General features: G+C 36.8%; 2 protein-coding genes and 1 long non-coding RNA gene across 6 annotated transcripts; all 3 read left to right on the top strand.

Moving 5' to 3' along the window:
- The first annotated feature begins 8352 nt into the window (after positions 1-8352).
- Positions 8353-39109, top strand: LOC113100120 (T-cell surface antigen CD2-like). 4 transcript variants are annotated; one of them, XM_026264989.1, is made up of 5 exons: positions 8353-8473; positions 9227-9520; positions 9627-9866; positions 29330-29513; positions 30054-32738. In XM_026264989.1, exons 1-5 carry the CDS (start codon positions 8416-8418, stop codon positions 30055-30057), a joined length of 780 nt encoding a protein of 259 aa, XP_026120774.1. In that variant the 5' UTR covers positions 8353-8415; the 3' UTR covers positions 30058-32738. The 4 variants fall into 4 exon arrangements, with proteins under 4 accessions (XP_026120774.1, XP_026120775.1, XP_026120773.1 ...); XM_026264988.1 differs by lacking the exons at positions 8353-8473; positions 9227-9520; positions 9627-9866 and adding exons at positions 27655-27775; positions 28511-28804; positions 28911-29150 and having other exon boundaries at positions 30054-32727; XM_026264990.1 differs by lacking the exons at positions 29330-29513; positions 30054-32738 and adding an exon at positions 10013-10305.
- A 6506-nt stretch (positions 39110-45615) lies between these two features.
- Positions 45616-47727, top strand: LOC113100122 (uncharacterized). Its single transcript, XR_003289575.1, has 4 exons — positions 45616-46093; positions 46247-46349; positions 46447-46514; positions 47395-47727. It is a non-coding gene; the product is annotated as an uncharacterized LOC113100122 (long non-coding RNA).
- A 1814-nt stretch (positions 47728-49541) lies between these two features.
- Positions 49542-58418, top strand: LOC113100119 (uncharacterized). The gene is made up of 5 exons (XM_026264987.1): positions 49542-49902; positions 53143-53436; positions 53542-53781; positions 53889-54038; positions 57126-58418. Exons 1-5 carry the CDS (start codon positions 49842-49844, stop codon positions 57191-57193), a joined length of 813 nt encoding a protein of 270 aa, XP_026120772.1. The 5' UTR covers positions 49542-49841; the 3' UTR covers positions 57194-58418.
- Positions 58419-67464: the final 9046 nt, after the last annotated feature.

Below are 67464 nucleotides of genomic sequence, written 5' to 3'. Positions count from 1 at the left end.
AAGACACTTTACCACCAACTTCAGCATAAACTTTCTCTTCTTGACCTAGTTTGACAAATAAAAAGAGTATGTTAGTCGTCATTTAGCACATTTCTTTATAATAGTTACTAATAGCTTCCGGAAAGCAGGTCAACAAAAAGTACCAGATAAGAAACTATATTCAGACACAATATGTCACATACATTCCGTATAAATATAAACAAAACACATAATTATGATTGTTATTATCATCATCATGTAATAATAAAATAGCCAAGGCATAAACATCTGAACTATAAGCTAATGTTACACCCGTTTTGTTGAGGTGTTCGGCCTGCTGCTAATAAATTTAAACTACACAAAACACAGATATAAAGTTGGTTCGACGTCTGACGTTGGATGTTAGACAGATAATGACCCGAGAAAAAAATCAATAAATTCTTAGTGGATGAGTGTAATTGTATGAAAAATGGCTTATCTGAAAAGCAATATAACGTAGAACTGAACACACATCGCAGTTTAATTGTTTTAATTCTCCTCAATTTGTTGCAACACATAAAGTCTTATGACTCAATGGAAGACTCCATGGAAGGCTGTGCAAGCGATTTTTGAAAGTCAATAGTATGACTTCGACATCACTTTTGAAAATGAAAACTACTGCAAAATATAATTTATTAAATCTGTAACAAGACACAGCCTTTGTAGCTGAGATAGAAGACTATTTGTTTGAAACTAAATTATGTGTTGGTTGCTAAAACCTCCATCAAAATGTTCTTTTAGGAGCCAGTAACAAGACACACCTTTGAAGTTGAGATGGAATACTGTATGTTATAAAAATGAGTGTGTTAATGGGTTCAAATTTAATTCAATAGTATGCATCCTGATTTACACGTGATAGTAAAAAATGGCTGTAAATATTGTTCTTTGAGCAAATAACAAGACACACCCATTTAAATTTACATATCAAACAAAATGCATTATAAATGAATGTATTTAAACTTCTGAATGTCAGACTTGGTCGAGAAAAGTGCAATAGGTTCCTCCAGGTGGCGGTAAACTGCACAATCTGTGTCATGCTTTGTAAGCATTTTCTCAGTCTGTACATTTCAATAACTTTTGTTGTGCTATAGTTATGTGAATGGAACCAACAGCTAAATGTTCTTTTATTAACACATAATAAGACACACCCCTTTAATTTGAGATTTATTATTTTTACTTTTCACAAGTGAAGCATTTAGAGGGAATTTTATCTTCGTTTTGCACTTTGCAGATAGTCTCTTTCCTGCACTTTTACTTTATAAGGTCTATCAGTTATAATTCCTTAAGGCAGATTACACAAGGTGTGTTCTCTTCTAGATTTGAAAATAATTACAACACAGTATGTTTCTTGTCATTGTGCTAAATCGTTAAATAATTAATTGAAGTTCTCCGAGGCTGAATCTCTGACAAAATATCAAACGTCAAACCAACTTTATATCGGTACACAGACCCAGGACACGAACTGAGTCACTTGGTATTTGTAAATTATAAACACTATTATAAAGGTATTATAAAACTAAACAGCTAACTAATGTTAGCTAATAGCGGACCGCAGCCTCGCCATCGAGAAAATGTTGAGCGGAATATCGAGTAACTTTACCAGAAGCAGCTCCGATGGTGATGAACAAAGCGCAGATGACGGTCGTGGAGTATTTCAGAGGAGACATTTTTCATACAAAGTAAACTTTCATGCATTAAGATTTTTTTTTTTGAAATAATTCGAGGAACATGCCTCAGAGGCCAAGCTAGGACAGAAACTATAGAGTTTGAAACAAAACTGAAAGTAGGTTGGGTTTCCTGGATTCAGCGGTTTGCTGCCATCGCGTGGCTGGTTACATGTTAGCACATACACTACCGGTCAAAAGTTTGGGTTCAAGAACAGGTTTTTTACAGGAGTATCTTATGCTCTTCAAGGCTGCATCTATATTTGATCAAAAATACAGGAAAAATATTAATCCAATGTGATAATTGAGGAGAGACCGTATTATCTTGCTCCCGCCCATATTCGCAGCGGCGTCCAAGATAATTTCGCACGTTTATTGTGACCGCCCCTTTACTCAGTCTTCACGGTCACATAATCCTTCAGAAATCATTCTAATATGATGATTTATTATCAGTGCTGGAAACTGTTGTGCTGTTTAATATTGGTTTTGAACCTTTGATACTTTTTTTTCTGGATTTTTGATGAATAAAAAGTTAAAAAGAAAAGCATTTATTTAAAATAGAAATATCTTTTCTCCTCACTCCAGGTTCTGGCTGCTAATTATCTGGCTCCTCTCTGGGTGTTGCATTCTTAATGTGTACGCGCATCATCAGGTGAACTGGACGTATGGACGAGCCTCGCTGGTGACGTCACTGCCGCTGAAGATGATGCGTGTTATTTGGACGCATCTGCTCTCCACCGAAATTAATGTGAAGGATTGGCGTATCACATGCACGCAAAATTGGCATTTGGCGTATGCATTACACGCAACTAGGAGTGTTGTTCTTCATATGTTTAACTTTGGTGTCGGTAGTAAAAGGTCATCTGTAAATAGAGTAACGCTACTTTGAAGAAAATGGGTCAGCTGTTTCTTTTGGAAAAAGTGTATTTTCTCCTGGTTTCAATTAGACAGAGACAGGGAAGTGGGATGTATTGTTTTATATTTATTTCGTTAAGCAAGATAGCATCTAAACAAACAGTTAGTTTTGGTTTGTTTATTTGGCTCATGCCCATTTCTGAAGCAGGCATAGTGGCTTGAAAGAAAAAGATAATGTATTGTTTGCTCCTATAATGGAAGTCTATGCTTTCAATGTGTAAAGTTCTTCATTCATGTTACTCCACATTGCCCTTAGATTCTGGGACATAACAAATAATAAATCAGCATATTAGAATGATTTCTTAAGGATCATGTGACACTTTATACTGGAGTACACTGTAAAAAAATCTAATGAGCTATGCTATTTATTTAATAAAGTTAAGGTAACAATATTACACATAATATTTTTGAGTAGTTTTTCAGGCTTGATTTTTTATGGAATCTACCTGAATAAATCATGTGGAATCTCCTAAATTAATTAGTCTATGACACAATGAATTTAATATAATTAGGGAAATGTGCTCATTTATTTTAATGTTTATTCTCAAAAGTCTGTGATTTTAAATGAGGTCTGTTTGTATCTTGTTATTTTATACATTTACAAGACTGTATACAGCCAATCAGCTCAAATAGAAAAATAGGCTAACTTGAGAAATACTGGAAAGTACTGCACTAACAAATTTACTGCTTAGTATCAAGGCTTAAAGCGGAGTAGTATCCCTTCACCATAAGCTCTACTCTCCTGCACAGTGGTAACGATTGCACAGTGCAATGGAAACTTCAACGTTACAGAAACTCTAACAAATGTCAAATGTAACTGAGCATTAAACTTTAATAGATGCTTCCCTTCACTCAAAATTTACTCTCCATTTCCAGCCAGTTGGAGAAGATAAAAAACCCTGTTTTTTTTACATTATTGACATAACTTAGTTCAGTTATCAGGAAGAGTTTGAATGTTTTTTTTTGTTTTTGTGCGCACTCTTTTTTGTGTGTTTCAGAAAAAAAAGAAGAAAAAAAATGCACGTCAGAACAGCACACAAATAAGACATTTAAATAACCAGTAGGGATTTAGAACAAATGCAAAAAAAGTTTACTTTTGTGAATAATAGGTGAATACAGGATACAGGTTTAACTCTTTTGAAAATACTTCTGCTTAATGTTACACTGTCAGACATGCAAAAGAAATCTAATTTATCTCTTGCTCTGGCTACTGTGTAATAGACCACCAGGGCCGTATACAGAATTCATAAAAGAATTTGCAGATTTCCTCTCAGACCTTCTAGTTACAGTTGATAAGGCGCTAATCATGGGAGATTTTAATATTCACGTTGATAATGCAAATGATACATTAGGACTTGCGTTTACTGACCTAATAAACTCTTTGGAGTCAAGCAAAATGTCACCGGGCCCACTCATCGTTTTAATCATACACTAGATTTAATTATATCGCATGGAATCGATCTTACTGCTATAGATATTGTACCTCAAAGTGATGATATTACAGACCATTTCCTTGTATCGTGCATGCTGCGTATAACTGATATTAACTATATGTCTCAGCGATACCGTCTGGGCAGAACTATTGTTCCAGCCACTAAAGAAAGATTCGCAAATAACCTGCCTGATTTATCTCAACTGCTATTTGTACCCAAAAATACACACGAATTAGACAAAATTACTGACAACATGGGCACTATTTTCTCTAATACATTAGAAGCTGTTGCCCGATCAAATTGAAAAAAGTTAGAGAAAAACGTACTGTACCATGGTATAACAGTAATACTCACTCTCTCAAGAAAGTAACTCGTAGTCTTGAACGCAAATGGAGAAAAACTAACTTAGAAGTTTTTAGAATTGCATGGAAAACAGTATGTCCAGCTATAGACAGGCTCTAAAAACTGCTAGAGCAGAGCATATACACAAACTCATTGAAAATAACCAAAACAATCCAAGGTTTTTATTTAGCACAGTGGCTAAGTTAACAAATTACCAGATGCCACCTGATTCAAATATTCCACCAACGTTAAACAGTAATGGCTTCATGAATTTCTTCACTGATAAAATAGATAACATTAGAAATACAATGGCGAATGTAGATTCTACAGCATCTAATACTTCAGTTTCATCCATCGCACCCAAAGATAAACTGCAGTGCTTTAACAACCATAGGACAGGAAGAGCTAAATAAACTTATCACTGTATCTAAACCAACAACATGTTTATTAGATCCTGTACCCACTAAATTACTGAAAGAGCTGTTACCTGTAGCCGAAGAACCGCTCTTCTCAATATCATAAACTCGTCGTTAACCTTTAGGACACGTCCCAAAACCATTCAAGCTGGCGGTTATCAAGCCTCTTATTAAGAAACCAAAACTAGATCCTAGTGTACTGGCAAATTATAGGCCTATTTCAAATCTTCCATTTATGTTCTAAAATTTTAGAGAAAGTTGTGTCTGCTCAATTGAGCACCTTCCTGCATAAAAATGATCTGTATGAAGAATTTCAGTCAGGTTTTAGGCCCCACCATAGCACAGAAACTGCACTTGTTAAAATTACAAATGACCTGGTCCTTGCGTCAGACCAAGGCTGCATCTCATTTCTAGTCTTACTTGATCTTAGTGCTGCGTTCGACACCATAGATCATGATATAATCATAGATTGATTACAAAACTATACAGGTATTCAAGGGCAGGCTTCTAAGATGGTTTAGATCCTACCTGTCCGATCGCTACCATTTTGTTTACTTAAATGGGGAGTCATCTCATTATCATCAGTAAAATATGGAGTGCCACAAGGATCCGTCCTAGGTCCCCTTCTATTTTCAATATATATATTGCCCCCTTGGTAATATTATTAGAAAATACGGAATTAGCTTCCACTGTTATGCTGATGATACTCAGCTATATATCTCAACGAGACCAGATGAAACTTCCCAATTATCTAAGCTAACAGAGTGTGTTAAAAATGTAAAAGATTGGATGACACACAATTTTCTCCAATTAAATTCGGATAAGACAGAGATACTAATTATTGGACCAAAAAACACTACACAGAATCTTGTAGATTACAATCTGCAACTAGACGGATGTACTGTAACTTCCTCTACAGTCAGAAATCTGGGTGTTATATTAGACAGCAATTTGTCTTTTGAAAATCATATTTCCAATGTTACAAAAACTGCATTCTTCCATCTTAGAAACATTGCCAAGCTACGAAACATGTTATCTGTTTCTGATGCAGAAAAGCTAGTTCATGCATTCATGACCTCTAGACTGGACTATTGTAATGCACTTCTAGGTGGTTGTCCTGCTTCTTCAATAAACAAGCTACAGGTCGTCCAAAATGCAGCAGCTAGAGTCCTTACCAGGTCAAGAAAATATGATCATATTACCCCCAATTTTACAGTCTCTGCACTGGCTTACCTATTAAGTTCCGTATCAGTTACAAATTATCATTACTTACCTATAAGGCCCTAAATGGTTTAGCTCCAGCGTACCTAACTAGCCTTCTACCACGCTACAACCCATCACGCACCCTAAGGTCACAAAACGCTGGACTTTTGGTCGTTCCTAGGATAGCAAAATCCACTAAAGGAGGTAGAGCTTTCTCACATTTGGCTCCCAACTCTGGAATAGCCCTTCCTGATAATGTTCGGGGTTCAGACACACTCTCTCTGTTTAAAACTAGATTAAAAACACATCTCTTCGCCCAAGCATTCGAATAATGTATCTTTTTTAATTGTGAGTGTAGTTGCATCTGTTCAAAGGTGCATTTTTTATTCATTAACTTGGGTTAAACTAATTTTACCTTTGTTGGATCAGCAGCTATGCTAATGATGTCCTGTATTTTGTTTCTATGTTTCGCCACGGGATTTACATCCCGTGGTAACTAGGATTTAAACAAGCTCCAGTCTGGATCCAGAACACCTGAGAAGAGATGATGCTGACCCTCAGAGGACCCCAGATGATGCTAACCCTGAATCAACAAACAGAAACTAACAATTATTGCTAAATGTGTGACTGAATCATATAATAACTTAATTAATAATATTGATAGTTCATCGTCTAGCTGACTACGTCTTGTATTATTATTATTATTTTTATTTTTTTCTAAAATCCTGTCAAATGTACACAAACTACTAGCTACTACTAAATATTGTAGAAACATAATTTTCTGTAAAGTTGCTTTGTAACGATTTATTTTGTAAAAAGCGCTATACAAATAAACTTGAATTGAAAACTTGAATTGAATCATATCATGCACTCACCCTTAACAGTCGAGTTTAATCTTTGTTCCTGTTGTTTGTCTGGATGAAAATAAACTTCGTCACCACTGCTTTCTTCACATCTTCGCCTAAAATATGGGAGAGAATGTTAGTCAGCATCAAATATGCAAAAGTCTGCCATACACTGCAGTTAGGCTAAATTAATTAATTAATGTAAATTAGGCTACTAGAATATCGTTTATAACTGCTGCGCCATCGTCGATTAAAACGTTAAAAACATAATGCACCTGAAACAGTTTCTGTGGAGAGGAACACAACGCAGATTACGACCAACGTCAAGCATCGTGGAGACATTTTTGTTATCCAAAGGACACGTTAATGCACTGTTATAAAGTATTTTGCTCAGAAAGTCTTTTACACACCCAAGACGCAAAAAGAAAGAGAAGCTACTTGAACAGAAACCGCAAATATGAGGCGTTGTGCTGGTCTTCCACTAAGAGCAGTGCGGATATTTCCCCCCAGGGGGCGCTCTGTACCGTTTCAATGGAGAGTAAAACACTGATTTAAACTTTACATTTTGATATAGAAAGACTTAAAAAAAACACATTTTCTTTTCAAATATATGCCAATAAATATGGCTGATTTTCCATTTTATTTACAACTTCAAATATTTCAAATAAATTTGCTATCATACAAAATGTAAAATTACGAATGCATTTGCACCAAAATACTGTATACAGTGGAGTTGACACACAACCACTAACGTTTCCTCCTGCAAGCTGCAACCCATTTTTAGATCATGAAACAGCTATAGCTTTCCCTAATGAATCTCATTTATATCATGTATACATTGTTTGTTTCAATGAGAGGATCCCAATCAGAGTTTGAGAAATCAACAGATATATCTGTGATTGACTGCATTGCTCAACGCTACAAAAACACAAACTCGGAGCTTTCAATGATCTCCAGAGTGCAATCACAAACACATACTGAGAGTTGTCAAATCTGATTCACTAGTATCATATTCTTACAGTTTCAACTGAGGACTCACTGCGTGCAAAACTGAGGTGTGACGTGAGAACAGTGTCAGTGGTGAATCTCACTGCATTCAAGGTGTCATATGATGCTTTTTTAAAGATCATTATTTTGTGCATTTGGTGTAACAGAATATATTGACATGCTTTAATTAAAAAAAAAAAAAAAAAAAAACATTTTTCAAATACTGGAGCGTGGCAGAGTCTTTACTTTGATAACGAATATCTCTCTGGATTTTAGAATTTTGTCTTTGCAACTTTAGAGATCTTCTCTTTGCACCAAGAGCTTGTAACACTCCAAAGAGAAAGGAAAACTTGAAATCACGTAATATTAAAAGTTGTTCCTCCTTTGAGAGGTTAAAGAGTTTGCAGCCTTTATTTAATTTGTTCTGTATAATCACTGACATCTTAAGTTGATGATTCTGCTTAACCGACAGCTCCCTGAATGCAAACTTCCTGTTTTTTTATTTTCTGTTTCTGTGAACGGAAGTTATTTCTGTGTCGTTGAGCTGGTGGTGTAAAGGTTCTGGAATATATTTGATGGTTTCAGAAGAGCAATGACCTGCCAACACAGTCTCTTATTTTTATTCCTCTCTGGCTTTGCTGCGCTCTATGGTATGATTTCATTTTGTGTATAGCTATTTTAATAAACTTAAGTAAAAGCTTATTTATCCTAAATTTTTGTGATTTTACTGTTGGCTGAAGTTTTTTATTGTTGAGATAAAAAGTTAAAACGTGATTAAAATCTAAGAATAATAAACCACATTAACGTTTGTTCTCATGCATATAGTGTTATTTATAGAAATAAATGTCTAATCAATTTTTACATTAAGATAAATTTTAAGGGGCAGGTCAGATAAAAGGCAAAAACTGCATCCCAGTAATTTTTTTAAGTTTGTGTGTGTGTGTGTGAGTGTGTGTGTGTGTGTGTGTGTGTGTGTGTGTGTGTGTGAAATTTCAGTATTATATGTTTGATAAATTGCTGAACAAAAATGTAAAGGCAGTGTTGAATTTAATTTTAATGGATGTCAGGTCAGTAAAAATATGTTGTACTGTAATTTTACACTTTGTTTAATTCCTATTGGCTGTAAGAACGGTTAAGTTTGTGAATAAGACCATCTGATCCCCACAACTTACCCCATAAAGTGTGATGACAGCCGCTGTTGTTATAGGAGTCGGTGTGTGTTACTGTAAATGATCCGTATCGCTTTTGTAGTCAATAATGGAAGAACAGAACTGTTACTGTTGTCTAAACAGAAATTGACTTTAAAAAATAAATCCATTTTTATTCTTTATTCTAAACCACATATGATTGCATATGAACCCTGCTGAGTTTATTAAATTCTATTATGATTTTATTTTTTATAGTTGCAGAGATATGTAAAACAAATCTACTGAAGGGAACGTCCTGCACCATAAAGCTTCAAACAAGAAACACTGACAAATCTAATGAGATCAAATGGGTCCATCTCTCTAGTGATGTCGTGATTCACAGGAAAAATAGGTGGATGAGGAAAAACATTCCAGGTCTAACAATGGAAGAAGATGGATCATTAACATTTGAAAGTGTTAGTCTGAAGAACAGCGGCAGATATAGATACACTGTTTTTAATGATGTAGGTACACAGATTGATGCTGGAGAAAAGGAAATTAAAGTTTATGGTAAGAGGACAAATATTTAAACCCATTCACCATAAAAACAAAATAAGATTTTACATTTCTATTGTAGTTTCATTAGTAGGAAATAACTACCATGTTTCTTTTACAGCAAAGGCTCTTAAACCTACTGTGAAGATCAACTGCACAGTTGGGAACGCTACACTCACCTGTGACTTTGGAGACCGTACAGATCTGACTGTATCCTGGTATAAAGAAGATAATATCATCCAGAATGAAAACAACCCAACACTTCTCTTGACATCTGCTCAAGTACAGGAGAATAAACCGTACTCCTGCAGTGTGAGCAATCCTGTCAGCAAAGAGCAAAGTGATAGCATTACAGTATCATGTAAGTCTTTTTTTTATTTTACATGCTTCTCATTATTTAATGTACTAACTTTGTGTTATATAATTATGCATGGTGCAGCTTTTAGGATTTTCTTTATTAAATTGAGTGTTTTTTTTTGTTTTGTTTTTTTCTTACTGGTCCTACAGGTGAAGGTGTCCCAGATCCTACAGGTGAAGGTGACCCAGATCCTCATAAAGAACTCTTTGGCCACCTGTGCATGTCGAAGCTGTAGCCAACTCAAAAAAAGCACAAAGTGAGAGACATCCTCATCGTCTCTGAAATTTAATTATGCAATATGTGTTTGTATTTTTAACAAAAGGGGTACAAACTATAAAGCGATTGCTGTTCTTGTTGAGCTTTAAAATTGATTTAACATTTCTTCATTACGCTGATGCTTTTATTCTATGTAATAATAGGAGTGTAATAATATTAAGTCATATAAATACCAATGAACCTATAAAGGAATCTACTCAAAGAAGTTTTTTTTTTTTTTTAAGTAACCTGCAATTGTACAGGAAATTCAAAGGTTTTTACCACAGGTTCCTGTAGTCTATTAGATTTTAGAAAAACAGATCTTATCATCATGTTCACATAAGTGTCTTTCTGAGGCAACAGCTTTTCAAAGAACCCACACTTTCAAAAATAAGTTTATCTGTCAAAATGATTCACACTGATTCAATTTCAACTTTCCTGAATTTCCCGAATGCAGGGGTTCATGCGTTGATGGAAAGCTAATAATTAATTTTATCTGAATGTAAATTTAAAATAGAGCAGCACAACTGAAATAAAACTAAAATTGTGACATAATTTTTAAACATACTTTTAGATATATAGATAGAGTTTCAATACGAGATTAAATGGCACAGTGCAAATTACAATATCGATATGAAAAAATTGCAAAATCTGTATTTTATTTTATTTTTTGGCCAAGTTGCACAGACCTGTATATAAAGAATTTTAAAATGAAACAAAAATAAATGTAATGTGACCGTAATCACAGATCCATGAAAATCTAAATGGGGTTTAACTTATTGAAATATGAACTTAAATTCTCTGGGGGTGAATATTTAACATATTGCCTTTGATATTTTCCAGATGAAGAAGAGTTCAGACTGAGGATTAATCCAGCTCTAATTCCCACCAGAACAGATCCAAACACACAGAAAACAGCTCATAGATGACAAACTGAGTGTTCATACTTCCCCAAACATACATAAATCACCTTAAAATAAGAAGATGTAGACAGAGAGGATCACGAGCAGAACTGTGTGGCTGATGCAGCATTTGTTATTCACTCGCAGATTTAGATAAAACTGGTTAGTGTCACAAGTTCCTATCAATGCATCATATTCTTAAGACATTTTTGTACACATGAAGGTGGGCTTCACTCGTATAGGGGGTATTTCATAATTTTAAATCTGCTATAAAAAGAGTATACCATTATATAACATTAAAGTGGTCATGAGCTGCCTTTGTTTTATTTTTATTCTCTGAAGATTTACGAAAAAACATCAAAATTTTGAAATCCCCCAATTGAAGCCTAATTAAATTGTAGCTACATTGGATTCAATGGGTCTATGATGTATTTAAGCTTACAATGCTGTGCAGCGGCTTGTAGACTCGGAAGTAAACATCCACTGCTATGATTGGCTTATAGTTGTGTATGTTTGAAAGCCTACTTTCAGATTAAAGTTACTGTGATTGAGGTTAAAAACCACATATAAACTCAGTAGTTATTTATAATTATAATGAGAAAATTCTCTCAAAAAAAAAAAAAAAAAAAAAAATTCTATCCCGACATGTTGTTTGGGAGGGTTTCAAGAAAAGAAAACACTCTCTTCGAAAGATTGAAACTCTCTTCAAACCATACAATCCTGTGGTGTTTTATTTTTTCTTTCATTTATTTATAGTAATTTAGCAAACTCATCTAATCTGCGGCCTATTATGCATCAAACTAAGAGTGATGTAAAGACACAAAGCACTGCCATTAAGTTAGCACTTTTAAACATTCGCTCACTAAAAATAAATCATTTCTAATCAATGACCTTATAACCAAAAACAATCTGGATTTTATGTTTCTAAATGAAACATGGCTAGAAGATAGCTGCAGTGCAACAATCCTAAATGAAGCAGCCCCTCCTAACTTCACTTACATGAGTGTTTGCAGGACTGTTAGGAGAGGTGGAGGTGTAGCTGCTCTATTTAAAGATGTCAATGCAAGCAAGTGTCATTTGGTCAGTACTTGTCTTTTGAATATCTAGGGATTGTGCTGAAAGGTGCCCCGTGCATTCTGTTTACTTTTATTTACAGGCCTCCAAAATACTCTCCAGCATTTGTTGAAGAGGTCACAGAAATGTTATCAACGATTTCCTCAGAGTTTGACTGTTTTGCAATTGTGGGGGATTTTAATATTCACATGGATAATGCAGAAAACAAAACTACAAAAGAAATGATAACGGTTCTAAACACTTTTGACCTGATTCAGCATGTGCTTGGACCCACACACAAAGGTGGACACACTCTGGATCTAATCATCAGTAGGGGTCTAAACATTTCATCCATTGTTACTAAGGACATACCACTATCTGATCACTTCTGTATTTTCTTTGATATATTGATCTCTGCTACCACTGAATCTAGATCTGTCTCTGTCAGAAGGAGATGCATAAATGAGAACACAAGTGTACTATTTAAGGAGGCTATATCTTTAACACCAAGCATTTCTGCAGACTCTGTTGATAATCTCCTTGATTACTTCAACTCAAAAGTTAAGAATGTTATTGATGATATTGCACCAATAATAGTTAGTAAACAGACTGAAATCAGTTTGGAGAAGATCAACAGCAGTTCAGACTATGAAAAGACAATGCAGAAAAGCCGAGCAGATGTGGAGGAAGACGAAACTTGAAATTCACTATAGCATCTATAAAGACAGCCTTCATGCTTTTAATGTGAAACTAGCCGCAGCTAGACAGAATTTCTTCTCAAACCTTATAAACAGTAACTTAAATAACACTCGTACGCTTTTTGCCACCGTTGAGACACTGACAAACCCCCCAAGTCAGATTCCCAGTGAAATGCTATCAGACAGCAAATCCAATGAGTTTGCTTCCTTATTTTCTGAGAAGATCATCAATATCAGGAAGGCGATTAGCACATCCTCAAGTTATGCAGAGGTCAGACACATTTGGCCACAATATCAAAAAGATACTATGTCTATTTTTGAAACAATTAATAGCAAAATTCTGGAAGACATAGTGCAGCAACTAAAATAGTCAACCTGTTGTCTTGACACACTTCCCATGTCTTTTTTTTCAAAAGTGTGCTTAACTGCTTAGAAGCAGATCTCTTAGATGTGGTGAATGCCTCACTTCTTTCTGAGACATTTCCAAACTCCCTAAAAAACTGCAGTTGTTAAGCCCCTCCTGAAAAAGAGCAATCTTGATAACACCATTTTGAGCAATTTTAGACCAATATCTAATCTTCCTTTTAAATGTAAAATTATAGAAAAGCTAGTTTTTATTCAGCTGAACAAATACTTAAACTCAAATTAATACCTGGACAATTTTCAATCTGGTTTCTGACCGCATCACAGCACAGAGACATCACATGACATGTGGAGTCCCACAAGGCTCAATACTTGCACTGCTCTTGTTTAGCCTGTATATGCTTCCACTAAGTCAAATAATGAGAAAGAACCAAATTGCCTATCACAGCTATGCTGATGATACCCAGATTTACCTAGCCTTATCTCCAAATGACTACAGCCCCATTGAATCCCTCTGCCAATGCATTGATGAAATTAATAGTTGGATGTGCCAGAACTATCTTCAGTTAAATAAGGAAAAAACTGAAGTCATTGCATTTGGAAACAAAGATGAAGTTTTCAAGGTGAATGCATACCTTGACTCTAGGGGTCAAACAACTAAAAATCAAGTCAGGAATCTTGGTGTGATTCTGGAGACAGACCTTAATTTCAGTAGTCATGTCAAAGCAGTAACTAAATCAGCATACTATCATTTAAAAAACATTGCAAGAATTAGATGTTTGGTTTCCAGTCAAGACTTGGAGAAACTTGTTCATGCCTTTATCCCCAGCAGGGTGGACTATTGTAATGGGCTCCTCACCGGTCTTCCCAAAAAGACCCTTAGACATCTGCAGCTCATCCAGAACACTGCTGCCAGGATTCTGACTAGAACCAGAAAATCTGACCATATCACGCCAGTCCTCAGGTCCTTACACTGGCTTCAGTTACATTTAGCATTGATTTTAAAGTATTTTTACTCATATATAAGTCACTAAATGACCTATGACCGAAATATATTGCAGATATGTTCACTGAATATAAACTAACAGAGCACTCAGATCACTAGGATCAAGTCAGTTAGAAATACCAAGGGTTCACACAAAAAAAGGGGAGTCCGCCTTTAGTTACTATGCTGCACACAGTTGGAATCAGCTTCCAGAAGGGATCGGATGTGCTAAAACACTAGTCACATTTAAATCTAGACCCAAATCCCATCTGTTTAGCTGTGCATTTATTGAATGAGCACTGTGCAATGTCCGAACTGATTGTACTATATTTTCACTGCTTTTTTTATGTAAAATCATTTTCTAACTGTTTTTAAGTAAATGTTTTAATAATTTGTTTAAGTTTTAAAATTGCTTGTTTTATTTTTGTTATTATTTTTCTTCATGATTATTTTCTTTTCTTTTATGTAAAGCACTTTGAATTACCATTGTGTACAAAATGTGCTATATAAATAAACTTGCCTTGTCTAATTTATTTGCATCTACATTTAACCATAGAGTCATGTATAATAATCATAGCCATTTATATACTCATGTAATTGATTCACTAATTGATTGGTCATTTATATTACATTATTGTCTTTTTATATTATTTTCCATTGTTGTTTATTCTTATGGCTGTGTGGTCTCAAAGACTGTTTGTCTTCATTAATACTAATTAAGAGAGGATGTTTATGGAGATTTAAGGTTTATGGGATGTTGTTAAGAGATTTGTGCAACAAATTCTGAGCATTAAAACATTCACTGTAAAAATGATTATGATTGTAACATAAGAAAAACTGTAAAAATGCTGCAGTAAAAACCTGTTAACTGGTTAACGGGAAGTTTCCATAGTATATTCAGTGAATAAATGTGATTATAGTTAATGTAATTTTACAGTAATAAAATGTTAAAAATACAGCTTTTGGAAGTGAAAAAGAAAAAGTCATTGTGTAATTTACAGTGACAGACAGTAAATTGACAATCCCAAAATTCCCTGCATTTTTTTTATTAAATATGTTTCTTTTTTCAGTTGTGTACATTTAGGTTTAATCTTATATCTTATGTTGTTAAATGAATTTTGATTGCATTATTTCAGTATTGTTACGTCAGTGGATGTAAACGGGATTTCATAGGGGTGAACGTGTATTTGGGTTGTGCTTTGCTCTCCTTGCTCTGTTCTCTTTCCTTATTACCACAGGTTCTCAAACCAGCTGTACTCAATCTATGGCTAACTGACGTGATTGGAGGGTGAAGGGGAGGAGCCAGGATATAAACCGGAGTGGATCTGTTGAGAGCAGAGAGAGAGAGAGACTTTGGTGGCCAGGATTGATTCCTCCTCCTGTCAGCGCAGATCACATTGTTGATTTGTATGCTTATACAGTTGTTGATTTGTTCTGGAGTAAGTGAGCTCAGGACGTGTTGTAAGTGTTCTTAAGTTGAATAGAGAACTGAATCTGTATTGTTTAATTCCTTTCTTATTTCATGTCAAGTCTGTTATTTCTTACTTATCCTGATTTGGGGAATGTAGGGGGAGGGTGCCATTTTTGTTTGTATTCTTCCTTTTCTCCTGTTTATGGTGAGCTAGGGAGAGAGGGAAGATTGATGTTCTTTATTTTTCCGGGATTATCTTGTTCTAGGTAACTTAAGGTTTTTGGGTTAGTTTAAGTTTTGTTTGTTATTTTGGCCGAGCTCTCCCCCGAAGTTATTATTTATTCAACTGTTTGGTTGTTATCTTGTTTGTGATTTTGTTGTTCTTTATATCTTTCAAACAATAAAGATATTATTTGGATTTGTTGTTGTGTGACCTCTGGGACAGGAGGTTGGGTTATCCTGGAACTCTCTCCAAGGGTTAATATTTAATTTTAAGTAGTAGTTTCTTTTTTTTTTTTCATTTTGTTACTAACTCCCCAACCCTAGATGGGTGGTTATGTAACAAATGGGGGCTCGTCCGAGATAAATTGTGTTAATGGTCTTAATAACTTGGAGATGTGTCTCTTGTTATAGAATCCGGTATGAGGTACAGTTCAACTCCTTGTTTTGGTGAGTGCTCATTTCTCTAAGTCTTTGCTTGGAAGTCTTTGAATTTTGTGGGAGGGACAGAAGCATTAAGATATGGATTTTGATTTGGTAAAATTCTCTCTTAACCCTACCACAGAGGTTTATAATCGTTGTAGGAAGAAAGATTTAATTCTTATAGCTGATTTTTTTTCACGTTGCTGTACCGAAAGAGTCCACTAAACAGGCTATTAAAGAAAATCTTTTTGGCCAGTTGGTTTCTGCTGGTATTTTGCCTGATGAATCCGAGACACCTGAAGAGGAGTCCGAAGTTACGGAGCCTTCTGAGGTTTTACTCAAACCAGATGTTTCTGGCATTGAAACGCATGATGGAAGTAAATTGGCTGTTAAATTGAAAGAGTTAGAGCTATTGATCAAGAAACAAGAGTGTGAGGCAGGGTTAATTAAACTGCGTGTTGTGCAAGCAGAAACCGATCGTGTAGTTACATTACGTCAATTAGAGTTACAGAGAGATCAAACGGCAAGTAAATCAATTCTAGTTCCTCGTGCTGAACCTCTTTCAGATGCGACCACATCGGTAAGTCAGTCGAGTTCGGTTGAGCACCCTGACTTTGACGTGAGTAGATACGTAAAGCTTGTTCCTCCTTTTAGGGAGGCGGAAGTCGACTCGTATTTCATTGCCTTTGAACGTATAGCAGTGAAATTAAGATGGCCTAAGGATATGTGGGCATTATTGTTGCAGTGCAACTTGTCAGGGAAAGCCCAAGAAGTATGTGCGGCATTGCCTGTAGATCAGTCACTTGATTATGAGATCGTTAAAGTGGCAGTGTTAAAGGCATATGAATTAGTCCCGGAGGCATATCGTCAAAAATTTAGGTCTCATTCAAAGTCTTTCAAGCAAACCTGTGTAGAATTTGCACGAGAGAAGCGAGTACTTTTTGAAAAGTGGTGTTTAGCGAGTCGAGTTGTAGATGTTGAGCAACTCCAGGAGTTATTGCTATTAGAGGAGTTCAAGAATTGTATGCCGGAGGCTGTTGTAATATATTTAAATGAACAAAAGGTCAGTTCTCTTTTTGATGCCGCGGTATTAGCGGATGAATTTGTTTTGACACACCGAACACGCCCTGAGAGAACTAATCATCCCATAGGTAGTATTGTGAGGGAAGAATCTCGTGTTTTTCCTCCGATGCCCAGGCCAGGGAAAAGTGTGAAGCCAGCCCGTCAGTTTACTTCGGGGCGGACAGTTGAGAATAGGGTTTGTTTTTTTTGTTTAGATCCCGGCCATTTAATTTCTGATTGTAAGGCCTCGAAGCAGAAAATGTCTGGTAAAGCTAAACATGTGGCTATTGCCCAATCTGCCTATGAATCGGAGTCCACCTATGGACCGTTTATTCTGCCTGGTACTGTATCATTTAGTAATGATTCAGAAATGAAACCAGTTTTGATTCTGCGAGATACAGGGTCGGCTCAGTCCTTTGTGTGCGAGGATGTTTTGCCCTTTTCAGATGAGTCATATACCGGTAGAAATGTACTTGTGCGAGGTATCGAGATGGGATGTGTGAATGTTCCACTTCATAGTGTTTATTTAAAGTCTGATCTGGTTACAGGAGCTGTTGAGCTGGGTGTGCGCCCCAAAATTCCTGTGGATGGGGTTAGTATAATCTTGGGGAATGACCTTGCTGGAGCTAACGTTTTCCCTTGCCCCGTGGTGGCTAATCGACCTGTCACCAGCATCCAGCCTGACCTATCTGTTCAGTTTCCTTCAGTGTTTCCTGCTTGTGTGGTAACAAGGTCACAATTGAAGAAGTTTAACAATGTAATTGACCTTTCAGACACTTTTCTTGGTACTGATGTGGAACCTAGAAAATATCCTGTAGTTGTGGCATCTGAAATAAAGTCTAGTTCAGAAACGTTGACATCGGAGGGGGTTTCTTTACCTGTGGGTCGAGATCAGTTATCCCTAGCCCAGAAGTCTGATCCTACATTGCAAAATTGTTGTGAGATGGCCGTTAATGTTAATGAGATCTGTGACTTAGATACATCATATTTTTGGGATGATGGGGTTCTCATGCGGAAATGGAAGCCTCCACATTCTGATGCGGTGGAATGGCGGGTGAGATATCAGATTGTTTTACCATCAGGGTATCGGTTACAAGTTTTGAAATTGGCTCATGACCATCCTCTTTCTGGACATTTGGGGGTCACAAAAACGTTTCAGCGTGTTTCAAAGTATTATTTCTGGCCGGGATTAAAATCTACGGTATCTGATTTCTGCCGTTCGTGTGATGTATGTCAACGTGCAGGGAAACCGAATCAAAAGATTCCTTTAGCTCCTTTGTGTCCGATTCCTGTGCTCTCTGAACCTTTTGAAAGGTTGGTAATTGACTGTGTGGGTCCACTGCCCAAATCGAAAACCGGGTATCAGTATATTCTAACAGTTATGTGCTGCGCAACACGGTATGCTGAAGCTATTCTGCTGCGCTCCATTAAAACTCCTCTAGTCGTAAAAGAGTTGGTGAAGTTCTGTACTACTTTTGGTTTGCCTAGAACAATTCAGTCTGACCAGGGATCAAACTTCACCTCGAAAGTATTTGCGCAGATGCTCGCTGAGTTGGGAGTAACCCATAAAATGTCTAGTGCTTACCACCCAGAGTCGCAGGGAGCTCTTGAAAGGTTCCATCAGACATTGAAGTCTATGCTCCGTGCCTTCTGTGTGGAGACAGGAAAAGATTGGGTAGACGGTTTGCCGTTGTTGATGTTCGCTATACGAGAGTCGGTTCAGGAGTCTTTGGGTTTTAGTCCCGTTGAACTTGTGTTTGGGCACACTGTTCGTGGGCCATTAAAGCTCTTGAGTGAGCAGTTGCTAAGAAAATCTAGTTCACCTGTGTCAGTGCTTGAGTATGTAAGTTCTTTTCGTGAACGTTTACATCAGGCATGTACTTTCGCTAAAACTCATCTGGCTGGTGTGCAGTCTAAAATGAAGAAGCGCTTTGATCAGAAAAGTTTATCGCGTCACTTCTGTGTTGGAGAGTCCGTTCTCGTTCTACTTCCTATCCCTGAGACTATGTTTCAAGCCAAATTCTTTGGTCCTTATGTGATAGAGAAAAAATTGAGTGAGACGGATTATGTTGTGAGTACACCAGATCGAAGACGTAAGAGTCGGGTCTGTCATATCAACATGCTTAAGGCCTATCATGTGCGAGATGCGACACAGTCTCCCTCATCAATGCTTGCGGCCCCTATCCTTGTAAACTCTGAGCAGGATCCTGAGGATGGTGTGGCAGGTGATTTTCAAGGGTTTGGGGTACGTCTGGAAAACTCAGTTGTTTTGAGTAGTATAGATTCTCGTCTTGAACATTTATTACCCAACCAAAGAGATGACGTGGTGTGTGTAATACGAAAATATCCCTCTCTTTTTTCTGATGTTCCTGGGAGAACTACAGTGTTGTGCCATGATATAGATGTGGGTGCTGCTTTGCCCATTAAACAACACCCATATCGACTAAATCCATTGAAACGAGTAGCGATGAAAAATGAGATTGACTATTTGTTGACAAATGGGTTGGCTGTTCATAGTCAAAGTCCATGGAGTTCTCCATGTTTGTTGGTCCAGAAACCAGACACCACTTTCCGTTTTTGTACGGATTATCGTAAGGTTAACAGTGTTACGAAGGCAGATTCTTTTCCTTTACCCCGAATTGAAGACTGTGTTGATCGAATCGGTTCTGCTAGGTATGTTACCAAATTAGATCTGCTCAAGGGGTATTGGCAAGTCCCTTTGACTGCTCGGGCTAGTGAAATATCTGCGTTTGTCACTCCTGACAACTTTCTGCAATATACTGTGATGGCGTTCGGTATGCGGAATGCCCCAGCGACTTTCCAGCGGCTGATGCAGAAAGTTTTGTCAGGAGTGCCAAATTGCGAAGCATATCTAGATGACCTAGTAATTTATTCAAACAGCTGGGAGGATCATGTGAACCAATTGGACCTAGTGTTCAATCGTCTCGCCAAAGCTTCTTTAACTTTGAATCTGTCAAAGTGCGAATTTGCAAAGGCAGTGATTACATACCTGGGTAAAATGGTAGGTCAGGGGCACGTGAAGCCTGTTGTGGCCAAAGTGAGGGCAATTCGTGATTTTCCTACTCCTGTAAATAAAAGAGAACTTAGGAGGTTTTTGGGAATGGCCGGATACTACCGTGGATTTTGTTACAATTTCGCAACGGTGGTGTCCTCTCTGACCGATCTTCTTAGCACTTCAAGGAGGTTTGAATGGAGTGAAAGGTGTGAATATGCTTTCAATGCAGTAAAGGATTTATTGTGTAATGCCCCAGTTCTTTCCGCTCCTGATTTTGCACGACCTTTTCAGCTGAATGTGGACGCAAGTGCTGTTGGAGCTGGTGGAGTGTTGATACAAGAGGATGACTCCGGTATTGAACATCCTGTGTGTTACTTCTCGAAGAAATTTTCCAAGTGTCAGTACAATTACAGCACTATTGAGAAGGAGGCGCTGGCCTTGGTCATGGCATTGCCCTTGGTCATGGCATTGCGACACTTCGAAGTGTATTTGGGAGGTCACTGCAGCCCGATTAAGGTGTACACTGATCATAATCCATTAGTGTTTTTGACACAAATGTCTAACAGTAACCAGCGGTTGATGCGGTGGTCACTTGTTTTGCAGGAGTACAACCTTGAAATTAAACATCGGAAGGGTTCGGACAATGTAGTGGCTGATGCTCTGTCCCGAGTGCAGGGAGCTGATGATTGACTTGGGGATGTGAAATTGTTTTTGCATTCTTGTCAGATGCAAAAATTTATTGATGGGGGTGTTACGTCAGTGGATGTAAACGGGATTTCATAGGGGTGAACGTGTATTTGGGTTGTGCTTTGCTCTCCTTGCTCTGTTCTCTTTCCTTATTACCACAGGTTCTCAAACCAGCTGTACTCAATCTATGGCTAACTGACGTGATTGGAGGGTGAAGGGGAGGAGCCAGGATATAAACCAGAGTGGATCTGTTGAGAGCAGAGAGAGAGAGAGACTTTGGTGGCCAGGATTGATTCCTCCTCCTGTCAGCTCAGATCACATTGTTGATTTGTATGCTTATACAGTTGTTGATTTGTTCTGGAGTAAGTGAGCTCAGGACGTGTTGTAAGTGTTCTTAAGTTGAATAGAGAACTGAATCTGTATTGTTTAATTCCTTTCTTATTTCATGTCAAGTCTGTTATTTCTTACTTATCCTGATTTGGGGAATGTAGGGGGAGGGTGCCATTTTTGTTTGTATTCTTCCTTTTCTCCTGTTTATGGTGAGCTAGGGAGAGAGGGAAGATTGATGTTCTTTATTTTTCCGGGATTATCTTGTTCTAGGTAACTTAAGGTTTTTGGGCTAGTTAGTTTAAGTTTTGTTTGTTATTTTGGCCGAGCTCTCCCCCGAAGTTATTATTTATTCAACTGTTTGGTTGTTATCTTGTTTGTGATTTTGTTGTTCTTTATATCTTTCAAACTATAAAGATATTATTTGGATTTGTTGTTGTGTGATCTCTGGGACAGGAGGTTGGGTTATCCTGGAACTCTCTCCAAGGGTTAATATTATTTAATTTAAGTAGTAGTTTCTTTTTTTTTTTTTTTTTTTTCATTTTGTTACTAACTCCCCAACCCTAGATGGGTGGTTATGTAACAGTATCATGTGTGTCACCGTGATGGGGATTAGTGTCTGCGTGAATGACACTGTGCACCTTCTATATACAAGTATTGCCCTCCTCAGCTCGTAGAAAAGATGTGTGTGATGAGCTTTGGTTAATCACATGACTTTCTCATCATCACCAGTTTTTGATAGTTATCAGTGCATTACATTGGTTCAAAACAGATATTAGTACTTCAATATGTTGGTTTATTAACATTACATAAGTTGAAACAGTTTTATATTGTAAATTTAAAAGTCTGTAATACCTAAAATGTTGCTACCATATTTTTACAGTGAAGTTCTGGAAAAAACAGCTGCTGGTATTTTACAGTAAAAGTCATTTATTTATTTTTTTTACTTTTTATTTTTTTAGATTAAGATTATTCAATAAACTACTTTTTTATATTAATTTTGTCTCCAGCTTCAGCTCTTCTCTTCTTCTTGGATCTTTGGCTGATATAAGACTGTTAATAGAGTTATAGTTACCAGACAAACACCGGATTTGGATATTATTGGTTATTATTATAGTTTGTTTTTTGTTATTATATTATTATTTTATATATAATAATAATAATAATAATACTATATTATTATTATTATGTTTGCTGACTAGCTTTTCTGTTACCAAAAAAAAAAAGGATTTACCACTGATGCATAAGTCAAAAAAGTTTAAGTTTGGTCACATCACTCAATAAGAAATGATGGAGTACATTAAGTAATTTAGCAGACACTTATATCTAATGCAATCAAAATCATCAAAAGACCAATGATACGCAAGTGCTATAACAAGTCTTAGTCAGCTTAACGCAGTACACATTTTGTGAGAGCTCTGATGACTTGATCTAAATGTATGTAACTTTAACAGCCCAAGTTTAATTGTGTTTTAATACAATTTTGTTCCATTCCATAAAATAAGTGACTTAAAAACAGCAATGCTGAATAGGGATCAAACAATTATGACGTAGCTGTGTTATTAAAACATCCTATAACATTACATTATACAGTATATTGACATTTATTTACAACACTGCATTAAATACATTAACAAATAAATAAATAAATAATACAGATAAAAACAATAACAGACTCCTCTACAAGCAAGAAAAAAACCTTACATAGTTCTTAAGAAACTTGTTGTTCTTAATGTTATCAATGAGTTAAATATATTTTACAATAAGGGAAATCTCAACAATAAAGACATAAAATCTAGCATTTAATGTAACGATACAAACTTCCTATACATCGGGAAGAAGGAGGCGGGAACCGGCGCACAATCAAAAACATTTTAATAATCAAAAATAAACACAAAACAGCGCGTCAGCCCCTCACGGCGACTGACACGCACAAATAAAAAGCAAACACATAAAATAATGTCCCAGGCCTGGTCCTCTCTCGTCCTTCACGGTCGTCACTCCAGTTTTATATCCTTCCATCTCCTACGTGGGACTCGATACTGGCGGTGGGGCGCAGGTGCAGCTCATCTCCAATCACTACACCTGGCCTCACTCCTCGTTCCCACGCCTCTCGGCCCCGCCCCACTCGCCACAGTTAATAAAAAGTTTACAATGGAACACAAAGAAATTAACAACAATATCAATAGCATAGTCACTTCCAGAAAAATAGAGAAATATATCCATCAATGAATTTTAAATCATAATTGATAAAGTGAGAAAGATAACAACCCAAGCTCTCCCAAAGAGGCTTAACCTGATTACAGTGGTAGAATAAATGAAGTAAAGTTTCTTCCTCAACTTTGCAAAATACACACAGGACAGAGAGCTCAACAAAGGATGCAATTTGTGAGTTGGTTGGGTAAACATTATGAAGAATCTTAAAGTGTACCTCTCTAATTTTATTGGACATGCAATATTTCTCTGTGAGTAACCATGCCCTCTTCCAGTGAATTCTGTCAAATAATTATTCCAGAAAAAATTACATCAAGGGGATGTGTAAACTGTGTAATGTAACAATAGCTTTGTAAGTTTACTATTACATGTAATAGTAGTATTGGTATTACATGTACTGTAAGTTTGGGCATCATTTGGGCATCATTTTTTTTTTTCTCTCATTGAAGAAAAGGTGTGTTTTAAATAAAAGCACATAACTTGGAGACAAAGCTTTGATGACAGAATTAAAAGTTCTAGCAGGCAGAGGAAAATTATACAAAGTCATAAATTCTTCATATTCCACTAAACTGCCATCATTTTTAAAAACAACAACAAAAAATACCTCTACTATACCACTTATCCATAAAAAATTACTTGTTTCAGATTAAAATATTCAAATTATTCCACAGAATTTCTTTAAAGTTGGGAGAAAAATTGTGCACATAACACAATTTCCAAGCAAGTTAAACTTGTTAGTGAAATTTTGAGAGATAAATCAGTAATTTAGAAGGGGTGAAATTACATTTTAAAAGAAACTCTAAACCGCCTAATCTACGAAATGTGGCATTGGGGATATAGTACCAAACTGAACCATTATCTCAAAGACATTAAACCAACTAATTCTAAAAGAGCTGACTAATTCTTTATGGCTATAGCCAACAAATAAAGATGGTTCTTGTTTTTTGTTTTATTTTATCTGAAAAATTAAGCTGTTGGCGAAGCAATCTATCTTTAGTAAGGAATCCCAAGGAAGGGGCAGACTGGGACCGAAAAGTGGCCCTGGACTTTCTGGCCCACAGCAGCCCACCATCATAGTGCATCCGCCCCTGTTTTATGTAATTTATTAATTTCATATTTAAGTAATATTAAATTAATAAATGCCACCAAAACAGGGCAGTTATTAGATGTGTTATGATAGTGGGCTGCTGAGGGCCAGAATGCCCAGGGCCACTTTTTGGTCCCAGTCCGCCCCTGCACTGCAGTTAGGCTAAACTAATTAATTAATGTAAATTAGTCTACTAGAATATCGTTTATAACTGCTGCACCATCGTCGATTCAAACGTTAAAAACATATTGCACCTGAAACAGTTTCTGTGGAGATGAACACAGCGCAGATTGCGACCAACGTCAAGCATCGTGGAGACCAGGGGCGTCGCTAGGCCCTTTTTAGGGGGGCTTCAGCCCCCCTAAACTTATGCCCAGCCCCCCTAAAAAATTATTTGATTAATTAATTAGTGATCGCTTCAGTCCCCTTTAAAAACTCATTTGAGACAGTGGCAAGCTGCATCAAGTTCCGGCTCCTCCCCTTATCTGAGTCTGCATGGATTCAGCGCGTTTTTCAATCCACAGGGGCGCCGAGCAGAGCGAACATCAGAGAGTACAAGGTGTGTGTGTGTGTGTGCGCGTGCGTGCGTGTGTGTGTGCGTGTGGTGTGTGTGTTCTCGCATCCAATACCAGTACGTCTTCGCTGCGTTCACTTTCAGCCTTTATTACAGTGTGAGAGATGTTTTTTCTTCCAACAAAAATGAAGCGATTAACACCCATGAAAACATACTTTAGAAAACGATCATGATTTATTTTAATTTACTTTTTGAAATTGAAAACATATTATTGTGTATTTCGGCATTACATTATGCAGCCATGCAAAATAAATTATTAACGACACACATCATTGTCTGAAAGTACTAAATGGCACAGAGAGAGAAACATCATGTGGAGTTATTTTGTTTTCTATTATTAAACATAATTTTATATTAAGTAATAATTAATCATTAGTGTATCATGATACATATATTAGAGTAAGAGTAAAGGGATCTGTGATTTTTTTTTTTTTTTTTTTTTTTTTTAAGTAATTGATTTATAGAAGTGGCAAATTGATAATGATGTTATTTTTAATAAATATAAATAAATATAGAACAGATTAAACATATTGCCAATAGACAATTACATTAATACATGTTTTGTCTATATTCTTAATGAAAATTAGCTGGCTAGTTAAATGATTTGAAATGAAATAAATTTTCAGGGGCTGACTTGATGTATAACCAACCGTATTGTTGAATATAAAGGCTAAAAAGCTAAAAATTTATATAATAATAATAATAATAATAATAATAATAATAATAATAAAATATAATAATTTATATTTCATTGTAGATGGATATACAATTTTTTTTTGTCGTGCGGGAGTAGGTCTGCAAATGAGCAACAGTCAGGTGAGAATAGAACAGACAGCCTCACACACACACACACAATACCACTGTGTTCCCAAGATTCATTGCAGTCATTGAACCCTTATGTTGTTTTAATTTTCTGCCAATTTCCACTTACATTTCATAAGAAAAAGCAGTGGTATCATCAAAGGATAAACATGAATGTCCTAATACTGAATCAGGAAGTCTTTATTGTAAAAAAAAAAAAAAAAAAAAAAAAAATTATCTACATTCCCAATTCAAAATTTTCCAGTGACTGGTCACATCTAAAAAACTGTATTAGTTTTTTTTACAGTGTTATATATGGCTCAGTCAGTACTCCTACTCCCATATATGAAATACAGGGAATACAATGGAATAGTGGATTACAATAAGTTTAGTAGTATACAACCCTACCCTAATAGTAAAATAATATTTTTTAATCATACCCTTATTGGGGGCTGAGCCCCCCTAAAATCAAAATCTTAGAATCGCCCCTGGTGGAGACATTTTTGTTATCCAAACTAAGGACACGTTAATGCACTGTTATAAAGTTTTTGCTCAGAAAGTCTTTTACACACCCAAGACGAAAACAGAAAGAGAAGCTACTTGAACAGAAACCGCAAATATGAGGCGTTGTGCTGGTCTTCCACTATGAGCAGTGCGGATATTTCCCCCCAGGGGGCGCTCTGTACCGTTTCAATGGAGAGTAAAACACTGATTTAAACTTTACATTTTGACATAGAAAGACTTAAAAAAACACTATTTTCTTTTCAAATATATGCCAATAAATATGGCTGATTTTCCTTTTTATTTACAATTTCAAATATTTCAAATAAATTTGCTATCATGCAAAATGTAAAATTACTGTATACAGTGGAGTTGACACACAACCACTAACGTTTCCTCCTGCAAGCTGCAAACCCATTTTTAGATCATGAAACAGCTATACTTTCTCCACTCAGATCACAAAGCTGAAAGTTTTGTTACTATCAAGAAGCTCTTTACACTGCGCAATGAATCTAATTTATATCATGTATACATTGTTTGTTTCAATTGGATGATCCCAATCAGAGCTCTTTGAGAAATCAACAGATATATCTGTGATTGACTGCATTGCTCAACGCTACAAAAACACAAACTCTGAGCTTTCAATGATCTCCAGAGCGCAATCACAAACACACACTGAGAGTTGTCAGATCTGATTCACTAGTATCATATAATTACAGTTTCAACTTAGGACTCACTGTGTGCAAAACTGAGGTGTGACGTGAGAACAGTGTCAGTGGTGAATCTCACTGCATTCAAGGTGTCATATGATGCTTTTTTAAAGATCATTATTTTGTGTATTTGGTGTAACAGAATATACTGAGATGCTTTAATAAAATTAAAAAAAAAAAACATTTTTCAAATACTGGTGCGTGGCAAAGTCTTTACTTTGATAACCAATATCTCTTTGGATTTTAGATTTTTGTCTTTGCAACTTTAGAGATCTTCTCTTTGCACCAAGAGCTTGTAACACTCCAAAGAGAAAGGAAAACTTGAAATCACGTAATATTAAAAGTTGTTCCTCCTTTGAGAGGTTAAAGAGTTTGCAGCCTTTATTTAATTTGTTCTGTATAATCACTGACATCTTAAGTTGATGATTCTGCTTAACCGACAGCTCCCTGAATGCAAACTTCCTGTTTTTTTTTTATTTTCTGTTTCTGTGAACGGAAGTTATTTCTGTGTCGTTGAGCTGGTGGTGTAAAGGTTCTGGAATATATTTGATGGTTTCAGAAGAGCAATGACCTGCCAACACAGTCTCTTATTTTTATTCCTCTCTGGCTTTGCTGCGCTCTATGGTATGATTTCATTTTGTGTATAGCTATTTGAATAAACTTAAGTAAAAGCTTATTTATCCTAAATTGTTGTGATTTTACTGTTGGCTGAATTTTTTTATTGTTGAGATAAAAAGTTAAAACGTGATTAAAATCTAAGAATAATAAACCACATTAACGTTTGTTCTCATGCATATAGTGTTATTTATAGAAATAAATGTCTAATCAATTTTTACATTAAGATAAATTTTAAGGGGCAGGTCAGATAAAAGGCAAAAACTGCATCACAGTAATTTTTTTAAGTTTGTGTGTGTGTGTGTGTGTGTGTGAGTGTGTGTGTGTGAAATTTCAGTATTATATGTTTGATAAATTGCTGAACAAAAATGTAAAGGCAGTGTTGAATTGAATTTTAATGGATGTCAGGTCAGTGAAAATATGTTGTACTTTAATTTTACACTTTATTTAATTCCTATTGGCTTTAACAATGGTTAAGTTTGTGAATAAGACCATCTGGTCCCCACAACTTACCCCATAAAGTGTGATGACAGCCGCTGTTGTTACAGGAGTCGGTGTGTGTTACTGTAAATGATCCGTATCGCTTTTGTAGTCAATAATGGAAGAACAGAACTGTTACTGTTGTCTAAACAGAAATTGACTTTAAAAAATAAACCCATTTTTATTCTTTATTCTAAACCACATATGATTGCATATGAACCCTGCTGAGTTTATTAAATTCTATTATGATTTTATTTTTTATAGTTGCAGAGATATGTAAAACAAATCTACTCGAGGGAACGTCCTGCACCTTTGAGCTTCCAACAAAAAACACTGACAAATCTAATGAGATCAAATGGGTCCATCTCTCTGGTGATGCTGTGATTCACAGGAAAAATAGGTGGATGAGGAAAAACATTCCAGGTCTAAAAATGGAAGAAGATGGATCATTAACATTTGAAAGTGTTAGTCTGAAGAACAGCGGCAGATATACATACACTGTTTTTAATAAAGAAGGTACACAGATTGATGCTGGAGAAAAGGAAATTAAAGTTTATGGTAAGAGGACAAATATTTAAACCCGTTCACCATAAAAACAAAATACGATTTTACATTTCTATTGTAGTTTCAGTAGTAGGAAATAACCACCATGTTTCTTTTACAGCAAATGCTCCTAAACCTACTGTGAAGATCAACTGCACATTTGGGAACGCTACACTCACCTGTGACTTTGGAGACCGTACAGATCTGACTGTATCCTGGTATAAAGAAGATAATATCATCCAGTATGAAAACAACCCAAAACTTCTCTTGACATCTGCTCAAGTACAGGAGAATAAACTGTACTCCTGCATTGTGAGCAATCCTGTCAGCAAAGAGCAAAGTGACAGCATTACAGTATCATGTAAGTATTTTTTTATTTTACATGCTTCTCATTATTTAATGTACTAACTTTGTGTTATATAATTATGCATGGTGCAGCTTTTAGGATTTTCTTTTTTTATAGTATGTTTTATTTATTTATTGACTGACTTGTTTGTTACTGATTTCATGACATCTGCTATTATCTTACGGGTCCTACAGGTGAAGGTGTCCCAGATCCTACAGGTGAAAGTGTCCCAGGTCCTCGTAAAAATCTCTTTGGCCCTGATTTCTGGGTAATGGTGAGCATTTTAGCAGGTGGAGGAACCCTTCTGCTTCTACTGATCTGTATTCTTATCATCTGTGCGTGTCGAAGCTGTAGCCAACTCAAAAAAGCACAAACAAGGTGAGAGACATCCTCATCGCCTCTGAAATTAAATTATGCAATGTGTGTTCGTGTTTCCAACAAAAGCGATGCAAACTATGAAGCGATTGCTGTTCTTTTTGAGCTTTAAAAGCCCAAACCACAATCCTCCACAGTCATATTACATTCATTCATTACGCTGATGCTTTTATTCAATGTAATAATAGGAGTGTAATAATATAAAGTCATATAAATACCAATGAACCTATAAAGAAATCTTCTCAAAGATGTTTTTTTTTTTTTTTTTGCTTTTTGCTTTAAGTAACCTGCAATTGTACAGGAAATTCAAAGGTTTTTACCACAGGTTCCTGTAGTCTATTAGATTTTAGTAAACAGATCTTAACATCCTGTTCACATAAGCGTCTTTCTGAGGCAACAGCTTTTCAAAGAACCCACACTTTCAAAAATAAGTTTATCTGTCAAAATGCATCACGCTGATTCATTTTCAACTTTACTTAATCGTCTGGATTGATCTGAATAACTCTCATTTTTGTAACATATTTTTTCTTTGATATCTTCCAGATGAAGAAGACTTCAGACGTCTGACTATTCCAGTTGGGGGGGGGGGGCATAAAGAAAAGAAAAATGCTCTCTTCTGAAGATTTTAAGGAAGATTACTGTGGTGTTTTATTTTTTCTTTCATGTATTAATTTATTTATAGTCATTTATTTACATCTACATTTAACCATATAGACGTGTATAATAACCATAGACATTTATATACTCATTTCATTTATTCACTTATTGATTGGTCATTTATATTACATTATTGTCTTTTTATAATATTTTTCCATTGTTGTTTATTCTTATGGCTGCGTGGTTTCAAATGCTGATTGTCTTCATGAATAACAATAAGAGAGAATGTTTATGGAGATTTAAGGTTTATTGGATGTTGTTGTGAAGAGATTTGTGCAACAAAGTCTGAGCATTGAAACATACACTGTAAAAAATGAATATGATTTTAACAGTAAAAAAACTGTAAAAATGATACAGTAAAAACCTGTTAACTGGTTAACGGTAAGTTTCCATATATTCAGTGAATTAATGTGATTATAGTTAATGTAATTTTACAGTAAAATACTGTAAAAAAAATACAGTTTTTGGAAGTGAAAAAGAAAACTTAATTGTAGAATTTACAGCGACAGACAGCAAATTGAGAATTCCCTGCATGACACTTCATTTCTTTTTTTTTTCTTTTTTTTTGATGAAATAATGTTTCTTCTAACGTTTTTCTTACCAGTAGTCAAAGTCAAAGTCACCTTTATTTATATAGCTCAATAATGTTATTAGTGTATATTAGGGTTCAATCTTATATCTAATCTTATATCTAATTTTGTTAAATTAATTATTGGTTATTATTATATTATATTTTGGGTATTAGGCAGTTTTACTGACTAGCTGTTACTAGAGAAAAATAGCATTTATCACTGATCCATAAGTCCAAAAAGTTCCAGTTTGGTCACATGACTCTAGAAGAAATTGTGAAGTACATTACATTTAGTAATTTAGCAGACGCTTATATCTAAAGTGACTTACAAATGAGGACAGCAGAAGCAATCAAAATCAACAAAAGAGCAATGCTATAACAAGTCTCAGTTAGCTTAATGTAGTGCACATAGCAAGGGTTTTTTAATTATACAGTATATTAAAAAGAAAACAGAATATAAAAAGCTAAATATGAACAAGCTAGTGTTAGAGGCCTTTTCTGCTTTTGGTAATTGTATATTAAAATAATAAAACTTAAGAATTAGGCTCCCAGCTGTGTCTCTGAACTTTTATTGTGATAGAAATCTTCATATAGCCTTATGAGTGAGAGCTCTGTTGACTTTGCCATATTTTCTTCAGCACATGCATGGTCTAAATGTATGTATCTGTAACAGCTCAAGCTTAATTGTGTTTTAATACAATTTTGTTCCATTCCATAAAATAAGTGACTTAAAAACAGCAATGCTGAATAGGGGTCGAACAATTATGACACAGCTCTGTTATAAAACATCCTAACATTACATTATTTATTGACATTATCACTTTTAGTATTTCAGTTGTCATGTTGTGTTGTGTTTTGTTCCACATGCATGCTCCCGGTGTCCTAATATTTAGCCCTTTTTTGTTAATTTCCTGTCCTGATTATTTCATTGAGGTCGTTAGTTTCCACCTGTGTTTGATTTGATTCAGGTGCATTTAATTCACCCCCTATGTGTTGTATTTAAAGTGTATGCTGTGAGTTGTTTCTTTATCGAGTCTGACCGTCATTATCTGTTATCTGCTGTGTGTTTTCCTGGTTCCATGTTAAAAAATAAAATTATGCGTCATCGTAAATTCCCCTCCGTCTCTGTGAAAGAGAACCAGCAAACTGCTGTATATGCAATATTTATAAAATGCTGGATCTTCAGAAAAACGTTTATTTTTGAAGTACTGGAGTCTTTCAATTTACATTTTTTGTTTGCACATGTTGCACATGCATGTTTCTGAAGACAATAACCTATCGTTCCTTTAATTAACAGTATGTTGCTGCCAAACAAATGATTTATTACATATCGGAGTTCATTTGTACAACTAATATTGAGTTCATACAGTATATTAAGATTAATGGCCGGAGGGGTTCTTCTACGCCTTCTTTCATTGCATGAACATTTAGGCAGTGCTATGCAAATCTTCCCACATCGTGATGTAGACATGCGGGGGTGTGTTTTAACAAAAATTTTTAGGAGGACACAATTGACTCTTACATTTATAAAGGATATCTCTTTGGGTTTGTGACTTAAGTTTTTGCAAATATATAGTTCATTGCAAATAAGCAAGTGTGCATTTATTAGACAGATTTAATATCATGTCGGTGCTTTCAGAATTGGCAAATCTACTGCGTCGCTCCATCACATCTGGACCGGAGACCTTAATCAGGAAGCTGGGCACCAGATAACACGGTCACCAGTTAAACGGTAATACAGGCCTTGATTGACAGCTCCCTGAATGCAAACTTTCTGTTCTCTTTTCTGTTTCTCTGAACAGAAGTTATTTCTGTCTTGTCGAGTGGATTTTGAAAAGGTTCCTGAACATTTGCTGTTTTCAGAAGAACAATGAGCTGCCAATACAGTCTCTTACTTTTATTTCTCTCTGGCTTCATTACTGCACTCGCTGGTAAGTTATGAATTCATTTTGTGTAGATATTTCAAATGAACTGAACTTAAACCTGAAAAAGCCCGATTTGCAAATCTTAGACGCAAGCTGCTGCAGTTCGAGTTTGTGCACATCCACCTTTACTAGAAGACACTTGCATAATGTCAAATAAGAGAGACCAGTTGAATATTTAACAAGTACATAGTGGGAATTATTTAAATGTTCTTCAAAATAAGAAAAAAAGATTTCTGACTTAAAATGGTTTTGATAGTAATGTTCTTTGGTGAACCATTTTTTTTTCCCCCTAGGGCACTGAAAAGTCTTATTTCCTAATTGAATCAAGCACTATTTTCTTTTTCTTTTCTTTTTTTCTTTTTTTAATTTATAAAAATCTAGTTAAAATCTGTCAGATTTAAATGCAGATTTTAACTTAGTGTACTGTATTTTCAGAACAGGTTATATATATAGTAAGGGAAACAGGTCAGTTTAGCTCAAATAGAATCATTTAAGATTTTAAAGGGAATTTGAACAGAATCACTGTGTGAGGCTGATCACTGACACATCCAGCGATTCATTGAATGAGCCGTATAACATCAACTCTGCAATGGATATTAATATCCAAAGTATAGTGAAAACACTATTAATTAGCACAGTAACAAGATCGCAGTTTTAGACATTATCTTGTAAGCACGAAGCACAAGATAATTCTCTTTTCAATATGAATATGGCTTAGTTAGATAAATCTAAGACTAGTAAACTAATCTAACACATAAGCACACACACTCACACATTCACACAAGTTGCAGGAGGATAGAAAATTAGGGAAGAATGAGTTTAAGAGAATGAAAATGTTTCAAGTTTCAATTTTAATTTATTTATATAGCACCATTTACAACAGCAGCAGCCGACCAATGTGCGTTACAGCATCAAAATAAAATAAACAGCAAGTAGCAGCACTTTAAAGTAGCAGCAGATCTAACATGAACTGGTAGGCTATTCCAAAGTTTAGGGCCTACAACAGACAATGAACATTCACCCCTTTTCTGTAATTTAACTCTAGGAACAGTGAGCAATCTAAGACTACCAGATCTCAGAGCTCGAGGGGGGTTATGTAAGAAAAGCAGTTCAGATAAATATGAGGGAGCTTTAAAGACTTATAGACAAAACACACTTATATGACGTGTTTAAAGACTTACAGACAATAACAAGGATTTTAAACTCTACTCTAAAACACACAGGCAGTCAATGCAGATAATCTAAGACAGGAGTGATATGAGTAAATTTATGTAGGCCCATTAAGAGCCTTGCTTATGCATTTTGGACCAACTGGGGATGGACCAAGGTAGTCGTATTCATTCCACAATACAAGGAGTTACAGTAATCTAAACGTGATGATATAAAAACATGATTTACTCAATGTCTTGAAAAGTGAGGAAAGGCCTGATTTTGGAGAGAAGACGGAGATGGAAGAAACAAGATTTAACCACTGAATTTACTTGATTGTCAAGTTTCAGCTCGCTGTCAGGTTTTTAACAAGGGTTTCGGCTTGGGATGTTTCAAAGTGACTACTGAGATATTTTAAAGGAATGCCACTAGAAGGAGCAAAAATAAGTTTACAGCAATACATGAAATTGCATAGACATGAACAACCATCAATCACTTACTTAACCCATGCATTGAGTTCCTCCATACCAAAAGGGGCTTCCCGATGTTGCTGATTGGCTGGAAGTTCAGTAGTCATTGAAGTTACATCTTGGGAAGCTCGTGGTTGGCCGTTGGCTGATGATGCAGAGTTGTCAGAGAAGTCGGACTCGGAAGCACAGCGCTACAAAACTTAACTCAGAACACAAAACTCTCAATGGAAAAATAATTAAAGTAAAAGAACAGAAGTAAAGTTTGACAAGAATAGGTGGTGTTTCTTCTCATTGTAGCAGCAGGAGTGCAGGCCAAAGCATGCTGGAACCACACGCTAAAAGTGATGACTAAAAGCAGCAGCTAAGAGCTGGCATGACTAATAGCAAAAGCTAAGAAGCAAAAGCTAAAAGCCAAAATTTGATGGTGGCTGATTTACGTAATTCTTTGATGGAGTTTTTTACAGATTAACAGAGATTCTGTGTCTGACCCCTAAGTGTTATGGGAAGCCATTAAATGTTTTATTGAGGTAAATGTATACGTTTCTGATCCTATAATAAAAAACGTTGAGAGAGCCGTAAATTTGAATTAGAAAAACAAATAGATCTACTAGAGAAGGAATTAAAAAATAATTGTATTCAATTAAAAACCATATATTTATATAGAGCTGAATTAATCATAAATATAGGTAATAATTGGTAGCCTGAATGCACTGTAAGTCGCTTTGGATAGAAGCGTCTGCTAAAGGCATAAATTTAATTTAAATTGAACTTTCAATCTCTTCAGGATAAGATTAAGAGCGATCTTCTGTGTTGGTCTCCACTCTGTTTGGCTCTTCATGGAAGGATAGCCATGGTTCGGTTAAGATGAATATACTTCCGAGTTTAAGCTATTTATTTTCAGTGTTACCTCTGACACCACCTACTGGCTATTTTAATGAGATCAATACAGCAGGATCAGAATTCTTGGGGAACAATAAATGGCCTAGAATTCGGCTTAAATCTGTGCACAGGTTAAAACCTCATGGTGGCTTATCTTTACAAGATTTTTGGTCCTATTATCTAGTGTATCAGATGACACCACCAATTATATGACATTCTATCAAAACCTTGAAACAAAGCAGCAGAAAAGATTATGGGAGCTTCAGATTCTTACAGTGACTCTACCCCCATTTGGCAAAAATAATAATCTTCGTACTTGTAACAAACCAAATGCTGGTCTGAATGTGGTATTTACACTTTAAAAGACCTGTACAATGATTATGGGTTCAATTCCTTTCAAATCCTAAAGGATGAGTTTTCTCTCCCAGGATTCTCCTATTTCCTTATGGAGTACCCTGGCCGATTAAAATAATTCCTCATCTGCCCCAATTAAACTGATGTGGGTGTCATGCTTGCTGCACATCGACCTTTTAGAATGTACCACAGCCAAAATACACGGTGCCACCAAAAAGACAAAAAAGTTTTGGTTGGACCTTATTGATACCTTATCAGATTTATTGAAATCCTGAGATGTACTTGTTAACCCGCTAATACTGTGAGGGTTTATAATAATTTTGAAATAATAATTATTATTATTATTTATTTTATTTTTTTTTGTATTTTTTTATTTATATGGACAGATCTCGGGCTCTGCTGTAAAAGTTATAAATCAAAAATGTTTGTTAAATAAAAAATAATGATAATATAAATGTATTTTCTTATAGTTGCAGAGATATGTAAAACAGATCTACTCGAGGGAACGTCCTGCACCATAAAGCTTCAAACAAGAAACACTGACAAATCTAATGAGATAAGATGGACCCATCTCTCTAGTGGTGACTTCATTCACAGGAAAGGTGGGAGGATCAAGAAAATCACTCCAGGTCTAATAATGGAAGAAGATGGATCATTAACATTTGAAAGTGTTAGTCTGAAGAACAGCGGCAGATATACATACTCTGTTTTTAATGCTGAAGGTACACAGATTGATGCTGGAGAAAAAGAAATTCATGTTTATGGTAAGAGGACAAATATTTAAACCTTTATACCATAATAACAAAATAAGACTGTACCTTTCTATTGTAGTTTCAGTAGTAGGAAATAACCACCATGTTTCTTTCACAGCAAACGCTCCTAAACCTACTGTGAAGATCAACAACAAAGATGGGAACGCTACACTCACCTGTGACTTTGGAGTCCGTACAGATCTGACTGTATCCTGGTATAAAGAAGACAATATCATCCAGAATGAAAACAACCCAAACCTGCTCTTGACGTCTGCTCAAGTACAGGAGAATAAACCGTACTCCTGCAGTGTGAGCAATGCTGCCAGTAAAGAGCAAAGTGACAGCATTACAGTATTATGTGAGTCATTTTTATTTCCTGTCAGGAGCTTTGTGAAGAGCAGCGATTAAGGGACAGGGTGATGATGTTAATTAATGGGAGTCAGCCAGTCCATCACATCAGCAACACATTGACTGTGCAGAACAGCATTAAACTGTGCACTAACTAACTGTACATCACACGTCCGATTTGAGAACCGATGAGCTGATAGAACTGTGCATGTGTGATTCAGCGTGAAGCTACTGAACAGAACATGATTTGCCTACTATTACTGCACAGCACGTCTGAACCAAACTGATTCTATGCTAATGTTATGAATGCGGGTAAACAGAGGATTTGAATAAAGGGCAATCTGGCAAAACATTTGTTTATTTAATAACAAAAAAATCACAATGGATTATGTAAAGTAGGTGGATTATGGTTTCTGTGCTGATGACAACTAATTTATTTACTTTATATCTTCAAGACTTAAATCCTCACACTCACTGACTGCCTGTTACTGTATTTGGGTGCAGTTAAGTTTTAACTTCATGATTATGACTTAAGTTATGATTACTGACTTTATATATTTGAATGTGCATTTTCATCCCAGCCCTGGATGATAAGGTGCATCTCAAATCGTGTACTTATGCACTAGTCTATGACGTTTTGTAGTATAAATAGAGTGAGTAGTGTGTTCACACTGAAAATTCCACAAAGAAAAAGTGAATAAATGACGACGTGCCACAGAATTAAGCACACAAGATATTAATGTGTCCACAATAGGCTATAAAGTCACTTTACCCGTCCAGAGTTAATTATTCTATATCGTGGTTACTAAAACACCTCAAGACCTTTTCTCAGATGTTTTATTTCAAGATATTTGTAAAGATTTTAGCCTGCTGGTTACCAGAGCACTCGTGTATTGATTATTTTCACCAGCAGAGGGCGCTGCGAGCTACACTGCTTGCTTGGTAATGTGCTGCTACTTAATTCATAAAGAACTGAACCAGGACGACAGCAGGACGCTATTATCAGACATCCCAACCTGCAAAAAGTCATTTCAGGGAGGTATCCCGAATTGAACAAGTCAAACCACAAGAAAATATTCAAGTTTGCTTGATTATTTAAAGACTATAAAAACTTGTGTGTTAAATTTGACCGTTGATTGTTGAAGATTTATCTTGGACATTTAAAAAGTCATACACAAAGAGTACAGTTAACTTTATTACTGTTTGTAAACTGACATTTCTGATCTATTACAAGGGAAATATTTAAATGTTAAAAGTGTTTACAGTTGTGCATTTGTGTTGATTCTCCTTGCTAATATTTTGAGTGCTTACATTTTAGAGGTCTGATGGAAATGGTATCACTTATAGCTTAAGTTGCCCAGTTTAAAGAAGTAAACAACATTAAAGAGGCCATGGAAAACCCACCTGAAAAGGAAGTTGAACCAGTTGAGGAGATACCTCTTCCAGCTGAAGAAATAAGTAACCCACCAGTGCAACAGCTCAGAGCAAGCTCACGTGAAAGAAGCTTAACAGAGAAAGGTCGAGAGATGCATGAGCTTGAAGCAAAGAAACAGGAAAAGTCCTTCCATAAGACATATGAGTCCTGGAAGCAGGCTGCAAGAGAGGCTAGATCAAATTTGAAAACATTCTGTACACGTGAAGACCTGGATCAAATACAGCAGGACATTCAAGGCAGACATGATTCAGTCTATCAGCGTTATGAAGCAATTCTGCGTAACCACACTACTACTCCAGACATTGTTAAACGTATGGATGCCTGCGCTGCACTAACTGCAGAGATCACTGATCTTGTCAGTAAACGACTGGAAACATTTAATGAAAGTTACAACGAAGAACTTGTGAAGGAATGAGTAAGGCAAGTGCTGAATAAGGATGAATATGGATCCGTCTTTGGATGTACAGTAACAAACACAGTCGTTTCAGAGTCATCACTGGGATCCGATAACCAATCCAAGACTTCTAAAGTCTCAAGTAAGCGTGCTGATGCAGGCAGAATTTGCAGCGAAACTGGAACAAGCTAAAGCTTTACAAGAAATTCACAATCAAGAAGCTAAGCTTGATAAGATGGAGCATGACTGGAAGCTTTGTGAATCGAGAATGTTAGCGGAGATAAAGCAGAAGGAGGCTGAAATGCAGTTAAGGCTAGTTGAGGAAAAGAAACGGCTACAACAGCTACAAGTTGACAAAGAAGTTAAAGTAGCAGCAGCTCGTGTCAAAGTGTATAACGATTTGGAATGCAACCTTCATCGCTGTGAAGATGACGAAGGCCCTAGCATTCAAACTGGCTGCCAAAGGACAGAGCTTACATCTCAACTGAACCCGGAAGCACAGTCGTTCCTACCTCAGCAAGCATCATGTGAAGGATATGGAGTTACATCACCTCAGGAAACTGCAAATCTAGCTCAAGCAATAGCAAACTCACTAAGCACACATCGGCTGCCTGTTCCAGAACCCACTGTCTTTGTTGGTGACCCTTTAAAATTAATAGATTGGAAGATGTCATTCATGGCCCTCATTGATCGAAAACCTCTTCCTTCTGGTGAAAAAATTTTCTATCTGAAGAATTACCTTGCTGGGGAAGCTCGCAAAGCGGTAGAGGGATATTTCTACAGAAATTCTGAGGATGCGTATCAAGGTGCCTGGAAAGTGTTACAGGAAAGGTACGGGAACTCGTTCGTCATCCAAAGAGCGTTTCGAGACAAGCTGATGAGATGGCCCAAAATTGGAGCAAATGACCCACTGGCATTACGAGACTTCACAGATTTCCTACAAGGTTGTGTCGAGGCAATTCCTCACGTAAAAGGATTAGCCATCCTAAATGATTCTGAAGAAAACCACAAGCTGTTAAAGAAACTCCCCGAATGGATTGTGAGAAAGTGGAACGGAATCGTGGTGGAAGAGCTAGACACATCAGGTGACTATCCAAGTTTCAAATGCTTCACAGAATTTCGGCAAAAGGAAGCAAAAATAGCTTGTAACCCTATAACCTCTGCACTATTTGTGAATCAAAAGAACACAGATGAAAGGTTCCCCAAGCGTGCTAAGGCTCTCAGTACAAAGGTTCAGGTGAAGGACTTGAGCTCAAAAAGACCAGAGACGTACAGATCTAAGCCAAAGACATCGTGCCTTTTCTGCAAAGATGAAAAACATCACATTGCTCAATGCTCTACATTTGCTGGAAAGACTATTGAAGAAAAGAAAGCCTTCATTCACGAAACCCACCTCTGTTTCGGATGTCTCAGAAAGGGACACATGAGTAAAGACTGTAGAAGAAGACATACATGTGGTACGTGTGGTCGAAGTCATCCTACCTGCTTACATGAAGAAAGGGATAAAGCTCCTTCAAAGGACCCTAAAGGAGCATCTACGAATGTTCAAGCAAGTGAGGAAGTTCATAAAGTCATGACCCATGCACTCACTCAATGTTCTCCTGCTACTTCCAGCATTGTGCCAGTTTTCATCTCTACAGTGGACGAACCCCAAAGAGAAGTACTAACTTATGCTCTACTTGACACCCAGAGCGACTCAAGTTTCATCTTGGAAGATCTTCTTGAAAGTTTGAATGTTGTCTCACAACCTGTGCAATTGAGGCTCAACACCATGACAGCTGCTGACACGATCACTGCCAGTAAGAGAGTCTGTGGACTTAAAGTAAGAGGACTACAATCTGCAAGTTCTATTCCACTACAGCAAGCATACACAAGAGACTTCATTCCAGTAGACAAGTCGTATATTCCCACCAAGCACACAGCGCTTCAGTGGAGTCAACTCAGACACTTAGCAAGTCAGCTGTCACCACTTTTGAACTGTGAAGTCGGACTTTTAATTGGATTTGACTGCCCATCTGCTCTAGCTCCCTTGGAAGCAATTATAGGTGGTGAAAATGAGCCTTTCGCGCAAAGAACTGTGCTTGGGTGGAGTATTATAGGCCTGTCTAATCCACACCTTGACCGACAAGGAAATCAGAGTTTTGTCCACCGTGTTGCAGTAAAGGAAATACCTGTCCCATCGGCCAATGATATCCTGAAAATTCTTGAGTCAGATTTCAATGAAAAAGCTTATGAGGATAAATGTGTGTCACAAGAGGATGTTCGTTTCATACAGCACCTCAGTGCCAATATTCATCAGAAGGATAATGGACATTACGAGCTTCCTCTCCCATTTAAGTGCAGCAGCCGACCCTCACTACCCAACAACAAAGGGCTAGCAACTGCTCGACTACAACACCTAAAGAAACGGCTCAAGTCCAATAAACAGTATTATGATCACTACAAGGCTTTCATGGAAGAAATGATTATCAAAGGTGATGCAGAACAAGCTCCAGCTATACTAAGTGGAGAGACAGTGTGGTACATCCCACACCATGGGGTGTACCACCCTCAGAAACCAAACAAGCTGAGGGTGGTATTCGATCGTTCAGCAAAGTTTCGTGGTATATCATTAAATGACACACTTCTGACTGGGCCTGATCTAACCAATTCCTTGGTGGGAGTGCTGTGCCGTTTCAGAAAGGAGCCAGTTGCAGTTACCTGTGACATAGAGAAGATGTTTCACCAGTTTCTCGTCCCACCTGATGAACGCAATTACCTGAGATTCTTATGGTGGGAGGGTAGAGACTTGGAGAAAGAGCCTCAAGAATATCGCATGGCAGTCCACCTCTTTGGTGCCACGTCTTCACCTGGGTGTGCTAATTTCGGCCTAAAGTACCTGGCACAGCAGCACAAGGTTAACTATCCTTCAGCCTCAGCATTCATTGAGAAGAACTTTTATGTGGACGATGGGTTAACCAGTGTTCCCTCAACCAGTGAAGCCAAAGAACTAATAATGCAAGCTCAAAGAGTGTGTAAACATGGAGGTTTACGGCTTCACAAATTTAAATTTTATTTAATTTAAGGAAGACGTTCTGAGTTGTTTAAACCCGTTAGAAAAGGCAACAACATCAAAGCCTCTTGACTTTAATCTTGAAGCAACACCAGCTGGACGTGTACTCGGCATTCAATGGTCAACAAAGGATGACACATTCAGTTTCAGCATCGACCTTAAGGATCAACCATTGACTCGCCGTGGTATTCTGTCTGTTATAGCCTCTCTATATGACCCTCTTGGGTTTGTCGCCCCATTTATTCTACAGGGAAAGTGTATCCTACAAGAACTTTGTCTTAGAGGTACTGGATGGGACAACAAACTTCCTGATGACTTGCGTCCTCAATGGGTGGATTGGAAAAACGATCTTCTGAAACTCAAGGAAGTATTGATACCAAGATGTTATCACCCACATACCTTCAGTGAAATAGTCAGAACAGAGTTACACCACTTCTCTGATGCGAATAATGTAGGATATGGTGCTTGTTCCTACCTCCGCTTCAAAAATGAAAAGAGTGAAGTCCACTGCAGTCTGGTGATGGCTAAAGCCAGGGTCTCACCTACAAAGGTCATAAGCATTCCCAGGTTAGAACTCTCAGCCGCTGTCATATCTGCCAGAATGAGTGTCATGCTGAAAAATGAGCTGGAAATGAAGACTGACCAAGAGTTCTTCTGGACAGACTCGCAGGTCGTTTTAGCATACATTAACAACGAAGCCCGTAGGTTTCATGTTTTTGTCGCAAATCGAGTGCAGCTGATACGAGATGTCACAGATCCTAGTCAGTGGTGTTACGTAAATACAACAGATAACCCTGCTGATTATGCATCTAGAGGGCTTAATGCGTCTGCCATCTCTACATCAATGTGGTTATCAGGACCCAAATTCCTGTGGGAACAGGAAGTAAATGCAACACCATACACACCTGTGAACCTGCTTGTCGGTGATCCTGAAGTTAAATTAGTCCAAACCTTTGTGACCTCCGTCAGAGACGGAGCAGACATCCTCAGTCGCTTAAGTCGATTCTCTTCTTGGTCTATGCTTCTAAGGGTGGTTGCAAGAATAAACAGATTGGGCCACAAACAGATGTACAACGGTGATCATGTGACAGTTGAAGAACGTGAGAGAGCTGCTAAGGTGGTCTTCAAGCTTGTACAGCAGCAAGCATTCTCAAAGCAAATGCAAATAATTGAAAGAGGAGAAGCTCTACCAAATTCAAGCGCACTGTACCCTCTGGATCCTATTTTGGACAATGGCATCCTCCGTGTTGGTGGGAGGCTAAAACACTCATTTCTCAGTCAAGATCTAAAACATCCTGTAATACTTCCAAAAGGTAACCACATCACTAAACTAATTCTGTCACATTACCACACCAAAGTTCGTCACCAGGGAAGAAGCCAAACTCAAATGGAGTTAAGAATGAATGGATTCTGGATCATTGGAGGCAGTAAGTCCGTCGCTAAATTCATACACAAGTGTGTGCAGTGTCGGAAACTCAGACGACCAGCTGAAGAACAGCGTATGGCAGAACTTCCCAGAGAACGTGTTGAGGTTTCCGCTCCATTCACGTACTGTGGTATGGACTGTTTCGGGCCATTTATTGTGAAGAGAGCTCGTAAGGAGCTTAAGAGATATGGCCTATTATTCACTTGTCTATCATCTCGTGCAGTCCATATTGAAATGATTGAGGACCTATCTACAGACTCCTTTATCAATGCCCTAAGGTGCTTTATCAGCCTCAGAGGAGTTGTTCGCAAACTTCAGTGTGACCACGGCACTAACTTTGTTGGAGCTAAAAATGAATTCGCAAAATCACTGAAAGAGATTGACACCAACGCCTTAGAGATCTTTCTTACAGAAAGGCAATGCGAGTTTATCTTTAATGCTCCTTCTGCAAGCCATGCTGGAGGTGTCTGGGAGTGTCAGATACGTACTGTGCGAAATGTACTCAATGCCACACTTGCTTTATGCCCAGGCAGGCTTGATGACGCATCACTCAGAACGCTGTTCTATGAAGCAATGGCCATTGTAAACAGCCGCCCTCTAACGGTAGATGGAATTAATGATCCAAATTCACTCGAACCATTGACCCCAAACCATCTGATAATGATGAAATCTGATGTTGCTCTTCCACCTCCAGGAAAGTTTGTAAAACAAGATGTGTATGCCACTAAAAGATGGCGCAGAGTTCAATACCTAATCGAACAATTTTGGAGTCGTTGGAAGAAGGAATACCTTCTCAACATTGCAGCACGTCAGAAATGGCATATTCCTCGCCGTAACCTTCAAGTGAATGATGTTGTAATCAAAGACGATATGCTTCCCAGAGGTCAGTGGCAATTAGGCCGCGTGGTGGAAACCAGTAAAGGAAGTGATGGTCTTGTAAGGCGAGTTAAGTTGCAGTTAGGGGAGCGAAAACAAAATCAATGCTCCAAGCCCACAGTCATTGAAAGGCCCATCCAAAAATTGGTGGTACTTATTGAAAATGAGTAATCAGCGACTGCTTTGTGATATCATTGCATCAGACCATGTAATTAAGTTCTATAAAACCTAACATTTTAGACTTCACATGCATAAAAACTGTGAAGGCGGTCATATTGATGTTCAGAAATCATGTTCTGATTCATTAACAGTTTGTTCTGTTCTTTCTCATCTCATAATTGGTGGGAGTGTAAATGACCGCAAAAATATGTATGTGTGTGTCACTTTAAATGTGTTGTGTGTGCGCACGCACGCTCTCTACGTAACGTAAGCTGTAACGCAGGTAGAAGAAAGAGGTGCGGACGAGGAGCACATTGTGGTTCTCACATGGCGTTTACAAAAGTTTGAAATATATATTGTAAAAAGTGGATGCACTTTACGTTTTGGTTCATCTAGTACCCTTTGGCAAGCGGAGCGAGGTATGTTTCTTTATTGTGTGTTTTGCATGTTGTATTTTAAAGTAATATATAATTTCGTATGGCACGTGTTATTTGTCGCTCTTTTGGTTAATTTCTCATGTATGTAATAATTTATTTGCCTTTTGGGTATCTGTAAATGTGTATTTGTTTAAGCAATCTGTCATTTGTACATACGTTTTTTATTTATTAGTATATTGTTTCTTTATGTAGTTTCACGGTGCTACAACACAACGTTTCTCGAAGTCACGGTTAATGGCGCTCAAAGCGAGCGAAATAAAGAAGATTAAGCACCCGTCGAAACTCTCTGTCTCGTTTGTCGACGCCAAGGGGCTGCTACACATGTAGTCTGCCATAAAATGTGTTTTATACTTTTTTTTTTTTTTTGTGGCACTCTCCCTCTGCCATGGTGCTCCTGTTTCTAGATAGACATAACTGATTAATTTTGTTCGGGAGAAGAAATAAAAGCCCGCCCACACTGACAATTGATTGATTGATTTGCAGAAACAGGCCAATCAGGATGCTCTCTGTCTGACATGCGCTACGCACATTAGCACACACACGCAAGGTTTCTCGCTCCCTCTCCCTCGTGCGCGCTACACGGTTTGAAACACAGTATCTGTTTCGCATGCGCGCTTTTGCTCCCGCGGTCTAGATTCCGGGAGATTTTAACTTATTTGCGGGTCTCAGGGAGCCGCTTTCAATATGCGGGAGACTCCCGGAACTCCCGGGAGACTTGGGATGTCTGTATTATCATCAATCCTCAGACATCGTTGTTGTCCCTATATAAAGGTAGTATGTTGAATTAAAATAACACTGTATGTACTTTATAACTGCCTTTCTAACTCTAACTTTATAAATATAATTTTATGACTCCTGTTGTTTTAACAGATACTGAAATAGATGGAGACACTTCAATGAACCTAACTAAGATTATGAAAGCTTAAATATTCCCAAAAAAATGAAGGATGAAGTTAAATTTATAAGATTACAATAAAACCTAAATAATGAGAAGCCAGCAAGACCACAGACACTACGAGTAAGTTACTATTCTAGATGTGTTTAAAAATATGTGGACACCTTTACTAATTATTAATGTTTACTATTGTAATTATTTAATGGGATGTACGGAAGAACTTAGTGACTTTGACATTTTGTTATATTTATGCATTTGGTTGTTATTACAAAGCAACTTTATTGCATTCCCATTTTTAATGGGATGCTCAGTTAGGAGTGATGGTCATGTCAGGTTTCCACATATGTTTAACAGAACTATATTGCTATCTTTGCAAATCATTGAGCTGCTTTTACCATACCAACATGCACCTTTCTGTGAACTTTTTTGTAGGTCTTCCTGTTGATATTCCACCTAGACCAATCTCAAGACAAAATATTGCTTGTTTGTAGCAAAATAAATAAATAAATAAAAAAGACCAGAGATTTTTTTCTTTGACAGGACAAAGCAAAAAAGATCAAAAACAATTCAAGGTCTGTTTGATTAAATGCGCGTATACATGGTAATTTCCATGCAGTAAGTTTATAATTTTAGATAATTATGATGGTAAAAATTTTTTTCTCTATTTTCAGGTATGCAACAGGTGAACACAAATTGTCTTCAGCCCTGGTTACCTTGTTGATGTGCTTAAAAACAATTAAAAAAGAAAAATCACATTTGATTAATGTTGAAGAAAAAAATGACATTTGCTGCAGGTTCAGCAAAGTAAGAAAACAGATCATTTTACCAGGAGTCCATCAAAAATATCGCAACCATTGTAGAGATAGGTTTGCTAAAAATAATGTGACATTTCAATACTTACATTTCTATTATCCTGTGAGAATGTTTCATGTATATGTTCATTTATTTATTTTGCAGAATCTATCTGGTCAAGATTTGTATCAAAAGAGGTCAAGGTCAGCTGATATTGTTACTGAGTTGGATGAATAAAAACAAATCTGTATTGATTTGGCACACAAAGGTAATAAATCACTGATTTGCATGAACAGTAAAGCTTAGAATCACAATGATCAGAAACATAGTATGCCATATTCAATTCAATAAATGTTCTATTAAAGGTGTCAGTGGTTCCTGCTGTTTCCACTTCTGTTAAAGGAGTCTGAGATCTCTTTATGTCATCAGTCAGGTGAGTGTATTTGTATCCATAATATCTAAATCTATAATTTGTTCTTTTTCAGCCCCTTCTCTTGGTTATGATTTCTTCTAAACGTTTGTTTTTAGAATGGAATTATTCTATGGAGCTATATAGACGGTTTCAACGGCAACAACATAAACAAACGTTACTGCACGTGCCCGTATTGTGGACCTAACTTAACTTCCGGTAGACTTCCAAATAGAATCAATAACAACAGCCAAGTCCCTCTAGAGTAGATATTTTTTGATAACAAACAAAATGTGTTTGCTGCGTGGATCAGGCGGACTTAATGAAAATTCAAATTCATTCTTTGCCAGCGGGAGATGTTTTAAAGCATAGACATAAAGTGCGAGAAATAGAGGTTTCCCCAGTAACAGCTGTAAACGAAGCAGAGCTGGTACGCTCACACGCTGCTTTATCAGGCATATAACATGCAAGTCTTCTTTCAGAAATACAGCGATATAAAAACACCTGTGCCTCGTTTTGAGATTTAAACGGATAAATGTAAGGAATTATTTAACGTGCAGTACGTAACGTTACTCATGTTTATTCAACAAAGCCTTTTTGAAAATCGATCAGTTTTAAAATTTTGGCGAGTCTCCAAAAATAAATAAATGTATGGGAAACACACCCCACAGCACAACCACCTGAGCCCAACTTCAGTTTACTCATCACCTTAACCTTAACTGCGTTTGTAGATGGCACTGCAGCCAGACCGATGTACACAACACAGACCGGAAGTTAACTTAGGTCCAGGCGCGTGCGCCCGATGAAACCGTCTATATATATATATATATATATATATATATAATACATTTCACGTTAACTACTAAATATTGTTATAGTATCACATTATTTTCTCCTTGTTAAGGAACCAGATACACCCAACCCTGTGCTGTTTATAAAGGGACATGCCTTGGATGCGGAGTCTCTTTAAGAAATAATGAAGGAAGTGGAGGAAGTCTGTGAAGTAGACGATGAACACACCTCTACACTTCAACTTCAACAGTGAATATGCTTCAAAGTTGAGAGACACCCTGACATTTACTGAAAACTGTTTAATGTATCATAATGCCAAAACCAATATGCCACCCACAATGGCTAATTATTGTCATTTGTTTTATTAAATTAATGTGTATGTATATAAATGCATGATATTTATTGTTGTTTATGTATGTCTTGGTTAGATTGATTGTAATATTTATGGATGATTGTTTATTTGTTTGTTTGTTGGTTTGTTTGTAATACATATTTATGAATTAAACCGTTTATGGACAATCATGGTGTTCTGTCTTTATAGTGAAATTGGATTAGTAATGTATAATAATAATTATAATTCTAATAATAATCACAACAAAAACAATAATGTTATTGCTATCTAGAAAAGGGTTCATAAAGGAACTGATGAGGGTGATTAATGCACCTTTAAGTGAAGGTTCCAATTAGAACCTTTTCAAAAAGGTTAAAAAAATGAACCTTTAAGGTTCCCCCACAGTTGCAATCTCCAGGAACCTCAAAAGGTTCATTTTTGAACCTTTTCTTCTAAGAGTGTAGGGTCCCAGTTTTCTGCAGCTCGGAGATGATGGACATCTTCTAATTGCATGGCAAGTAAGCATGATGTGCCTTTCATCTGCTGCAGTAAGTTTCTTTGGGTGACATTGCTGACCAGTCCTCAATTTCTTTGTGCTTCTTCAACAGAGCTTGGGCAGCACATTGGAAGCAGCACATCCGTCTTGTGTCTTGTTGCTGCGTCTTGCCGTGGTATATGTTTTTTTTTTTGTAGCTGAGTTTTGCTGTTCCTCACCCAGTTCTGTTAATGTTAATATTACTGTATATATTGTATTTAGAATTTTATTTTGATGCGTTGGAAATGTTCTTATAACGTTTTTGCCAATAAAACCCCTTGAATTGAATAAATTTTTGTGTGCGTTTAATTTTGGAGGGAAAAGGGGACTGCTACGATAAGGTATAATAATTTACAGTATGTGCTGTATATATTTTTCTTGTGCTTCTATGGTCATAATTACTAACATCCTAAAGTTATGTTAAGACACATTCAGATAAATATATACACATGCACAACATGTTAATATCAATGAATGCCAGAAGCTGCTCAGTTTAAGTCAAGAAAAAATGTCAACAGTGAAAAATATACAAGGCAACCAATTGCATTCAACAAAACATTTAATTAAACATTACATCCTGCGAGAGCGTAGATACATTTTCCTTGATATATTTTCCAGAGCAGCAGTGTACATGTGCTTCTTTCATCAAAAATTTTAAGAGCCATGAACATGAGTTATGCAGCTGAAATTCTTCACTGTATTCTAAATAACAACTATTAAAATCACGACTTCAGTTTTTTGGTCAAAAGTCAGTCTCAAATAGTTTCACATGTCAGCCTCTTCAATTTAAAAATAGATTAATAATCTTTCTTTTTGCAATTATACTTTTTATTTGCTGGGATCATCCACATTTATGCTACATATCCTATCATCACAATGCACTGTCTAACAAACGGTCTGTGTAACTTTAATGACTAAATTAACCAAAGAACAACCTTGCAAGATACAAGTTAGCTATGTAAAAAAACATAGTTTAACTAAAGTTAATTGTAATCAGGTGTATTAATACGGTCGCAAACAAGTGTTAATCACTTTAACAACAAATCTAATAACCGACGATAAACGTTGTATGCCAACGAACTTGAAGAAAATTTGAGGTAAATGTAGCCCATCATCACATTATGGTAGCTAGTATTAGTTAAGTGTTTGTTACTTAAGCAGCGATTAAGGGTCTACCTACCTCAGGCTCCAATAAACATTAATAAAGCTGGCAACATAAAATACAACTATTATATAGATTCATGAGAGGTCGGCTAATGCGTTCAAATATCAAAAATACAGTAATTTCGTCAATTTACCAGCGAGCGCACTTCAGAAACATTGAAAATGTGTGGAGTTCAGCGCTGGAACTATCAGTGTTTGGAACTGCTCCACAACACGCGTTACGTCCGCATTCCAAAGTTCCTATGACAGTCCATGGGAGTGTCGCAACTCTGTTTTTCAACGGCTCTGGGATCTACAGTATATAATGTTGCATGAACTTTAACTTTGAAATATTTTAAACCTCGTATTTTCTATAAGATATAGTGCTGAGAAAACACGGAGGAACTTTGTGCTTCGCGAGTTACCCATCGTGTGTTGGTAGAGGCGTGTACCACAGATTGCTTTGCCGATTGAGAAACGTGATTGGTAAACGGTTTGCCAAAATATACCCTGACCTTTCTGGAATATATTTGCTGTTTGCAGAAGAGCAATGAGCTGCCAACACAGTCTCTTATTTCTGTTCCTCTCTGGCTTCATTACTGCAATCACTGGTAAGTTATGGTTTCATTTTGTGTAGATATTGTAAAAACCGTTTTGCAAATCTTAGATTAAACTGGTGCTTTTCGAGTTTGTGAACATCCGCCTTTACTAGAAGACACTTACATAATGTCATATATATAGAGAGAGAGAGAGAGACCAGATGAACATTTAATCTTTGTATTTTACAAATACATAGATTATTTAGATTTATTTAGATCTTCACATTTAAGAAAATAAAATGGTTCTGCCTGAAAATGGTTTTTATAGTAATGTTCATTGGTGAACCTTTTTATTTTTTCGAGGGCACTGACACAAAAACCTTTTGAAACATTTGTCTGACAGAGAATCCATGTCTTAACAGGTTTTTACTGAAAAGTCTTATTTGCTAATTCAATCAAGCACTAATTTGTGGGTTTTAAACATCTAGTTCAAAACTGTAAAAAATACAATTAAAATAAATTCTAGAAATTATAAATTATATGCTGGATAAATAGGTGAACACAGATTTAAAGGCAGATTTGAACTTTAACATTGCACTGTATTTTCAGAACAGTATATATGACTGTTCTGAAAAAAAAAAAAAAATATATATATATATATATATATATATATATATTCCTGTGATGCAAAGCTGAATTTTCTATCTGTCTATCACATGATCATTTATAAATCATTTTAATATTCTGATTTATTATGAGTGTTGGAAACATTTCTGCTGTCTAATATATTTGATGAATGTAAGGTTAAAAAGAACTGCATTTATTAAAAAAATATATATATATCTAATAATATATATTCTAATAATATATTTTCTTTACTATCACTTTTTATCAATTTAACACATCCTTGCTGAATAAAAGTATTGATTTTATTTAAAAAAAGAAAGAAAAAAACTACTGACCAGTATTGTATATTGTTATTACAAAATATTTATATTTTAAAAACATAGCTTCCTTTTTTTTTTTTTACTTTTTATTCATCAAAGTATCCTAAAAAAGTATCACATACATGTTCTGAAAAAATATTGGTCACAACAATGGTTTATTTTTAATTGAATTATTATTATTATTATTATTATTATTTTTTTTTTTATGGTTTTATAATAGTTCTACAAATTTATTCTGATAAAAAGCCTGGTCCCCATTTGTGACATCATTTGTGACACATTATTTCGTGTGTTTGGTGTAATAGAATATATTGACATGCTTCAATGCTCAAAAAACATTTTTTTTTTTTTTAAATACTGTAGGTTATTGTAGGTCCTCTATGCCCCGTTTCTCTCAAAGGTGTAATTTTCTACAAAGTCCTTCCTTGCAACAAGAGCAGTCTGCTCTGATTGGCCAACTGACCCAGTGCATTGTGATTGGACGATCAGTTTTACCATCAGTTCAACAACAAAGAGGAACAGAGTCACGTGACAGACAGTGATTAAGATCATATGTTTGCAGTAACAAGCCACTGACGGTTAAATAGCTGACTCAACCAGTTTAAACATAAAACCATGTCTGCATTTGTGATCGAAGAAACGTCAAATAACAAATGCTACTCTATACTGCTCAAAACTTCAAAAACTTTGAATCATCAGTGGCAAATTCTTTAAATATAAAAAGCGTACATACAGTCTGTGAGTCATAACAGACATCATTGTAATCTATTCTCCCAGAATCAGGAAACAGTCCTCCATAAAATGCGTTTGACACATCTGAATATTTGGGTTCAACTGTTCTGGAACAGTGTTGTTAATACATAACCTCTGATTTCTAGTCTTGTCCTCTTTTGGAAGGACAAAATGTAGTTTCACTTTCACAATGAAACACAGCATCTCCACAACATGGAAGTGCAGCATGCCATGGGTGCCGTACTGATAGGGCAAAGTATCAAAAGTTACATTTAGTCATAAATACCATGTCTTTTTATCAATCTGTCATCCCTGATATGCAATGAAATGCAATACAATACGGGCTATCATTCTTTATTATTTACCAGTCAAATTTGTAACTGAGACAAGATGATAAAAAAGCAGGATTACAATAATGCTGGAAATACATTAATTTTATATATATATATATATATATATATATATATATATATATATATATGTACACAAGCCATCATGCATCTAACCATACAGGTGCACACTTCGCACACTCTGGCGACTCCGCAGTGAGTCATGGACATAGGACAGAGCAAGTGTAAATATATTTCCTATTCTATATTTCCATCTTGTAATGCTGCTTGTTTAGGTATTTATTTTATTTAAATAAATTATGAAATAAATACACTGTCTAATTGTGTCTATACTGGACGCAAGAGTTGTCGTGCCGTGCCCAACTGCGCTTAAAGTCTGTCAACAGTTGATGACACCACAATACATTTGCAAATCATCTGAAAGTAGTGTCAGTACCATAGACTGTAAAAAAATATGGACGTAGTGTCTGTGACGTCACCCATAGACTCCTTAATAGCGGTTAAAGTGTGCAGAGCGGGCCGTCGCCATCTTGGCAGCGCGTCACCGCGCGACTCTCCCGGACAATCGAAAATGGTCAAAAAGGTGGGAGCTGATTGCTGAAGCCACGCCCACTTAGCGCGACAGCATTGTCAGCAGTGGCAATCCACCTGTCACTCAAGTGGCTACGCCCTTAATTATACAGAACTTTAAGGCTTAATATAATTTAAACGGATGAGTTATAAAAAAATTCAAGTGTAATTGTAAGTGAGCCGCACAATAGTAACACTGCTGTAGGTTGCTTTTTGGTGGGTGTGCTTGTGCTGCTGCGGACTTGTTCATATCGTAGGGCGAAACATTTCTCTCGGAAGCATGTCTCTATGGCAAACACGCGGGGGGAGGGTTGAGCCCATTTGGAAATATGGGGTCAGTGTAAACTACACATTCGAGTTAATCAATCAAATTTATTTATCGCCCAGCCCTACGACATAGTGATGTTGTTACGAGTGGTTGACTTAACTTTTATAAAGAATATGTCTTTAAATTTGAGACTTTAGTCTTTGAAACTTCTTTATGCACCTAGAGCTTTTAATACTACAAAGAGAATGGAATATTGAAATTTCATCTAAACTACATTGTGTTGTTTTAAATCAACCGTATCATGGTCAAAAATGGCAGAATAGAATATTTAACTGAGTTCAGCCGTTTTGTCTAAAGTTAATGTCTAATCAGAAATGGGCTTTTAAAAAGAAACCAACCTTTAGAAATCTGAAATAAATGCTGATATAAATGTTTTCTCTTATAGCTGCAGAGACATGTAAAACAGAATTACTCGAGGGAACGTCCTGCACCCTTCAGCTGCCAACAAAATACACTGAGACATCTAATGAGATCAAATGGATCCATCTCTCTAGTGATGCTGTGGTTCACAGGAAAGGTGGGACGATGAGGAAACCCATTCCAGGTCTAACAATGGAAGAAGATGGATCATTAACATTTGAAAGTGTTAGTCTGAAGAACAGCGGCAGATATACATACACTGTTTTTAATGCTGAAGGTACACAGATTGATGCTGGAGAAAAGGAAATTAAGGTTTATGGTAAGATCGCATTATTTAAACCCTTCTGCCATAATAACAAAATAAAACTGTACATTTCTGTTACAGTTTCAGTAGTAGGAAATAACCACCATGTTTCTTTCACAGCAAAGGCTCTTAAACCTACTGTGAAGATCTACTGTGAAAATGGGATCACTACACTCACCTGTGACTTTGGAGACCGAACAGATCTGACTGTATCCTGGTATAAAGAAAACAGTGAACTTTCAGATAAAAAAGACCCAAAACTGCTCTTGACGCCTGCTCAAGCAAAGGAGAATAAAACGTACTCCTGCAGTGTGAGCAATCCTGTCAGCAAAGAGAAAAGTGACAGCATTACAGTATCATGTAAGTCACTTTTTCACATCCTTTCTTCAATGAGTTTGTTTCAGTTTTTTGGATTTCTAACAGCTTCATAACATTTGTTTTTTGTCTTACCGGTCCTACAACTAAAGGCGACCCAGTTCCTCGTACATTATTTGGTTTTGATTTCTGGGTAATGGTGAGCATTTTAGCAGGTTCAGGAGCCCTTCTTCTTCTGCTGCTATGTGTTCTCATCATCTGTGCATGTCGAAGCTGTAGCCAAAGCAAGAAGCACCAAAAAGGTAAGAGATGTCTTCATCACCGTGAGCATTTGCATTTTCAGCAAAAGAGAGACTGATCAAACTATGAAGCTGTCACTGTTCTTATTGAGCTTTAAAAGTTCACACCATAGTCAAAAACGTGTTTAAATGCCAATGTATTAATTTAGCAGATGCTTTTATCCAATGTTAAATTGTAGTAGTAGTATAAAAATATATATCCTTTACCCATATAAATGGGTAAAAGTGTATAGAAAAATAACAATATTATAGAAAATTGATAAATAATTTTTTTAATTATTTCAGAATATTCACATGCAGTTAACAGGAAATGCAAAGCCTTTTACCACAGGTTCCTTTAGTCAATTAGATATTAGTAAACAGCAGGCATGTACTGGCCATCGGGACTACCGGGAGATTCCCGGTGTGCCGCAGTCTGGTTGGGCCGGTACGTTATGTATTTTGTTTTTAAATCATTATTTATCGCAAATTAATTCGTAAGTATATTGTTGTATAGTCCAATACTGGCCTTATGTGTCTCTCTCATGGAGCCGCATGATGCTGATTCGAGATGCGAGACTGACAGTTCTAACCTGTGATGAGCACATGTGACGTGCTCACTGCTCATTGGCCAATCAGAAATCAAGTTCTAGCCTTGAAAAGCAGCCGCTTTACAACTGCAATGAAATTCAATATGGTAAATAATAAAATGTCTAAGCGTAAAGGAGGGGCCGAAAGTAGAGAGAGAGAAAAACGACAAGCACTTGAGGCAGATGCCACCAAATTTGTCAAGATAAATAAATTATTTGCTGGAAGGCAAAAGACTTAAGTGAAGATGTCAGCAGAGCGGGACTTGACTGCTGAGGTGAGACAGAAATGTAATCATACACGTAGACTACTGCATTGTTTTGTTTAAAAAAGTTATGATATTCCAGCTGTAATATGCCACCACTCACTGATCTATTTAAATTAATTTAAAATTCTCAGCTCTCAGGTTCTGTCCATTTTATTACAAAATTCAGACAATACCGTTTTGCATTAGAAAACGTGATGTGACAGATCACTTTAGCGCCTCAGTTCAAGTAAATCGATCATCTGTTACTTTCTGTTTAAAGATACAGTACAACTTACCGAAATGTATATATGCCTCATAAATAATATCGATCAATCAGTCATCAGTCAAAACAGCAGGAAAACCTCAAGAAAGCCATTTAAAAACCATAGCAGGTTAGTTGAGAAAAATAGCCATAAGAAAGGAGTAATTTGCTAAATACTGTATGTGCACTATAGTACATATTTATTATATTTTCACTTGTCATTAAATAATTGTTATTATAATGAAAACTGCATTATATTTATTTATTTATTTTAACTAGTTATTTTTAACCTTTAATAATACCAGCTGATGCTCTATGTCTCTGTTTATTTACAGCATTTATGTGAGATATATTTTTTTAATTTGTAATCAATTGCCAGACAGAAGCCTTATACCTACTGTCGGTCTGTGTCATTAATGTGAACAAAATACAAAGAGAAATAACTCACTGCTCTTGAATAATAGCTTTAACAAGGATATATATATATATATATATATATATATATATATATATATGTGTGTGTGTGTGTGTGTGTGTGTGTGTGTGTGTGTTAAGTGAAATATTTTTTCACTTGATTATGCAATATCTGTACCTGAAAACGGTGCTATTTATGATATTTTTTTCTTATTTTATTACTGACTTCACTTGTCTTCATTAATGTTTTAACTTAATAGTTAGTGTTTATTGTGGTATTGAAATTGGAATTGTGAAATGAGATTGCAGCTTATTTACAAAGAAAACAATAGCAATTTTATTTTTATTAATGTATTTATTTTTGGCAGGGCAAGTACAGTTTTGAACCCTAGCACTGAGCTCTGCATTTGAATATATAAGCCAGTCTACTTCAAGGATTTTTAAAGGCCTTTGATTATGTTAAGAAAAGATAAAAATAAATCACTACACAACGTTCTTTGTGTTAATTACTCTTTTATTTTATTGTAGATCAGTGGTCTTTATAAATCAAGTTTACTGTAGATCAGTGGTCTTAATACTAGCCTGCTATAAGCAGCCAACAGGTCCGAGGTAATTTGTGTAAATAAAAAAAAAAAAAAAAAAAAAAAAACAAGACAAGTGTTATGTTGCAGCACATGAAAAGTTACAGCAGAAATTGTGTAACCTAAGCATTAATATTTCTATTAGAATAATAAGAAGCACATAAATTAAGACCTTTAGATATTTAAAATAAAGCCTGATAAAATAATTTGCATTTTCTTTGTTTATTATTTTGATAGTTTTTTCTTGGTTTTGATAGTAATACATTCTAATCAGTAATTTTACAGATTAATGTATGTATAGACATGTAGTGTGTGTGTGTGTGTGTGTGTGTGTGTGTGTGTGTGTGTGTGTGCGTGCATGTTTACATGCATAGTCGGCTGGTCTGGATGAAGTCCAGGGCTGATTTTTTGTCCCAGTCCAGCCCTGGTAAACAGATATAATCAAGCTCCACTTAACATCCTGTTTACAGATGTAATGTGTTTTTAACAGCAAAAACAACACTAAAACAGTTTTTCTAAGAACCCACACTTTCAAAATTTAATTACAATAATTTTTTCATATTGATTCATTTGCAAATTATTTATAATTTAGTAAATATTATTAAAAAATTAACTGCAGCGTGTGTTATTTGCTATCTTTTAAATTAAATAGTGTTATATTATATATATTATAGTTACTGGATATAGGATTACACCAAGATATTGGCACTGGCCATAAAAAAAAAAAAAAACATTCAGTCGAAATTAAAGGGCTTTTCAGACTGGCAGTTCTTGATTTGGTTGAAAGCTAATAAATAATACAATTGCATGAAAACTGAAAATGGGAAAGCATAATTAATTGGAATTAAATGTAAATTGTGATATGATTTATACTTTTCAGAATGAGATGCTTAAAATAGAAAAGTTGTTAAAAAAGATTATTAAACAAAGACCCATGAACATTTTAATGTCTTCATAAACTATTGAAATATTGGCGATAATGGCAATTGTATGAAAATCTTTTCTGTGATATCTTTCAGATGAGAAGGAGTTCAGACTGAAGAATCTTCAAGCTCCAGCTTCAGGTGTTCATACTTCTATAATCTAAGCTCTGCGGACCCAGATACGGGTCCAAAATCGCCTTAAAAATGTTTATAATTCATTTACATAGCCTTCCTTATATGGTATCAGCCCCTTATATGGGTTTATTTGAAAGCTTAGAGTCTCTAAGAACTGCTTAGAACAGTATTCGTCCCACATGTGAATTTCCACAAATTTATTTTTCACAAAATAGTCAAGTTATTTATCACAAGAAAGCTGTCAGAAATTCTCAGGAATTTGACAGATCAAAGATCTAATTTGATCACAGATCAAATGGTTAGATTATGATCTCTTCTTTCAAACGAGACCATTTTCACATTTCTGCACGCTTCCATTGCTGAGATATATGGCATTTTGTCCAGACACACACCAGGGGAAAAAAAGAGACACATTTTTTGCTCTTACTTTTTACAACTCAGTGCTGCCCAGTGGTATGTAGATTACATCAGATTACATGTCACTAATAGCAATCTTTGAATGTGGCTATGAATATTTGGCATATGGCCAAACATAAAAATTTAATGGATTTAAAGGTTGCACTTTATTTTACAGTAAGTGTACATACATGTACTTATAGTGTACTTACAGTGTATTTATCTAAGAAAGTTTTGGTAATACATGGTAACTACATTGGGTAGGGTTAGGTTTAGGGGTAGGTTCAGGGTTAGTACCTAGTTATTACCTAGTTATTGTAATTACTATAATAAGTACATAATATGTATATGAGGAACAGGACTGTAAAATAAAGTGCTACCAATTTAAACATTTGTTTAATTACACTGTAAATACCTCTGCAGATATTTACAGTCATGTTCCCCATGTACATACTATGTACTTATTATAGTAATTACAATGACTATGTAATAACTAGGTACTAAACCTGAACCTACCCATAAATCTAACCCTTCCCCATGTAGTTACCTTGTATTACCAGAACTTTATTAGATCAAGTACATGTAAGTTCACATGCTGTAAAATAAAGTGCAACCGATATTTGTTATGTCCATATTATGTATAGGAATATTACATAGGTGTTGTTCAATAAAACCATGTAATTATTTGTTTTTTATATTTTATTTGTACCAATTACTTTTGCCTCATCGTTAGTTTATTTAAAAAATCAATACTAAAGTCTGGTTTTCACTTAGATCTATTTGTGTTACTAAAAATATCAGATTACTCAGTTATCAAAATAATCAGTAGATTACTTGATTACCAAAATAATCATTAGTTACAGTCTTAAATTAGTTAAAATATATATTTTTTACTTTTTGCAATTAAAAGACAAATATTTTGTCATTGAAAAACTCTTAAATATTCTATTAAAATATTGTCACGTCTTAGTGAACCAAGTATCTGTATTTTGTCTCATTTCGTGAGCTAAGTGTTTTGTCACACCTCTAGTGTCGATAAGCAGTGATATAGCTCATAATTTTCCAAGTGTATTATATAGCTTTCATTCTTCAGGTCAACCATGGGAAAAAAAAAAATCAGTTTGAATAAGGAAAGCAGACTTTGCCATAGTATCATTTCAAATGTTAAAGTTGCCACAGTCATAGCATGGTTTTCATGTGCAATATCCCTGCTCCCGGAAAAAAGTTCATTCTTAGGAATTTTCTTTTTTTTTTTTTTTTTTGCTTTAACCCCGGAATACAGAATGCACATAAATGTGTCTGAATAAATATGAAATATGGTCCAATATATTTATGCCATTTTGTATATAACAACTTAGAAAAACATAAAAATGAAACCTAATTCAATCAATAATAAACAAAAAAGCTTATGGCACAAACATACAATTTTTCTCCATTGTATGTTTGTATGGTAAACATTTGAATTTGAGCATGTCAAATTTAGGCGAAAATAAACACACACACACACACAGTGCTTTAAGTGGGCCGGCACGCACCGGTACTCAGTACCGCCACTTCCAAATATAGCTCTTGAGCGTACCGCTACCTCTCCGTGCGCCCAGAACGTGCTTTTAGCGTACCGGTACGCCCATTTGGACATCTGTTTTAATAGAGGTTTTAATCTTCTGCCTGCGCTGCCGGTTTTCAGAGCGCCCTTCACAATGCAAGCTTCCTAATTCGTCCCACCGAGAGCAAAATCTTGAGTAGTTATTGTCTGATAAACATTAAAAACTGTCTGCGGAGGTTGAGTCGTCCTGCAACCAGCCCCCGCCGGCTGCTCATTGGCTGCAGCATCTTTTTTCTAAGTTCCAAAAAAAATACCGTAGGCGGCTAGGTACGAATTTAGATATTCATTTATCCAATTAATCTTTATGCACAAAGACAATACGACCCTTTTGTCCCCTTTTTGTTTTAAAGCTTGATGAAGAGAGCGCAAGTTTCTGCAGCTGCGAGGAGGACAGTGATGCACGCGTACAGGAGTGATTGACAGTTCGCGGCACTGTGTAAAAAAAATACTCCGCTACACAATTATTTCGTTATTTTTGTTTAAGCTTATTAGCGTCGTTAGCGTTACAGAAAGGTCTGATTTACGCACTGTTACAACAGTAATTATTATATATATTTTTTTTTTACAATGACATTTGAGTTCATGATTTTAATGTTGTTGTTTCTTGTGGCAGACTAAAGAGTAATGACAGACGGTTGATCTTTGAATAAAAATGTGTTAAGTTAAGGTTTGAAATTAATTATCTTGTATTATCTTTTATTATTGGCTACGAAGTCTAATATCATAAATTATTCCCTTAATTTTCTTTTTTACATTTTTTTTTTTTCAGACAGAGAGGCCAAAGAGCCTCTTTATTAATAGATGCAGTGTGAATTATCCATGGGATTATGTTATTCATAAATGGTTATAGTTTTTAAAGTTTTGTGTATTGAGTCTTACCGTGAAAAGGAATTTTAATAGTACAAAGGATGTTGATAACCACAGTGATCAAAGAAATGACAATTGCAATGACAAGACTTCTGTTGAAATCTAATGAAGAGGGGAAAAAACACGTCATACTTATAAAACAAATCCAGTCCTGTAATATGCATTATTATTAGATTATGAAATAACATTCTGGATTACTGAATTTTGCCGTAATCTAGAAAAAACACAAAACATATGTATGCAGTAAATCTGTAGTACATAGACTGAATCACTGGTCGCTTTAAGTTTTCTGGATCTCCTTGTTTTTTTCAACTATGATGAACTCTCCTTTCAGTTGTAGCTTTAAGCCCTTCAGTGTTTCTCCAGCTGAATACTTCCAGATGATCGTTTCATTGTACTCGCATATTACACAGAGGAATGTATTGAAATATATTAATAGAAAGTTGACTGACAGGAAAAGGTGTGGAAGAAATGGTGCACAAGGGACAGGGATGACCACAGCCTTGAGACGATTGTCAGGAAAAGCTGATTCAGGAACGTGGGAGAGCTTCACAGGGAGTTGACTGAAGACAGAGTCAGCACATTAATTGTCACGACACTCAGACGTCTTCAGGAAAAGGGCTACAGCTGTCACATTCCTAGAACCAAGTCACTCCTGATCCAGAGAATAATGTCTGAAGCATTTCACCTGGAGTAAGGAGAAAAAGAACTGGACTGTTGCTCAGTGGTCCACAGTCCTCTTTTCAGATGAACGTAAATTTAGCATTTCATTTGGAAATCAACATCTGGAGTCTGGAGGAAGAATCCAAAGCCAAGTGTGAAGTTTCTGAAGTCAGATATGATTTGGGTGCTGTGATGTCTGCTGGTGTTGCCCCATTGTGTTTTATCAAGTCCAGAATCAATGCAACCATCTACCATGAGATTTTTGGGAGCACTTCTATCTTCCATCTGCTGACAAGCTTTATGGAGATGCTGATTTCCTCTTCCAGCAGGAAGTTAGCACCTCCCCAATGTGCCAAAACCACTTCCAAGTAGTTTGCTGACCATGATACTACTGTGCTTGATTGGCCAGCCAACTCACCTGACCTGGATCTCACAGAGAATCTATGGGCTATTGTGAAGAGGAAGATGAGTAACACATGACAAACAAAACAGAGGAGCTGAAGTCCGCTATCAAAGCAACCTGAGCTTCAATAACGCCTCAGCAGTGCCACAGACTGATCACCTTCATGCCACGCCACACTGAAGCCCCAACCAAGTATTGAGTGCATAAATAAAACTACTTTGGATTTTAATTTGTCTTTTTCTTTAAAAGTTTCCTACTTTTTATTTTTCTAAGCTGTAAGTCACCATCAGAATTAAAACTAAAAACTCTTATAAACAAAAATATTTCAGTCTGTGTGCAATGAAAGTTTTTTTTTTTTTTTTTTTTTTTAAATTAAAAAAAAAAAAAACTTTTCCATGACATTCACATTTTTTGAGCTGCACCTGTATGTGATCACTATGGTTACTGCTACAGTCACAATTGAGGCAGCTACCAGCTCCTCGTAGGACCCCGGGGTCAGGAGTCATAGCAATACACACACAGAGAACGTAAACGTCAGTGGCAGAACCATCGTCATGTGTTTGACAACAGAACAGCGTGTAGTAAGAAGGTGGGTACAAAGTAATGGTTAGATTATTATTGTGCTTCAGCCTGCGCCTGCCCTGACCTGATTCTTTAGGCAAGGCAAGGCCTATATACAGTAGCATATTTCATACACAATGGTAATTCAAAGTGCTTTACATAAAAGAAAGTAAAATAATCATGAATTTAACAAAATTATTTAAAAATTGACTTATTTAAAATGAATTTTAAAACAGTTGGACACAGAAGATGATTTTACATAACAAAAACAGTGAAAATAGAGTGCAATCAGTTTGGACATCACACAGTGCTCATTCAATAAATTCACATCTGAACGGATGAGTTTTGAGTCTAGATTTAAATGTGACTAGAGTTTTAGCACATCCGATCTCTTCTGGAAGCTGATTCCAACTGCGGGCGGCATAAAAGCAGATTCCCATTGTTTTGTGTGAACCCTTGGTATTTCTAACCGACTCGATCCTAGTGATCTGTGTGCTCTGTTAGGTTTATGTTCAGTGAACATATCTGCAATATATTTCAGTCCTAGATCATTGACTTATAAACAAGTAAAAGTACTTTAAAATCAATCCTAAATATAACTGGAAGCCAGTGTAAGGACCTGAGGACTGGCGTGATATGGTCAGATTTTCTGGTTCTAGTCAGAATCCTGGCAGCAGTGTTCTGGATGAGCTGCAGTTGTCTAATGGTCTTTTTCTCCAAGTCTTGGCTGGATCTAATTCTTGCAATGTTTTTTAAAGGTCCCATTCTTCGTGATCCCATGTTTTAAACTTTAGTTAGTGTGTAATGTTCTTGTTAGACTATAAATAATATCTGTAAAATTCTAAAGCTCAAAGTTCAATGCCAAGCGAGATATTTTATTTAACAGAATTCGCCTACAAAAAACGTCCTGTTTGGACTACATCCCTCTAGTTCCTGCAGTAATGACTTCACTAAAACAGTTAAACTAACCTCCGCCCACATGAATTCACAAAAAAGGGGGGCGTGGTCTTGTTGCGCTCCGACGGAGAAGGACAGTTTTAACAGTTTTTGTAACTTATTACACAAAGGGCAACGCTGTTTAGCTTTGTTAACTAGATGTTAGGGCTCTGCAAAAAAAAATCGAATGCGATTTTCATGTCCATATCGTCTGTAAAAACGCTCCTGTGATTATAAGTACATAAATACATGCGCTAATCTGGTGTCGAATGATAACACAGGAACCACTGACCCAATCAGAACTCGTTACGTATTTCTGAAGGAGGGACTTTATAGAACAAGGAAGTCATCAGGCCGTTTTTATGAAAGTGAAAACAGCGGTATACAGATAGTGTGAAAAATACTGTGTTTTTATGGTAAGAGAGAAAGTAATTCATACCCTTCCACCATAATAACAAAATAATTTATTGTAGTTTCAGTAGTATGAAATAACCACCATGTTTCTTCTCTGATGATAAACAAAAAAGATGTTGTTACTCTCGCTTGTGACTTTGGAGACCATATATAGATCTGACTGTATCCTGGTATAAAGAAGACAATAATGAAAACAACCCAGAACTGCTCTTGACATCTGCTCAAGTACAGGAGAATAAACCGTACTCCTGCAGGGTGAGCAATCCTGTCAGCAAAAAGCAAAGTGACAGGAGAAGAGTATCACGTAAATTGTTCTTATTTCATGTGCTTCTCACTCCGCCAGACCCCTGCTCTCTCACACACAATCCTGCCAGGAGCTTTGTGAAGAGCAGAGTAGTGTTTTCAGAATAGTGGTTTTCATCTTGCCACTTTCTTGGTAAAGAAAACATCTTTACTCAAATTAATCAAAATGGATTTATTGCATTTATTAAAGCCAAACTCTTCACACACACACACACACACACACACACACACACACATATATATATATATATATATATATATATATATATATATATATATATATATATATGTGTATATATACACTTACAGAAAGTCAAATATATAGGTGAGACAAGTTTAACGTTTAACATTTGCATTCAACAAATTCATAGTGGAAAAAGATTATTTAGATTATTAAAATGTCCTTCACACTAAGAGAAAATGGTGCTGACTGAAAATGTAAAGGTTTTTTTGTTGTTGTTTTTCTTACATAAATTTTTTAGCTGTCTGACAGAGAATCCATATATCAGTTGGTTTTACCTGAACAGTCGTATTTGCTAATTCAATCAAGCACTCATTTGTTGGTTTTAAACATCTAGTTCAAAACTGTCTCAAATTAAAATTTATATTTATAGAATTTATATAATGGATAAGTAGGTGAACACAGATTTAAAGGCAGATTTGACCTTAAACATGCTACTGTATTTTCAGAAAAGTTGTTTTATTTTATTTTTTAGGTCGCACTCTTCTGCTTTAGCTGATAGGAGGCTCATTTAGCAGCAGCAGAAGAATTCATCTGGTTAAGAGTTGTTCAACCACTGAAATAATTTTAGAGACATTATGGTAAGGTAAAAAAAACTACATTGTGTTGCTTTTGTCACGGAGACGAACCCCATGATTAAGGCCTGCATATGGATCCCAAGTTGAGTTCTGGTTCATTACAGAAGACTTCGCCAACATGAGATCCAGTGGCTTATGAGGGTCTTCATACCACCATGGCGGCCCAAGCCAGTCAGATCGCTGCTAACCAGTTTCAGCTGAATAGACTGACGTCTATCACCGAGGAACTCGTCATAGCCATTCAGAGTCTCCATACCGCTCCCGCGGCCACACCAACGCCGGAAGCGTCCGCCATTGCCAACGCTGCAGGGACGCCGTCCCAGGTTAATCCCCGTCTCGCTTTCCCGGAGAGATACAACGGTGACGCCAGCAAGTGTAAGGGATTTCTATTACAATGCTCACTGTTTGTTGAACCCTATACGACTGATACTGGGAAGATCGCCTTTGTTTGTTCACTACTGACTGAGAAAGCACTGGAATGGATCACTGCTGTATGGGGCTCCGACGGATCTGCATTCACCTCCTTTCAGGATTTCCTACAACAGTTCAGGGCAGTATTCGATCATCCTAAGGAGGGAAAGGGAGCTGGAGATCGCTTATTGGAGTTATCGCAAGGCAGAATGACGGCGGCTGATTATGCCCTATGATTTCGCACTCTGGCGGCACAAACTAACTGGGTGAGCGACACGTTAAAAGTACTCTTCCGCAAGGGTCTGAATTATGATCTTCAAGCTGAGCTAGCATGCAGAGACGAGGGCAGAGATCTTAATAGCTTCATCGAACTGACCATCTCCATTGACAATCTGCAACGTGCCCGACGATCCAGTTCTCGTCGCACTGATCACCCAGTCTTCTTGCCGTCTCATGTACCTACTGAGCCCATGCAGATCAACACGTACCACCTGTCTATGGAGAAGCGAGATCGACATATCTCTAACAGGCTATGCATGTATTGTGGATTACCTGGCCATCAACGTAACAACTGCCCCACTCGTGCATCTACCTCCTCACAACGCTCGGTGAGTACTCCTCTCACTTCCATGTGTGATACCCAGTGTGTAAGCATTCCCGTTGAGTTATGGATAAACGACAAACAAGTTATTACCTCTGCTTTTCTCGATTCTGGGGCTGCTGGCAATTTCATTTCTGAGGAGTTCGCTAAGAGGTATAACATTCAACTGATTCCATGCTCTACCTCTCTCTCAGTGGAGACAATAGATGGTCGACCAGTGGGTTCTGGATCCATGACTCACCTCACTCACAAAATCTTGAGGATGGCTGGTTTACTTCACAAGGAGAGGATTCAATTCTACATTCTCCCCACATCTCACACACCTGTGATTCCTGGATTACCCTGGCTACGTCTGCATAACCCCCAGATTTTCTGGAGAGAGGGTCAAGTTGTGAAGTGGAGCAATTATTGTCAACAGAACTGTCTTTCTCTGGTCAAACCCATTCCTGTCTGTTCCGTGTCACTCGCTCCAGCACAAGAGTCCATTCCTCTGCCAGAGGAATATGCTGATCTTATGGAGGCCTTCAGTAAGGAACAAGCCAACACCTTACCTCCTCACCATAAATATGACTGTGCCATTGATCTTCTGCCAGGGCATTCTCCCCCAAAGGGTCGCATCTTCCCATTGTCTCAACCTGAGTCCGAAGCCATGAAGGATTATATCAAGGAAGAACTCCAGAAGGGTTTCATCAGACCATCCACATCCCCTGCTTCGTCCGGGTTCTTCTTCGTGAAAAAGAAGGATGGTGGTCTTTGTCCTTGCATTGATTATCGTGGACTAAACGAGATACCCACTTCCGTTGGTTTCTTCAGCCCTCGAACAGCTTCGCACTGCCCAGTACTACACCAAACTGGATCTGAGGTGCACATACAATCTCATTCGCATTAGGGAGGGAGATGAATGGAGGACCGCCTTCTCCACCACCACTGGACACTATGAATATCTTGTGATGCCGTTCGGACTGGTCAATAGTCCATCTGTGTTTCAGTCATTCATCAACGAGGTCTTCAGAGACATGCTGAACAAATTTGTGATCGTGTATATTGACGACATCCTAATCTATTCCAACACACTCCCTGAACATGTACAACACGTCCGATCAGTTTTTCAACGCTTCGTCCTGTACCATGTTATATGCCAAGGCTGAGAAATGCGAATTCCACACGACTTCCACCACATTCTTGGGGTACATAATCAGTCCCGGAGGGGTGGCCATGGACGAGAAGGTCAAAGCCGTTCTTAACTGGCCTGAAGCCGCAACTCTCAAGGAATTGCAGCGATTTCTAGGATCCACGCACCCGTTTACAGTACTGACAGATCATAAGAACCTGGAATACTTACGCACCGCAAACCGCCTCAACACTCGCCAAGCTAGATGGTCACTGTTCTTCACCCGATTCGACTTTTCTGTAACTTATCGACCTGGCTCCAAGAACACCAAGGCGGATGCTCTGTCACGTCAATTCGAGGAGGATGACAGTCCAATAGATCCAGAACCCATTTTTCCCTTTCATGTAGTAGTTTCTCCCCATTCAAAGGGACATTATGACTCTGCTGCAACAATACAGGGAGCAGAACGAAACCCCAGTGGCCTGTCCAGTCGGCAGAATCTTCGTCCCTGAATATCTTCGTGATCAGGTCATCAGTCAAGTTCACTGCCATCCATCATCTGGTCATCCAGGCATCACAGCCACCATTAATTAGCTGGATAACTGCTTCAGGTGGGAATCACTACACAAGGACACAGCCAACTACAAACAACAGTGCAACAACTGTACCATCAACAAATCATCCAAACAATCTCCCGCTGGCCTCCTTCAACCACTTCCCATTCCACAACGACCCTGGTCTCACATTGCCATAGACTTCATTACCGATCTTCCCAATTTACAAGGCCACACTACCATACTTACCATTATTGATCGATTCTCCAAAGCCTGCAGACTCATTCCATTACCCAAACTACCCACAGCTCTCCAGACTGCAGAAAATCTTTGCAATTGGGTCTTCCGGTTATACGGCTTACCCGAAGACATCGTGTCAGATCGAGGACCTCGATTCACCTCTCAACTATGGCCAGCCTTCTTCAAAGCCTTGAATGTCAATGTCAGTCTCACCTCTGGTTATCATCCCCAGGCTCCGGCTTCCATGCCGCAAATTGAGTCCAAGGTACGTGGGTCCATTCCAAATCACTAGACAGATAACCCCAGTTTCCTTCCGTTTGGCACTTCCTAACACATACCGTATTTCTCCCACCTTTCATGTATCCATGCTCAAGCCCGCTGCTGATCCCAGAGACGAGGGAGAGGGGAGGTCCCG

The sequence above is a fragment of the Carassius auratus genome, unplaced genomic scaffold (genome assembly GCF_003368295.1).
Source record: "Carassius auratus strain Wakin unplaced genomic scaffold, ASM336829v1 scaf_tig00217186, whole genome shotgun sequence".
NCBI classification, from domain to species: domain Eukaryota; kingdom Metazoa; phylum Chordata; class Actinopteri; order Cypriniformes; family Cyprinidae; genus Carassius; species Carassius auratus.
The sequence above is the reverse complement of the archived record's forward strand: the minus strand, read 5'-3'. Positions and strand labels throughout refer to the sequence as shown.

What these genes read in the sequence shown, in the direction of transcription:
- LOC113100120 (XM_026264989.1), top strand. Translation starts at nt 8,416, where the DNA reads ATGACCTGCCAACACAGTCTCTTATTTTTATTCCTCTCTGGCTTTGCT. An exon ending in TGGCTTTGCTGCGCTCTATG is followed by an intron (nt 8,474 to 9,226) that starts GTATGATTTCAT and finishes TATTTTTTATAG; the next exon opens with TTGCAGAGATATGTAAAACA. An exon ending in TGATAGCATTACAGTATCAT is followed by an intron (nt 9,867 to 29,329) that starts GTAAGTCTTTTT and finishes CGGGTCCTACAG; the next exon opens with GTGAAGGTGTCCCAGATCCT.
- LOC113100119 (XM_026264987.1), top strand. Translation starts at nt 49,842, where the DNA reads ATGAGCTGCCAACACAGTCTCTTATTTCTGTTCCTCTCTGGCTTCATT. An exon ending in TGACAGCATTACAGTATCAT is followed by an intron (nt 53,782 to 53,888) that starts GTAAGTCACTTT and finishes CTACAACTAAAG; the next exon opens with GCGACCCAGTTCCTCGTACA. An exon ending in AAGCAAGAAGCACCAAAAAG is followed by an intron (nt 54,039 to 57,125) that starts GTAAGAGATGTC and finishes GATATCTTTCAG; the next exon opens with ATGAGAAGGAGTTCAGACTG.